Below are 72,089 nucleotides of genomic sequence, written 5' to 3' on the forward strand. Positions count from 1 at the left end.
AGCAAGCGTAGACGCCTGGGTCGACGCCTCGGGAAGGCTGACCGAGCCTACCGTCATTGGCGGGGGAATACTTACTCCAACTCCACCCTGGAATGCGTCAACATCCACACCTGCACAAGCAAAAGTGTTAGAAAATTTATTTGAAACAACAAATCTAGACAAGAATTATGGGGGTACTTACGGGGTTTCTTGAGCTTGAACGCACGGACGAGCGGGGGCGAACCCGATGGAGCCGGCCTCTTGACACCGGTAACCGTCGTTGCCGCTGCCTCCTCGGAGGTGACACCTGCAGCCTCCGGAGCGGTGGTCTCTTCACCACCGGGCTTCCCCGCCACCTCTGCATTATCTGACTCCGAGTCAGATAGGACTACCGGGTCGGCCGTAGAGGCCACCTTCTCCTTGCCCTTCGCGACGGCAGCCTTTCTCTTCCGCACCAGTGGAGGACCTTCTGCGGATTCCTCAGAAGAAGAAATGTCATGAACTCCAGCAGCAGGCACAGCTTTGAGAGGTTCAGGGTAGAAGATAGGCTTACCTGGCCGTCGGTGGCTCAGGATCTCTTGGCCTGGCGGGTAAACCTCCACGAACCGACCCGCAGTCTGTTCTAGGATGGGCAACTCGTTCTCGTCTAGAGCACGAGTACCCATCCGCGCAGGACCATCTTCCTCCCGCGGATTCAGGAGCGACTGAAGATCGTTACCCTCTGAAATCAACAAGAAAGTTAGAAAAAATCGTAATCAGCAAAAAAGAAACAAGACATACCATAAGGGGTAGAGTTCGAACCATATTCAAGGACGATCGGAACCTTATCCGCATTCGCCGCCTTCCACACCCGGCTCATCCCCAGCATCACCATCGCAGACTCCGGAAAACGGAAAACCGGGGACTGGACCCGGGATATCTTCGAAAACCATTCCGCCTCCTCGTAGTTGAGGGCGGGAAGGTTCGGAAGCGCCTGGCCATTCTTAAACTTCATGGCGATGGGGACGGCGCGAGCGGATATGAAGAAGAACTCTCTTCTCCATGAGCGAAGACTCCGCTCGGTGGTACAAATCTTTAAACCCTTGATACGGGTTGTAAGAGTGTACCACCCCTGGATGCACCTCCAAGTGTAGAAGGTCATCAGACGGTCAACAAAGGGCTCAAGGCCCAATATCCGGCACACCCACTCAAAGTGCCGGACCTTGGCAATGGCCATGGGGTGCACCTCTGTCAGGTGCACACCGTGCCTCTCCAGGACACGGTACACAAACTTTGTCAACGGAAACCTAAGGTTTCCGTAGACAAAGAATGCAGCATAAACCCCGATCTTGCCACTAGGGGCATCGTACACAGTATGGTGGGGTTCAGGAAACTCAGGCTCGAGAGACTCGAGCATGAACTTCCTGACGATATACTGGTACAGATCGACAGGAAGAGAACACTGGCACTCGCCAGCAGTCTTCTGATCATCAGTATCATGAGAAGACATGGTGGAAAGAAGAAAGTGATTTCGGGAAAATGCTTGCCTGAAAAGGGGAGTATTTGCCGGAAATCACTAAGAAGAAGAAGAAAGGTGAAAGTGTGAATTACAAATAACTCTCTCCCCCTTTATATAGTAATCGCAATTAATGCGGTGAAGTTAATGCGGAGGAGAGAGAAATCAAAGGTGCAATGAAACTATGACACGTGGCAAAAAGCAGGCTGGCAATAGCTGTTGAAAGGACGTGTGCCAGTAATTTCGCGGCCACGCGCCCGAAAATTCACGCCCACGCGCCTGAAAAAACGACTGGAATGACCATGTTCTGTCACGTCACCATAACTTCCTGCACGTCCTGACACAGTCAGAAGAAACTGTCGCACGACGTTTCAGAGGTTTGGACTGTTCTTATCTTTTCACCAACTCTTCGAATTTCAAAATTCAAAATTCGAAAATATTAAAAAGTAAGCGGGAAAATATCCCTTACCCCTTGGCAAACAAGTAACCGTAAGACGGCTGCGGGTACAGTGTTAAGGCAAAACCCTTCACATACCTAGCACCCGCAGGGAATTGAAGCCAAGAAAACCTTGGTAAACAAGTATCCGTAAGACGGCTGCGGGTACAGTGTTAAGGCAGAACCCTTCACATACCTAGCACCCGCAGGGAATTGAAGCCAAGTACCTCGGCAACCAAGTAACTATAAGACGGGTGCGGGTACAGTGTAAAGGCAAAACCCTTCACATACCTAGCACCCGCAGGGAATTGACGCCAGGAATACCTTGGAAGTAAAGTAACCGTAAGACGAGCGCAGGTACAGTGTTAAGGCAAAACCCTTCACATACCTAGCGCTCCGCTGGGAATTGAAACCAAGAAGGATCTTCTGGGCAATGCTTGCGGAAACGGAAATAACATCCCCGCATAGCGGGAACGTCGAGAACTACGTTGTTTGAAGCTCCAAGATGGAATTGGTGGTCTTAACATAATTGATCACTATGTTCAAAACTACCAAAACCTCATGGAAAATACATACTAGGACTCAATGCTCCTGACTTGCGAGGAGGTTACAGACCTACCCGCATCATACCCAGAGACCAAGCAGGAAACTCGGGCATTTCTGCAAGTGACAAGGACTTCCCATGGAAAACCTTACAAAACCCTTTTCAAAACCCTTTGCTTAAGTCCAAAAGTTCACCTCACTTTATTAAACACGCATGAGAAGAACATTGGACTGGGGGGACTTGAAGAGGTAGGTCCCAGCAGAGACCAGTTGGTCCCGCAAGACTCACCTTGAACATGGACGTCTGCGCAAAGGCCATCTGCTCCCGCAGGACCCACCATGCTCATAGAATCTTACGCGCAGTACGCAAGCTGTACACGCAGGGAAAGCCTCCCAATGGTGAAGTACCCCGCCTGTTCCCGCAGTTGCGGATACAAGCCATCAGGGAAGGCTACCCGCAGACAGCAGGGCTACACGCACAAGACACTAGCTACTTCAGCAGTCACGTGAAGGCATGAGCAAGGCGGGAACAATCCCGCCCAAATGAGCCAGTCTGATTCTGAAAGATCTTCTGTACCATACCTACCAAGGTATGGATAGGACAGACGATCTGACCAGAACAGCCCATGAGCCAATCACAGGGTGACAGCTCACCGACAACAGTGCGAGGAGGGGCACCCTCTAGTACTGTTTGTCACTATTAGCCGCTGCCTACTCACCAACCCTCATTGTGGAGCGTGCGCAGCCTACAGTTGGTGGAATAGTATTACTGTTGGCCGTAACCTATTCACCAACCAGCATGGCCTGCGTACAATCCACAGTCAGTGGGACGTGCATAGTCTACAGTTGGTGGAATAGTGCAGCCGACTTTATTACTATTGGCTGTAACCTACCCACCAACCAGTATGGCCTGTGCGTAATCCACTGTTGGTTGAACAGGAATACTATTCAGCCGGCTGTACCTTCTAGAAAACCTACCTTCGGCTATAAATACTCCAATATCTTGGAATGGTAAGATCATCTACTATCTCGTATAACTTACTTGATAATTGCTCTAATAGTATTCATATACTTTTATATTCAAAGAGCAATATAGACTGATTCTCACGCCGGAGGGTGGTCACAAGGAGGAACCCCCCCCTTCTCAGTGACGAGCTTACGGTGTCTGTTTTGCAGGTTCCCTAAAGTACAACTTACTCTGCTGGACCTAACCTTCGTGGGAAACATTACCTAGCCCCCAGATTATCCATAATCTGCCTGGGGTCACTTAGTGTTTCTTCAGGATTATAGATATTAATAATTTTCTGTTTATCTTTGAGTTGTGTCATAGTCTCTCAACTCTCTTTAATGATTGTCAATAATTGTATTAAACATGTTGATTCAATAATCATGTTAAACATGTCATGTCGCTTGTTTTATTTATATGCTTATATTCAATCGTGATTACATGTGCCATGGTATTGAATTAATCATCAGCATGTCTGTATCAGTGTGTAAGAAAATGACAAGCTTTGTTCAATGTGTTGTGTTCGAGTCCAATAGTCGCGTTATGAACTTGTGTCAAACAACACCCGTACAGTACAATGCAACATGTTTTACAAGCCATAAATTTACTTAACGGATCACAAGAGGATCAACTAGAAAACAAACTTAAAATTATGCATAAGGAAAAGGTTACTCGGTAACAACAATAATTCGATAAGCCAAAAATAGATCGCATTCTATACACAATGCATACAAGATTATGATGTTCATCTTATTTATACTTTTTAGTAGTTTAATTTGAGTTTTTACAGTTCGCTTTAGTTTATGATTTAAAGTACATAATTAGCGTAACGTAAAAATTAGAAAGTATAGATTTCTTTGAACTTAAAAAGGCTTGTATGGGGGTGTGGTCCAAAGAAACGCAATTCCAAATACTCTACTAAAATATCAATCATATAATATTTTTCACAATACATTAGAAGAAAAACCTCGATAACGTTGAAGAAATTCTTTTAAAAAAGTAGAAATGTTAAACACAAAAATTAAAATTAAACTATCATAAAAACAATACTTTTATATGAACAACGATTTATCATAGGCACTAACGTGCTCTTTTAAAGTACCCAGATTACGTTAGAACTTTTTCAATGTTGTACTGGCATCTTGTTTTTAGTATCAACTTTCTAAACTGCCTTAGACTAAACGTAGTGGTGGAGGCAATGGACGGGGAAAACGCTCTCTCCTTCTCTATTGGTTTACAGTCTTCTGTTCCCACCTTCTTCTAACTTCAAGCATTTTGTACAAAACGTTTGGAGACAATTTCGTCCTCAATATCATTTATAGTGGTGTCATTTTTCCTAAATTATTTTAATATTTTACTCTCTCTTCTCTTTATACGCTTAACTCTCTTTCAACCCTACCCTAATTAGTAGTGGTAATGTTGCCAGTGCCACAGGGTAATCCTACTTGCGAGGGTACCTGAAAATGTCCCTTCCCACCTTATCCAATTAATATAAGCAAGAGACAAACAAGTTTTAAGAAAACGCTGATTTTTTTAGTGTTTATATAATAAAGCCCGGCTACTCAAATAACTTAATGGTGAAAGGTGACATTATATGCCCGTGATCACATACTGCTCTATATAGCCTAAGTCTATCATTACCTGTTTTAGGGAAAACCCACCGCTTAAAAGATCCACGAATGAAGACCCATGCCAATTTTGACAAATACCTTTTCAACAAGATCAAATTAGTAAAATGCTTTTCTTAATTGCAATTTAAGGAAAAAAAATCAATTATTTTTCCTTTTTCTTAAAATAAAACATAAAAAGTAGCCAAACCGGCGAGACAGGATCACATGCACGTGTACTTCCGGTTCAAACTATATACAACGTACTTTCATCAACGGCGTGTGTTCCTCCACGATGATCACACAAGCAGTTAATCACAACCGTCCATCATACCCCACTTTCCCATTACCAATTTGCCATCTGCCCATAATGCCCCGACCCACATTTTAAGGTGGGGAGAAAAACGTGTATTATGTTCATGTCACACCCTTATATTATTAACACTTTGCTAAGTTTTCTTTTTGTTACAAAATTTTATGCTTGGTTTTTATAACCTTATAACATGTTATGTTATATTTTTAGGTAATATTAGTATTCAAAGACATGAAATCAAGGTGGTCCATAAAAGGCCAAGTTGAGGATGCCATCATTTAATTTGTGTGTGTAATCTTATTAATAAATTTTCAAAAAGTTTCATTACGACTTAGAGGTTAACTTTAATGATTTGTTTTTATGTGATCTGTTTTAAACATTGATTATAACATGTACTACAATTGATGATGTGCCTTTTATGTATATAAAGTAGTGGGAAAAAATATGCAACATTTACACTAAGCATTTCGATGATTTTTTGCGAGTAGATGCAAGGTTGGTGTTATCTGACATACATTGTTAACGAGAACCGATTAGAATTCCAAACATTTGAAATTCGATCTTAAACTTATTAAAAACTTACTTTATATATTAAATACTAAAGTACACTTCTAATAATTCTATATATTCTTATTAAAAGTTTCTAACATACCTGTCCCAAACACACATTAAAATACTATTATTATTAAATAAACGCGTTACGAACTTATGCTATAATTCCCTAAGATTCTTATTACTTATTACCAAACTTGATTTTTAATTCGTAAAACAATGACTTCATATATAAAGTATTAAACAATGTTTCGAGTATTTCTATATTATTATGAAGAAGTTGAAGTATTTAACAACTTTAGCATTCGGTTTCAACGTAGACAATCCGGTATGAGGGACAATTTGAGTATTCTAACGGATATCACATAGCATCACAAATTCCTGATAATATCTGTCAGCGTTCTTATTATTGTAAAATTCTAAAAATCTCATAAACTAGGAGGACTTAAGTTGCACAAACAACATAACCATGGTCCAAACTTTTTCACATGATGCCGTTGGTAAAAGATTTCAATGTCGTTTCACATTTTTTCCACTTCCACTACCTTCAATCCGAAAACCGTTTTCATTCATCAAAAGCATACACCCAAATCGATCTTCTTTTTTAATCCTCATGAATGCTACTTTACTCATCCATCAAGCAAACCAATAACCCATCCATCCATTACAATTAATTTGTTCTTGCTTCCACCCCACATCACAAATCCATCAAATTCTTCAAAACCCATCATTCATATCACAAATGGTCTAAAACCCACCTCACAAGCACTCCACCTTCATCAAATTCAAAACCTTTATCCATTAATTTGTTCTTGCTTTCACCATTTTTACAAGTTCTTCCAAACCCATCATTTTTATCACAAATGGTTAAAAACCCATCTCACAATCACTCCATTTCATCTAATTGCATCACCACCTTCAACAAATTTCAACCCTTTATCAATTAATTTGTTCTTGCTTCATCACACACAGTCACACACACACCCTGTTACAAATCCATTAAATTCTTCAAAACCCATTAATATTATCACAAATGGTTAAAAACCCATCTCACAAACACTCCATTTCATCTAATTACATCACCATATTCAACAAATTTCAAGCCTTTGTCGATTAATTTGTTACTGCTTCACCACACACACACCGTTTTTACAAATTCTTCAAAACCCATCAATATTATCACAAATGGTTAAAAACCCATCTCACAATCACTCCAATACATCAAACTACATGACCAAATTCAACAAATTTCAAACCTTTAAACTCTTCGAACCGTCGTTACCGATTCTTGGGTTCTTGTTCATTACAGTGGGTATAATAATTGGGTTTTGTTACTTGGATTACAGAAATGTTACTACTGGGGGTGTTTTCAGATACCCAAATGAGTCAAACAAGTTCAGATGGTTGAAATTTGGTGGGTATTCGGGTCGGGTCAGAAAAAGATTTGATTTTTTGAGTGAAGATGGAGATGGGTGTGACGTGTTTGATGGTGATTGGTTGTGGGATGAAGGGTATCCGTTGTATGAGTCTAGAGATTGCAGGTTTTTGGATGAAGGGTTTCGGTGTTCCGAAAATGGACGGCGAGATCTTCTTTACACTAAATGGAGATGGCAGCCTAAAGATTGTAACTTGCCCAGGTTTTATGAATTTTATGCAGTTTATATATTGGTTATTATTTTTTTTTTTGCAGTATATTTGTTTAGTTTGCTTAGTTTGTAATCTGATTGTTTTGAAATTTGTTAACTTTCGATAGTGTTTAGTTTTATATGAATATATGCAAAAGGGTTATATAAGTAAATATGATTAGTTTTGTTGTCTTAGATAATTGTATAGTTCGGTATCGTTGATCGCGTTAATACCTACCGAATATGTATTTAAATTGTATATTTGTTGCCTTAGATAATCGTATATTTAGGTACCGATGCAATGATAAAGGTAGTTAACCGATTCTTTTAAGGAAAATTAGTTTTATGATTTTATGTTTAAATTGGTTCTCTATTGAAATTGAACGGGCTCTTGCGACAATTCGATAATCTTTTAAAAAAAATGCGTATATGAAAATTCTTGGAATCGAAGCAAAGGTTTGGTCTTTTGTACATGAAAGTTACCTATTCTTTTTTAGCCATACTAAAAATGACATTTATGGTAATGCATAACCAAGTTAGAGTTCCTTGATTATTTACTATTATTTTTTCCACAAAGAGGTGAGTGATGTGTTGCATCAATTTTAGATATTGTGGTTTGTTAGTTACTTGTCTATTTTACTATTTATAGTCAAGTGAATGTAAATAAAGAAACTTTTATTTGGAACCATCCTTATAAACTTGTCCTTTTTCCTTTTTTTTAGTTTTATTGTTTTATTCAATTATAAAAAACTGAAACACCTTGGACGAATCTCACCTCTTGTGTAACATCGTCGGTTAATATTATGAGTGTATATTTTTTTTCTTGTTTGATTTTATTGCTTTTTATGTGTCCAAACGCACTTCTTATATCGGTTACTTGTTTTGGGTTGAAAATAGATTTAACGCGAAACAAATGTTGGAAAACTTGAGGGACAAGCGAATAGTTTTTGTCGGGGATTCAATCGGAAGAAATCAATGGGAATCGCTTCTCTGCATGTTATCCTCTGCAGTTCCTTCTAATGCAAGTAATAATTCAATATACGAAGTGAATGGTAATCCAATCACCAAGCATAAAGGTTTCTTGGTGTTCAAGTTTCGGGACTACAATTGCACTCTTGAGTATTACAGGGCTCCTTTTCTCGTGTTACAAAGTCGACCGCCTCCTAATTCTTTACCACAAATAAAGACTACACTTAAGTTGGACCAAATGGATTGGACTTCATTGAAATGGAGAGATGCTGATGTTCTTGTTTTTAACACGGGGCATTGGTGGAACAATGAAAAGACTATAAAGGGGTATGTAATATGTTACACGTCTCTTTATTTTTATTATCATTTGTGTCGAAATATGATTCTGTTTGCAAAGCTAACAAAAATTCTTTAAAATTGTGTCTCTTTTTGTTTTGATAAAGGTGACAACTTTCTTTAAATGGTATTTCTTGATTAGAGTTTTGAATACTCGAGGGTTCTACTCAAATGACACTTTTTTTTAATAATTAATTCATTTTTTCAGCTTAAAACATTAAAATTAAAGAAAATGGTTATGGTTAAAATGCAATTTTATTTAACTCTTTTAACATTCCAAAAAGTATATATATAAACAAAATTTGTTAATTTATAGAACCTACACGTGTAGGCAAATGTTTAAAACTGAAAAAAAATATGAACAAGTTAGTGTAATTGTTATTTTATATATATAACATAGACATTTGTATGTAAGAAACAAAATTACCTAAAACATGTACCGTTGATAGAAAAATTAAATGTTTTTGGTTTATTCATTTTGTTCTCGTGATAATTTAGTCTTGTGAAATTAACCTCTCATTTGGATACTAAACAGTTATCATAGTTGACGTCAAAAGTCAAATGGTTCTTGTGGTGGCTGTTTTGACTAATCTACTTATAGATGAGTTGATCCGCATAATGTTACATATGTTTCTGATCATCCCATCCCATTTCGTCCCGCCATATGTTTTTCTTGTAGATTTAAACATGTGTTATTAATTTATTATATTTTTTCTAAATGCTATTTCTTGATTTTGAACTAATAACATTTGTCAAAGTTGACCTCAAAAGTCAAATGGGTCATATAGTGGCGGTTTTGACTTTTGACCAATCTACTTTTAGATGAGTCAATTCGGGTATTTGTTACATATGTTTCTTATCACCCCAACTCATTTTAACCCGTGTTAGATCTTCAGCATTTATTATTGGGTTTGATTATATCTTAAGAAATTTATGAGTTTATGATTCAATCTTGTTACCGATCAGGGGCTGTTACTTCCAAGAAGGAGCCAAAGTAATAAAGGAAATGGAAGTTGAAACCGCATACAAGAAGGCATTAGAAACTGTATTATCTTGGATCAATACAGAAGTAAATAAATCAAGAACACAAGTTTTCTTCCGTACATACGCCCCTGTTCATTTCAGGTTTGTTTTTTCATCCCTGATTTAGAATGTGCATGGATCAGCTTTCTGCTCAAGTCGAACCAAAAACAAAAATTCTGCTTTTAGGTTTTGAAAACCACTCATTTTCGGTTTCTACAATGTGTTCGGTTCGGTTTTTGTATATGGGCTCGATAAAGCTGAAAAAATCAAACTGAAACCGTTGTAAAAAACCCAAAATTAACGTTTTTCTAAAAGCAAAAACCGATTTTTTTGTTTATATTAACGTTTTTCTAAACGCAAAAACCGATTTTTTTGTTTATTAACGATTATATAATTATTAAACATTTGTACCTAATAGTTTTTGGCTACACCGTTTATTGATTTCTTATAATTATATTAAAATCAGTTTAATAGGTTGGATTCAGTTCTGATTGGTTCGGTCGTTTTTTGGATTTTTGTTTTAAGACTGAGACCGAACCAAAAAAATCAATCTTTGTAAAAAGATAAGCCAAACCCTTGCTGTTTTTTTTTTTGGATTTCGTTACGTCGGTTATTCCGGTTACAATTCACTTATTTTGCTTAACGATAATCAATGTCACAGAGGCGGGAATTGGAGAGCCGGTGGAAGTTGCCACCTGGAAACACTCCCAATTCTAGGTTCTAATCCACAACAATCATCTTTAAACTGGCCACAATATCAAATATTCAAAGACGTAATCTCAAACCGATCAAACAACCAGTCAACCAACTCCACCAAATCGATGAACATACTCAACACAACATTTATGTCATCAATGCGAAAAGACGGGCATCCTTCTCTTTATTATCTCGGCCCGAAACTCAGCCCTGCGGCTGTGCGCCGGCAGGACTGCAGCCATTGGTGTCTTCCTGGTGTTCCCGATGCGTGGAATGAGATACTTTATGCTTTAATCATGAAACAGGCGGCTGTTTCTGCGTCGAATTCATCTACCGTTCATTGACATGTGCTATGTTGAAGGCAGAGTGTATATATGATGTTTTTTGACGATTATACCGACGCATTCTGCAGATTTTTGCGTTGCTATAAACATCGGAGGAGATGATTCAACAGGCAACTGTATATTAAGGTTGCATTTGATTTGATTCGCCAATGTTTTTGGCATAGAATAGAAGGCAAGAAACTCGTTTATACTTGAATGACAAAGCCATATAATTTACAAGCAAGTATTTATGAAAATCGAACCCGAACCTGATAGGTCGATCTGAAATCTGAAATATAATGGACTGGGAATCGGTATGTGATAAGTTTTAAAAATTTTTGCGGTCCGAAAACCTGAAACATGCATACTTGTTTGTCGAATCATATATATGAACCTTTTATAGTTTTATGTTTGCTTTTACTTTTTTGTCTTTGGGTAATGGTAAAATGTATTTAATAATTTTGATGGGTAATTTTAAAAACGGTGGGTGCATTCGATACACGTGGGTAAATCTTATACGCAAGTAACTACTAATTACTCGGATGGGTATTAGGCTGGCTGTGGGACGTATTTTACAATTGGGTATGTGACTAAAATTTTTAGTACCGAACTACCGATTAATCTATTGTCATTCTAGAAGTAATGAACATAAACTAATTTTAGAAATACATTTGAGTTGACTTGCTAGCTACTCGATCTAGAGTTGTAGAAAAATATTTAATATGAATCGGTTCTAGACAACGGGGTCGAGCTTGAGCAACTCGAGTAGAAAGTTGAATTTGATTATCAAGATTCGAGTACTAATTGGCACAAGGTGTCCGAAAACCTTAAATATGATGTGCTGGTAAGGTGACTCTCATGTACCGCATATGAAAATTAAGAGGTTTAGACTTTAGTGGACTAACTAGATCAAGCAACAACAATTTGTTCAGCCCAAATGTGAGGAATCCACTTCAAAATTTGTTTAGACAATAAGATTGGTTTCAACCCAAATTTACCACAACTTTATTTTCAATTTATTTTGAGTATACTTACTTTCATTTTGGACATTTTTTTAGCTTAATCCCACAAGTAATGATGATACACACATTAATCATGTATAATTACCTGTATACCAAGTTATTAAAAGTGAAACTCGTTAAATAATTAGGTTGCTTTCCTAACGTGATTATTTTCTTTTTATAATAGCGATTGTCTTGTGTTTAAATCGCCGCCCTATTCAAATTTAGAAAGCCTTGTTACATATAGAAAATTATTAACAGAATTAAAAGTGATATTTTCAGAAGTAAAAAGTAGGTATAATTTAATAATTATACAAGTTCTTATTAGAGAAGGTCAGGGAGATGAATACATGATGATTTTCATTTTTTTACTGACGGGTTTTTTTTACCACATATTAACAACTACACTGAAATCCTTATTTTCATATAATTTAACTAAGAACATCTTTATTTACAAAATTTGTTCATCTTTTAAAAATAAAATATATATAATTCCTCATATCTACCCTTATTCAATTAAATAATACTTATTTGTTTATTTTTATTACACTTTCACTTTCTTGCACTCACAATAAAAATATATGTAATAAAAATATAGAGTGAATAGTTGCACAGGGTGAATAGAAATCTATATACATGTGTCATGTGTGATTACTATTCAATCCGTATGTCTATATTTGTATTTTAGAAAAATGGTTGGAGTGCAAAATGTGATAAAAACCATAAAATTTTCCTTAAAATATATATAATATAAGGATTCCAGGGTGAATGTTTTTTAATTATAAAAAATTATGTAGGAAGCCTTCTTTCGTGCATAGTTACTTCGAATAATGTATGTTTAATATTATTTTATTCACTTTTAAATTTCTTTAGGCCTATTTTGAGTACATGAGTAGATACCTTTTACATATTTAGATAAATTTTATATCCAGAGTCTTTTTATCTATACTATATATAATGTATGAAAGATGGGTAAATTAAGACAACTTGATTTTAAAGGATTTACAAATCAATCAACACATGGTACAACATTTAATGCATCTAGGATAAGGGCAAACTTGTCCACTAAAAGAATTATATATGGTTATTAAAAAATAGTTACAAGATTAACCCCCTCACTTTGCATAACTTTTGAAAATTTTAAAAATAGTTACAAATATGATCCTTGTTTTTTCACTCATATGCGATTTTTATTTTCATTTTTAACTCAACTTCCCTCATGATTTTTAAGCGTTAATAATTTTTTCATACGTTAATATTTTTTTTAAAGAAAGTACACAATAAAAACGAGCATGTTTTTCTCTTTAATTTGAGTATCATATTGTTATAGTTTTTTTTTTCATTTAAAAAAAAACATTTTACGTATATAAGCGTTTGCGGTCTGGTTTTGATGGCTTTTAATTAAAAAAATGGGTCAAACCGTCAGTAAGCGGTTTTTTCATCGAAAACCAAAACGAACCTTTGAAAATTGAACACAACCGACCAAAAGTTAACTAAAAATCAACAATGAAATTAAACCAATGACCCGTTTGAACATTTTTCGGTTTCAATTCGAACAACGAACACCATAAACTTGTTACATGGTGACAAAGGTATGTGTTTCCCGCTGCATCGTGCGGGTACCCGTCTAGTATATAGTAATGGAATGAATGAGACTTGAAGGAAATGGACTACGGAGTGAAATGGATCATTATGTATTATTTCATTGCCCTATTTTGATTAACATATGAGAATGAAATAAATCATTATTTTATGTTATTTGATAGGTATGAAAAGACACATGAATATATACAAGCAAAAAAACAATGCCATCACCTTAGAATATATTTTTAACCAAAGCATAAATTGTAATGGCGGCGGCGGTAGTCAGGTGGTGGGGGGTGGTGATGGCGACGATGGTGGTGTATAGAAAAGTAGGGTGAAAAATATAATGATACAAAAAAAAACATGGACGTGAAGAAATGATTTGGATGTGTTTAGAGGGAATGAACTCATTCATTGTGTAATCGATGATTCAATTTCATCGACCAACAAAATAGCATCTTTTTTCATTCATTAACAATGGTCCATGCCATTCTTCAGGTCATTCATGCGTACCAAACGCTACCCTATTCATTAACTTAGTGATACAAAGTGGAAGCGATAAAATAATAACAAAGAAATATTTCACAATTAAGAAAAAAATGTATTGAAGTCGGGTCTATTTGGTATGACGTAATGGAATGGATGAGAGAATGAAATAGACGTAAGAATGAAATGGACAAATAAATGAAATAGATCATTACCATTTTATTGTCGTGTTGATTACCATGTAAGAATAAAATGATGATTCCTTTATTATTATTATTATTACCACCCCCACCACCACGACTACTATTAGTAATAATAATAAATATTATTAATAATGTGAATATTCATTAACTCATTTTTAGGACACCATGTTTAACGAGATTATTAAACCGAACAAAAACAATTATAAAAATGTTGAATCATGATTGCATGTGAAACGTTAACTCGTCAAATAATAACATAAGTAAAGTAATATTTATAATACAATAATAAATCTAATATAATAACAGTAGTATTATAATATACAAAATAATAATGATAATATAAAAAAAGTTAATAATAATAACATAATAAACTTGATAATGTAATATTAATTATAATATAATAATATTATATATACTATTATTATGATAATTTTTTTTCCAATCTTTGAATATTTTTTTTAAAAGAATGAAAAAGTTATATTTAAAAAAAATTCATTCATCATGAAATGACTACTTCCATTACCACATAACGACTCATTCCATTCTATCTTTTATTTCTTTATATCAAACTTTATCTTGCTTTAAACCATTATAGTGGGACCCTTCATAAAAGGGATTTATATATTTGACAGGTTTGTCAAACATATGAAATTATGGAGTTATTATGGAATATTGAAGTTATGACATTAAACACAATGAAATCAAAACATTAATTCCGAATTTACATACTAAAATTTGTGTATTATATATTAGGTTATGAACCCGTGTATTACACAGGTTGAACAATAAAAACGGTATAATTGATAAATCTTTTTAAATACGTTATATGATTAAGCTTACGTATTACATATAATAATGAAAAGTTCATAAATCACTAAAATTACAAATAAGTTGCAAGGTTTATATATATAAATAAATTGCTATGGTTTTACTACTCCTTCCGTCCCATTATAAGTGTCGTAGTTTGACTTTTCAAGTCTTTCTTTTGCAACTTTGACCGTAAATATCTTTGTTCGTGTCATATAATACTTGATGAAAATTATATCAATGTAAAATACATTTAAAACCCAGTCCATTCATATATTTTACATCAAGTATTATATAACACAAACAAAAATATTATCGGTCAAAGTTAAACAAGAAAGACTTGAAAAATCAAATTACGACACTTATAATGGGACGGAGGGAGTAAAACACTAACAGACCATACGTTGTATAGCAACAAAGCATATACAATTTTTTTATTTGAACTAATTGCTAGCTTCCCTAATCATTGATGAGGTCATCTAATGTCCAATTATTGCTTCTACTATTACGTGCAATTCACAACAAAAAATAACCAAACAAACCATGATTTAATACTCAACACTTGTCTCATTCATTCAGTTCGATTTTTACATTCATAATCAGTCAAATAGATCGAAAGAGAGAGAAAAAAAGGAAAGAAAGATTGGCTAAATTCATTTCAGCTTGATTTCAAAATAATAAGGCTTTTGTATTCATATGTGACATCCGTATTGCTAATCAAAATACTGGACAAGGAGTGTTCCGTTTCCAACCGGTCCATACGAAATTAGTTACTTTGACATTCTATCCAACCTGCTTATGTTTTTGATCTTGTAAATAAGGTTTTTTTTTTGTCAAAACAACCTAGAATAATCTGATCAATTGGTTTCTACCCAACTCGCTAATGTTTATGATCATGTTTTTATCATGGTACATCCAAATTTGTCATTGACAAAGGGGATCTATTGCACGCAACTTAGAACAAAATAAAACCAAGATTCAATATAATTCTGGTTTGTGAGAAGAGTAAATAAGTCATTTGGGCAATCATAATCAATAAAAGGGGTGTTGCAGTGAACATGACTTTATAATATGGATCAAACTCCCTTAATTGTAATTCACGATAAGGCTAGATAAGGAATGAATGTGATAATGATAAGGCTATATAAGGAATGTTTTAAATCTTAATTAAATTTTATTATTAAATTAATAAATTTAATTAGAAATTTTAGGTTAATATATGAGAGTGCAACTTGACAAACTATTAGGCCAATTAAAAGGTATATGGTTCAATTAACTTTTTTATTTATTATAATAGTAGATTTTTATAGTTACCTATGTGTTAGTGACGATGGATAGGAATATTATATGCTTTGGGATTTGGAAGCTTTATAGTTAGATCTATGTTCCAATGTTTATTTAAATTTTGTTTTGATTCAATAACATGGAGAGAGAATCAACCAAGGAACATTGATCTTGGCTATGTACTATGAATCCTAACTTGGAAAGAATCAACACCCAATAAACATGGATGTGTTGTAGTAGTAGTCGCTAGAACATTTTATATTTAATAAATGCATGCTACAAAATTTAAATTCTGGGTGTAATTAGACTCTTCGCTATGGGGCGTCGTTGGCCCCCTTTTTTGGGCGCGGTGCGCTCCGAACACCATTGTGGGGCTCTGTCCAACCAGGGGCGCCGATGGAAAGGTTGTTCCAATAGCCGGCACAGTTGATGGTGAATATGGGTCACCCTCTCACACACACATACATACATATGCATATATATATATATATATATATGGGCGCTTTTGGGGGCATTAAACCATAGCGGGGCGGGCTTCGATGCCCCCGTTGCTTACGTGGCGGTGACGTTTCACGGTGGAGGGGGCTTCGAAGCCCTCATCATAGTGACCAGTCTTAGGACTATGTGAGCCCTATTAAAGAGAAAAATTTAGAGAAATGAATTAAAAATTGATAGTTTTGAATTTGAGAATTCGAATTAGATTACCGTGCAACCACTTGAATTAATAAAAATGTATTATACTAAAAATAAAGAAAAAGAATCAATTACATTAATCATGAAATTTGAAAATTAATTGGATCCGGAAGTTGGCTAGGCGAACCACCTATGATCATTTGTCAAAATCTCTATCCCGTAAATTTTCCTTTTCATATTTATTATGCGTGTAACTACAAACAACTAAGTTATGTCCGTTTAAAGTTAGTACTTTTAATAGTCCACTTGCTAATTAATGCTATCCCCGCATCACTATCATGTACCATGTTACACGATTGAACTAAGTTTGCGTGTGATTTTTTGTTTTTACATTTTAGGGGATAAATTAACTTTATGATGAGTGTTTTCTGTAAGCTTATTGTGTGGCTACAGTTCAAGATCCTAGTATAACATAAGATATAAATGAAAAGAACAAAAGTGCAAGACATAGATGTAGAAAGAGCACCATATTTGACAGTAACCAACTCACAAAAGCTTAAATCCACCACAAAAAATCAGATAAATATACAATATATGTATATATTCTGATATTCTCCAACCCATGCATGCATGTGTATGACACCTATGGTTTTTTTGTAGCTTGTTGTTAATATGAATTGAACCATACTTAATTGTCATATCATATTATCATGTCCTAGTTGTCAGTGTTATATGTGCAAGTGATGAGAGAGTAGAGTGGAATTGAATGACAACCAAGTATATTCTAAGGATTAAAGATTGATGTTGTGGATGAGAGAAATCTTTGTGTGGGTTGTGCCTTGGCTTCTGTTGTTATAATCTATCTTCTTTTCCTACAACTGGATAGAATCATGAACACACTTCATGATCCTCTTTTAGGACATAAATAGACTGATTGGCTACATGGGTCCCACCACTTCACATGTTAGAGTATTGAATACCCCCACCCCTACCCACACCCCACCCCACCCCACTTAACCCTACACATATTCCTTCATTCTTTACTCAGTATCATGCCTTCTTCTTCTTCCCCTATTTATTCCACTCAAGCAACCATTAAGAAGTAAGAGAAAGAGATACTTGAATGAAGTAAGCAAGTAGTTAGTTAGTTAAGTTGTTTGGAGTTGTGACACTTGAAAAGTAAAGCTTATTGAAAGTAAGATGGAGATTGTTGAAGATGATGTCTTCTTTGCAGACTTGAATAAGAGGATCTCCCTTTTGATCATGGATGACGACGAAGACCCTACTCTTCACTACCCTCCCGTTTCTTTCCAGGTTTACATTTCTCTGTGTAAAGTATGGTAGAAGTAACATTTGCTGTTTAAAAAAAAATAACTTCCTATTTGTGGAAGGTGAAAATTTTCAAGAAACAAAGATATTTAATCAAATGCATAGGTTATTTACACACTATATAAGTTATTTGGACATCATATGCGTCTATACGGCTCGTGTAGGGCCTATACGAGCCGTATAGATTAGACTAGCTGGCATCCGTACATTAGTTAGTCATGTAAGAGCTATACGAACTATATAAAGTTGATAACACACGACATGGTGGTGTTTGAATATAATGGAAAAAAGAAACCTTTCTAATTTAGTTAAGTTTTACTACAAGGGGTAACCCTTGTTTCTTTTCTTTTGGTCACATGTTATTGTTTTGTCTTCTAGGTTATCTCTCAATCAATTCATCCAAATCATAACCAAATACCAAGTTTCCATGAACAAAATGGTAGAAGAGAAATAAAAGGAACCGGAGTATTTATCCCACGATCTTCGAATAATCCAAGAAGTAAGCAGTCGAAATCCAAGTCTTCGAACACGAGGGCTCAAACTCAAAGGCATGTTGATCATACTTCAAATGGACACTATCCTCATGAAACCTACCATAATCACCATACTACCAGCACTTCTTACAATTCTTTGAATCACAAAAGATGCAACTAATATCAATTAATTAGCTAGTACAATAAGTTTCTATACAGTTAGATGCATAAGCTCAAGTCATCTAATGTGTAAGTGTGTATTTAATTTGTTGCATCTATTTTTTTTTTTTTTTTTTGGAAAAGATGAATGATTTTTTTTTGTGAGTGATGAATAACGAGCTCATCCCTAATAGCGACCACATAGATCGTGATGGACCACGACAACTTTCTCGAGGACAATGAGACTCTAAAGAGGGCTTTTTTAAATTCTAAGCAATCATGTCAACACCATAATTTATATATATAATGTCACTTTATTATTTGATGAACTTTTGACTTATTTAAGTTTCAAGTGTACGTTTCTTACCCAATCTTAATTATTTGTTATCTAGTGTATACATTCTTCTTGTCATAGAGATAATGAGTGGCACTTTATGTATTCACTCCAAAATTTAACTTACGAGTGGAAAAGCGTCACACCGTTTTAAGCTATTCGATCAATATTGGTTCGTTAAACATTCAAATCAACTAATCAAGTAAATTAAGCTCAATTCTAGTTTAGCCGAATCTCATTTAATACACGAATTCAAGCATAAGATAATTATAATCTGACCTTGATTCTTATGTTTAAATGAACTCACAACGTTATGAACATAATATAATATTAACCGATTACATAATAACACATATTATTATAAATATAATTACATTAAAAGTAAATAATATGTTTTTTTGTTATATATATATGCAGAAAAATAAATATAACTAATAAAAAAACTCAGATTTTAAAATAAAATTTATAACAAGCCGACCTTAATTTTTTTCAATTTAAATAATTCACACTAATACTTTTTATTTAAAATTAAAAAATAAAAGTTATTAAATAAAATAAAAATAAAAAAAGAATAAAAGAAAGGTTGGATATATATTATGGGAATGGAACAATCCAAACAAGTGCATGTGCAATGTGGGTCACAGTCCGCGTCACGTGATCAAGGTCGATCGGATAGATTCATATAAACATAACAAATTAATGGGGATTCATAAGTTATAACTAATTAATAATCTAGTGAGTCACAGTGACTACTCTACTCTTGTTTTTTTATTTATGTTCACTTCATCAAAGGTTTCCAAAATGTCATGGATTTTCATTATTGACATGTCAATAATATAACTTGTAAGATATTTTTCTAGATCAGGATATGAAAATTAGATTAGATTTTTAGTGACTACATTCTTTCAAGAAAACTTTTGGTTTTGGGTGAAAAATAATTTTATTTTAATTATGCTCAATATTTAAAGTAGCAAAAGCGTGCTATGGTAATTTAGATTTGGCAAATTGTATTTTAATAATTCCAACTAAATGTTAATGGTCGATAATAATCTCAACTTTATTTATTTTCATTGGCGATCCCAAATTTAAAAATATCTCTAAATGGTCTATCGTAAAAAAAATGTTAACAGTGTTAAGTTTTTTTTTTTTTTTTTTTTTTTTTTTTGTGACTTTCAAACTGATTTTTTATGGATTTTGATCATAAAGAAGATACGAGTCGATTGATGTAAAACTTAACTCGAAACAATGCTCCAAACAACTTAATTTTTGTTAATTTGAAGTTCAAGCACCCGATTTGAAGCACTAATCAAGTCGTTTGGAGCATCATTTCGAGCTAAGTTTTGCATGAATCGACTCGTATCATTCTTCTGATCAAAATCCTTAAAAAATCAGTTTGAAATTCAGAAAAAAACTTAATAATGTTAAGATTTTTTTAACGATAGACCATTTAGAGCCAATATTTTTAAATTTGGGACCACCAATAAAAATAAATAAAGTTGAGATTATTATCGACCAATAACATTTAGTTGGAATTCTTTAGATCTTTACAGTTATATAATCATAGTAATCAAATATGCATGGGAAGTTTTTATTTTTTTATTTTTATCTACTATAGTACTTAGAACCTGTGTATGGATGAATATATCAATACTAGACGAGTGCCCGCACGATGCATCGGAGAATACGGACATTGGTAATTACATTATAGATTTATGGGTGTTCGTCGTTTCGTTTGTAACTGTGAAACCATTTATTGGTATATGTAGATTCATAGTTCTTATTTTAAACTTATTTTAATATCGAAGTACAAATGTAACGGAACCTAACCATTGTTAATGGATTTTGTTGGGTAATTTGCAACGGTTTAGTCTCAGATTTGGCGACCAAAAGCTGTTAATAATGGCTTGGCTCATGGTTTAATTTAAAACCATTTAAACCGGAAGACAAACGGCTATATGTAAAAAAAATTTAACTGAAAAGAAACTATGACAATATCATACTCAAATTAAAGAGAATTAAATGTTCGTTTTTATTGTGCATTTTTTTAAAAATAATATTAACGTGTGAAAAAGTTATAACCGTTTAAAAATCGTTGGCGTATTTGGGTTAAAAATGAAATTATGAAGAATAAATAGTTAAAAGACAAAGGAGCCAAGTTATAACTATTTCTTAAATTTGCAAAATATGATTAAAGTTAAATGGGCATTCTTGTAACTATTTTGGTAAATAATTAAACACACGTGAGATTTAATGTTAGAATGACAAATTTGTCCTCATTTTAGGTTGTACCATGTGCTTGAATGTTTGTAAATTCCTTAAAAAACCACCATCTTAATTTACCCCTCTTTGCTATATTATATATAGTATAGATATGAAAATTTTAAAATTTTATGTATACCTTATGGAAATATGTATTAATATGCCAACAATTTAAAAAAATAAAATATATAAATATTGGAGTAATATATAATTGGGTACGAAAATACATTAATTATTACGTAGTGTAATTTGATTTCCACTCACTATTTAAAAATTACATAGTTACTTTACATATAAGTGTATATCAAAATTCATTACAACAATGAATCAAACATGTAAAATTGTATGTACCCTGTTTAGAATCATCAGGTATAAGTGGTATATATGATGCATAATTTAATAGTGTGTTTTTAATTTTTTTCTTCCCTTTTATATAGCGAACATGCTCATACAGTCATACTATAAAATAATTAGATCCACCTGGTTTATGATTCAAAATTATATAAAACAATTATATGATTGCTTATACAATATTATTGGCTTTTGATATTTTTTAAAGAAAAAATGTGTTACTTGATAATACAATATTGGACATGTATTAAAGCCTTAAAGGGAAATGATGAACACTGAACACATGGAATCAATCGTACTGAATAACAGCTTTGAAGCCATTAAGGAGTGATTAGAATGACACGTACCTTCTTTCCCTTTTCTCTTGAGTTGGCTGGCACTAGAACATGCATAATCTAGCCTTTTTGGTATGCTTGCTTTGTTAATAATGGTAGAACTTGATGTTGGTACAAGTATAACTAGTCTAAAAGACTTCATAGAAGACATCAATCACATATAATCTTTTTAAGATTTTTACCCTTGTTTTTATGTTGGAGGTCAAGAGTTTCAAACAAATAAAACACACCTGGTATAAATTATCATCAATTGGTAGAGGTCGGGAGGGTGGATGTGGGCACATCTTTCATCCATCCCTGGTAATAGATAAGTTACTTACGGGTGCTCATTGATACGGGTTGAGATTTTTTCGGTTCAGAATGTTCAAAACCGAATTGAAAAGATAATTCAAATTTGTTTCGGTTTCTTATTTTTTACTGAGGATATTTAAAAAAAAAATCTTTAGACAATTATTTGTTGTTGGATTGGGTTGAGCTATATAATAATGAGATAACGTTATAATTAGATTGGGATAAATGTTAAAGCTTAAATAACCACTATATGACATTTGATTAATTTGGTTCGACATACTTCAAATTTGTGAATCCGAAAACGATGTGAAAACCCAATTCGTTTACAAAAAAAAAATTGAATAGAAAAATGGATATGCAATTAAGATTGGTTACCAACAGTTTCGGTTTGAATTTCAGTTTAAACCAAATAATTAACGCTCCTAACAATCATTGAAACCAATGTTTTTAAAGCTGGGCCGTACTGGGAAAGCAAACATGGGTTGAATAAAGGTGTAAAAGTTTGAGCAGATCGTGACCTATTAACTCAAAATTAACCGTACTTGTCCTATTACTATCCCTAAAGCTAAACAAGTAAAGGTGTAAAAGTTTGAGCAGATCGTGAGCTAGTTGAGACCAACTCGATAAAACCTTAAAAGAACCTACTTTTATAAAAATATAAAATATAAAATATGAAATTATTTTATGTTAATGTTATTGTATGTTAATTGTTAAATTAGGTTAAAACTTCCCTCCACTGGACTGAAGCTGAAGAACAAGAAAATTCAAATTCAAGAAATTGCAAACGCAATCGTAAGCTTCCTTATAAACCCCACATCTTCTTATTACTCTCACTTGTTTTTATTGTTTATGATTAACTAGAATTGTATTGTTATGATTTATGCACATCAACTGTTTGATAAAAGTCCCCAATGAAATCTTTCTTTAGTATACTTAAAACGGATCTTATTTGAATTAAGTAAGTTAACCATCTATTAAAGATTGATGCTTTATCAGTTTATGACAAAAGTAATGGTCAATTATAATCAGTTCAAGAATGCTTAGAAGTGGTTGGTTAGATGCTTAAAAATGGATGCTTGTTACAACTGCTTTATGCACCGGTAGTGCTTGTTAGTTGCCCCTATTGCTTAGGGATGAGGTAGGTAACTAACCGAAAAATACTGATACCGAAAATGAGTAAAACCATATACTGAATACCGTACTGATTCTTTTGGTTCGCTACCGATCAGTACTGGTACCCTTGTAAATATCGAAACCGAATGGTACCGATATTGAAAACATGAAAAAAGGATTAAAAGTACCAGTGCCGATTGTATTCAGTAAAAAATGCTCATCCCTACTATTGCTTGACTATGAAGTTCTTTACCCGGGAAGTAACAAAGGATGTCAAATTAATGAATTATGTCTTCCATCACACCGTTGATCAAATTTAAAGTTTTTCCATTTTTTTTCTTATTTAGTTTATAGGTGCAGTTGAATATAGGCTGACATGGCGAATAGCAAATATGAGTATGTAAAGTCGTTTGAAAGCGAAGACGAAGTGATGTATCCAAACTTAATTGTAGTTCGAATTGATGGTCGCAATTTTGCAAGGTAAACCTACATTCGCAATCTTAATTCACTTTTATTTTACTGTTAAGTACTTTTGCTTTTGCATTGTATTAGAAATACACAATGCCACATTTATACACTTTTAGATAACATATATAGAACTTTCAGTATTCTAAATTTGACAGATTTTCTGAAGTTAATGAGTTTGTAAAACCAAATGATGAAAGAGCTTTAAATTTGATGAACTCTTGTGCAAAATCGGTGCTGGAGAAGTACCCAGATATAATCTTGGCTTATGGTTTCAGTGACGAGTACAGGTGAGACCGTGTTTTATTAAAAAATATTTAAAAGATCAAATTTTGAACACTGTATAAGAGATTAATTTATAATTTACTGATTTCCGATGCAGTTTCATTTTCAAGAAGGAAACAAAATTCTATCAAAGGCGTGCAGGGTATTGTTTTTTTTATTAGAAACTTTTTTATAATATTGAAGAAATGTTATTTCTTGTGTTGGTTTATCAATGAAATTGAAATTGCAGCAAGATTCTTTCGCTTATAGTCTCGTACTTTACATCTTTGTATGTGACAAAATGGAAAGAGTTTTTTCCAAATGAGGAAATGAGATTTACTCCTTCGTTTAAATCAAGAATCATATGTTGTCCATCAATTGAGGTTCTTCAGGCGTATCTTGCATGGAGACAAAGAGAATGTGAGTAGTTAAATATTTAACTTTTTCGTTCAAGTTTTAATTTATTAATTTTTATTTTCTTGCATACTTCTTTCAGGTCATAGTAATAATCAATATAATACATGCTTCTGGATGTTGATTAAAAGTGGCAAATCTGAAACAGAAGCTCATGACATCTTGAAAGTGTGTATGCTTATCATATATGATTTATCATTTATGTAATATGCTGCATAGCCAATGTGGCTCCTTATTCTTATATTGCATATGACTTATATACAGGGCACTCAAAAGCAAGAAAAAAACAAGATTTTATTCCAACAATTCGGTATCAACTACAAGAATCTTCCAAGCATGTACCGCCAGGGTTCTTGCATTCTCAAAACAGAGGTTGATGAAACCGTAAAGATCCCTGACAATGATACCCCTGTGAAAAGATTGAAGAAGATGGTTAATATTGTCCATTCAGAAAATATAGCTTCTAGAAGCTTCTGGAATGATTATTCCTATCTTTGCAAAGAGCTAGGATGTTTCGATCAGAATGTGAATAATATAAAACACGAGTTTCTGAAATTGTTTCAGTCTGAGAATAAGTTGCTTCCATTTACTTGGATTGTGATAAGAATAGATGGCTCTCATTTTCACAGGTATAAATATAAACTTATTATGTCAGAAAGGTTATATTTTTATTTAACAATTGTGTATTAATATAGTGGACTTTATACTAGATTTTCTGAGGTTCAAGAATTTGAGAAGCCTAACGACGTGCAGGCGTTGAAACTTATGAACGCGTGTGCAGTTGCTGTATTAGAGGAGTTTAACGACATTGTATTTGCGTACGGAGTTAGTGATGAATACAGGTAAAGTTATTACATCAAATTGTTTATTAATTAATTTTGTGATATTAATGCTATGTGTACTTACGGTCGATTTTTCTGATTTTCAGCTTTGTTTTGAAACGAAATACTCAGCTCTATCAAAGACGCTCCAGGTCCGGTTTGTAACTTTAACTTGGGAATTGTTGGAATTAAGTTTTTGCTGATTTAAATAGTTATGATTCATTATTTGACCTATTATTTTGATCTTTGCAGTGAAATAGTATCTGCAGTCGTCTCATTTTTCTCGTCTACATATGTTATAAAGTGGAAAGAGTTTTTCCCGAAGAAAGAATTAAAGTACTCGCCGAATTTTGATGGAAGGGCGGTCTGTTATCCATCATATGAGATTATTAGAGACTATTTAACTTGGAGACAAGTTGACTGTGAGTGAATTATGTCTTCTTTTATCCTTAAATTATATATTATTATTATTTGATCATTATAATTAAAGAATGTTAGAATGCTCACTTGTTAATTGATTTGTTTAGGTCATATAAACAATCAGTACAACACTTGCTTTTGGATGCTAGTCAAGTCTGGTAAAACCACAAGGGAAGCTCAAAGTCTATTAAAGGTCATTAAATTATTAAAATCAAGTAATATTCATTTTAATATTTAAATCAATGCTTTCAAAATCTTGTCAATCATATTAGGATGCTTGTAATACAGGGTACTCAAACACAGGAAAAGAATCAGATGCTCTCTCAGTTATTCGATATAGATTACAACACGTTGCCCTTAATATTCCGTAATGGCTCTTCTGTATTCTGGGACAAGGTTATCTCTCTCTCTCTCTCTCACACACACACACACACACACATCAGGGTAAACATGTTTTTTAAGATAGTTATCATTAATAAGCGGTGGCTTTAAGAGTTTTGTATGCGCAGGAGATGATGGTGACGGATAACGGGGTTGTAGCAAAGTCTCACAAGAAGGTGGCTGTGGAACACCCGAATATTATTGAAGATGGCTTTTGGGGAGCACACCCGCTTATACTTGAAGCGACATCCCCGAGGTCCTAATCCCTTTATTTCAACTGCCCTATTCGGTCATTTGAAAATTTTGACATGTTTTGTTAGTTAATCCTTTTTAAACTTTGACATTCAATTTGTTACAAATAGTACATACTTTATCAATCTGTTCAAAAGTAACAATGATCATAAACACAGTAGTTATAACAATCTTCTAACTGGACATTGATGACCGTATTTTATTAGGTGAAAGCAATGTAGACCGAAGAATGGAACCTAAGATTCTTGTTGTAGCTCCAAGATAAGCAGCTGGGAAAAGAATACATCATGAACATTCTCCCTCAATTCAGCGCTCAAATGTATGCTTACCGTCTCATTGGCCCTTGGACATGTAGTTGGAAGCTGCAGCTCTAGATCACATGTATTTAACAGATTTTTATTGCCTGTTAGTGATAAATACCAATTTTTTAAAGACTTGACACAGTTTCTTATAAGTCAACTGTATACCTTAAAATGCCATGTTCATACCAATGTGATTTTGTTAAATGAGAGTACGAAAATCTAAAATCCAAAACACCAGTTATAAGTTCGGCTTTCACCTTGCCCAATAATAATCACACACATCTCTATTATCCAATGGTTTCAATGAATTCTCTTGATTAATGCCTTAACTCGGTTATATCTTCGACTCTTCGTAACAGATACAAAAACATTTTCCCCATCTTTAATCAAAGAAAGGAAAAATGATAAAGAAAAACGTCGATTTTACGGTCTCTTCTCCAACTCAGTATAAAATGGAAACACCGTTTGCACAAAATTTCCCGAGATGAAGAAATTCAACCTCTAATGGAGTAAGTGAATTAATATGTTGACGACATGTTAACTTTTGGGAAACAACTCTCGACTTGTTAAAACTCACAGATGCGCTTAGTTTGCCGCCTCGATGGCCCACCAGGAAATAGCTTCATTATCCACCCTAGAACTCTTTCCACAACCTACCCAAAATTAATTAAAAAAATATACAAATAATTAAAAAAAAACAAAAGTGGTTTAATGTAAGATGTAACAAAATAATTAGCGTATTTGTACCTCGTCACCTTTCATCGGCATAAGGGGTATTATCAACCACGCTAACACCTTCATCGGCATAAGGGGTATTATCAACCACGCTAACACCCTCATCGGCATAAGGGGTATTATCAACCACGCTAACGGGACCCTGTTTTCTTGACGGCATGCTATCACTCACCATATTTTGAGAAGTCAACAACTCTAATCTTGGTGTTTGGACTTCTAGTTTCTGTGTTAATTCCTTGTTCAAATCCTTCGTTATGAAAAAAATATACATAAATTAATATTTTATGGATGATAATTATGATATCACTCTAATGATGTATGGATCATAGTTTATTCGGTTGACAAAGCTTGTACCAACTCTTCTTTTTCCAGTGTTAAAAAGAACCAAACAAATCATAACATCGTTTTTGTAATCATATTTAACGCATTAACAATTTAAAAAAAAACTGTAAAATAAAAAATAATTTTTTTTAATCATATTTAACGCATTAACAATTTAAAAAAAAGTTATAAAATAAAAAATAAAAAAATTTGGGCCGTATCAGTATGAAACAAAGAAAGTACCTATGCATGACTGAAGAAACACTAAGTGACCCAGTACAGATTATAGATAATCTGGGGGTTAAGTAATGTTTCCCACGAATGAGGTCTAGCTGAGAAGGCTGTTCTTCAGGAGACCTGCAAAACAAACACCGTAAGCTCGTCACTGAGAAGGGGGGGGTTCCTCCTTGTGACCACCCTCCGGCTTGAGAATCAGACTAGGTTGCTCTGAATATAAGTGTATATTAAGAGATTGCTAGATAACTGGATAGCAGATGATCTTACCATTCCAAGATGTTGGAGTATTTATAGCCGAAGGTAGGTTTTCTAGAAGGTACAGCCGGCTGAATAGTATTCATGTTCAACCAACAGTGGATTACGCACAGGCCATACTGGTTGGTGGGTAGGTTACGGCCAACAGTAACAAAGTCGGCTGCACTATTCCACCAACTGTAGACTATGCACGTCCCACTGACTGTGGATTGTACGCAGGCCATGCTGGTTGGTGAATAGGTTACGGCCAACAGTAACACTATTCCACCAACTGTAGGCTGCGCATGCTCCACAGTAAGGGTTGGTGAGTAGGCAGCGGCTAATAGTGACAAACAGTACTAGAGGGTGCTCCTCCTCGCACTGTTGTCGGTGAGCTGTCACCCTGTGATTGGCTCATGGGCTGTTCTGGTCAGATCGTCTGTCCTATCCATACCTTGGTAGGTATGGTACAAAAGATCTTTCAGAATCAGACTGGCTCATTTGGGCGGGATTGTTCCCGCCTTGCTCATTCCTTCACGTGACTGCTGAAGTAGCTAGTGTCTTGTGCGTGTAGCCCTGCTGTCTGCGGGTAGCCTTCCCTGATGGCTTGTATCCACAACTGCGGGAACAGGCGGGGTACTTCACCATTGGGAGGCTTTCCCTGCGTGTACAGCTTGCGTACTGCGCGTAAGATTCTATGAGCATGGTGGGTCCTGCGGGAGCAGATGGCCTTTGCGCAGACGTCCCTGTTCAAGGTGAGTCTTGCGGGACCAACTGGTCTCTGCTGGGACCTACCTCTTCAAGTCCCCCCAGTCCAATGTTCTTCTCACGAATGTTTAATAAAGTGAGGTGAACTTTTGGACTTTAAGCAAGGGGTTTTGAAAAGGGTTTAGTTTTAAGGTTCTCCGTGGGGATTCTTCCCGCGGGTTTCCTAATGTCACTTGCAAAAATTCCCGATTTTTTTGCTTGATCTTTGGGTATGATGCGGGTAGGTATGTAACCTTCTCGCAAGTCAGGAGCGTTGAGTCTCACTTGTGTGGATTCTCGTTGAGGTTTTAGTGGTTTTGAACATAGTGATCAATTATGTTTAAACCACCAATTCCATCCTGGAGCCTCAAACAATGTAGTTCTCGACGTTCCCGCTATGCGGGGATGTTATTTCCGTTTCCGCAAGCATTGCCCAGAAGATCCTTCTTGGTTTCAATTCCCTGCGGAGCGCTAGGTACGTGAAGGGTTTTGCCTGAACACTGTACCCGCGCTCGTCTTACGGTTACTTTACTTTCAAGGTGCCCCTGGCATCAATTCCCTGCGGGTGCTAGGTATGTGAAGGGTTTTGCCTTAACACTGCACCCGCACCCGTCTTATAGTTACTTTGTTGCCGGGGTATTCTTGGCTTCAATTCCCTGCGGGTGCAAGGTATGTGAAGGGTTTTGCCTTAACACTGTACCCGCGTCCGTCTTATGGTTACTTGGTTGCCAAGGTAAGGGGTGTTTTCCCGCTTACTTTTGAATCTTTTTGAATTTTGAAATTCAAAAGGTTGGTAAGGATAAGAACAATCCAAACATCTGAAACGTCGTGCGACAGTTTCTTCTGACTGTGTCAGGACGTGCAGGAAGTTATGGTGACGTGACAGAACATGGTCATTCCAGTCGCTTTTTCAGGCGCGTGGGCGTGTTTTTTCGGGCGCGTGGCCGCGAAGTTACTGGCACGTCCTTTCAACAGCTGTTGCCAGCTTGCTTTTTGCCACGTGTCATAGTTTCATTGCACTGTCGATTTCTCTCTCCTCCGCATTAAATTCACCGCATTAATTGCGATTACTATATAAAGGGGGAGAGGGTTATTTGCAATTCACACTTTCACCTCTCTTCTTCTTCTTAGTGATTTCCGGCAAATACTCCCCTTTTTCAGGCAAGCATTTTCCCGAAATCACTCTTCTTTCTGCAAAAATGTCTTCTCATGATGCTGAAGCTGTAGCCGACGATAGGAGTACTGCTGGCGAGTGCCAGTGTGCTCTACCTGTCGATCAGTACCAGTACATCGTCAGGAAGTTCATGCTCGAGTCCCTCGAGCCTGAGTTTCCTGAATCTCACCAGACTGTGTACGATGCCCCCAGTGGCAAGATCGGGGTATATGCTGCATTCTTTGTGTATGGAAACCTTAGGTTCCCATTGACAAAGTTTATGTACCGTGTCCTGGAGAGGCACGGGGTGCACCTGACCGAGGTGCATCCGATGGCGATTGCCAAGGTCCGGCACTTCGAGTGGGTGTGCCGGATTCTGGGTATTGAGCCCTACGTGGACCGCCTGATGACCTTCTATACTTGGAGGTGCGTCCAAGGGTGGTACACCCTGACAACCCGTATTAAGGGTTTAAAGATCTGCGTGACCGAGCGCAGTCTCCGATCGTGGAAGCGGGAGTTCTTCTACATCTCTGCCCGCGCCATCCCCATTGCTATGAAGTTCAAGAAGGGTCAAGCGCTTCCGAGCCTTCACGCTTCCAGCTACCAGGAGGCGGAATGGTTCGCGAAGATATCCCGGGTCCAATCTCCGGTTTACCGGTTTGCGGAGTCCGGGATGGTGCTGCTGGGGATGAGCCGGGTATGGAAGGATGCGTCTCGGTTTCCTATCCTTCTCGAATACGGTTTGAACTCTATTCCTTATGGTATGTCTTGTCTTTCTTGCTGATATTAGTTTATTTTCTAACTTTCTTTTCTTTCAGAGGGGAATAATTTGGAGTCGCTCCTGTTCCCGCGGGAAGCTGACAGTCCCGTGCGGGTGGGCACTCGTGCTCTGGACGACAATGAGTTGCCCATCCTGGAGCAAACGGCGGATAGGTTTGTGGAGGTCTATCCGCCGGGCCAAGAGATCCTGAGCCACCGGCGGCCAGGTAAGGAGATATTTTATCCCGAACCCCTCAATGCTGTACCCGCTGTTGGAAATCCTTACATCCTATCTTCTTCTGAGGAATCCGCAGATGGTCCTCCCCTTGTGCGGAAGAAGAAGACTGCTGCCGGCGTGAAGGGGAAGGAGAAGGCCTCCACAGCTGATCCAGTGGTTCTATCTGACACGGAGTCAGATAGTGAAGAGGTGGCGGGGAAGCCCGTTGGTGAGAAGACCACTGCTCCGGAGGCTACGACCGTTACCTCCGGAGAACCAACGAAGACGACGGTGACCGGTACCAAGAGGCCGGCTCCATCGGGTTCCTCCCCGCCCGTCCGTACGTTCAGGGTCAAGAAAACCCGTAAGTATAATCATAATGCCTTTGTAGATTTGTCACTTCATAATTTTCTTTTAACACTTTCTTTGTGCAGGCGTGGATGTTGACGCAATCCGGGGTGAAATGCAGGGGAGTACCTCCTCGCCAATGACGGTAGGCTCGGTCAGCCTTCCTGAGGCGTCGACCCAGTCGCCTGCGCCTGCATCCGCTGGTCCAGTTGCTCGTTCCGTCGAGCCAACTGTTCCGGCCGAGATGACGTCACCGCCGGCCGTGAGTGCGATTTTTACAGCATCCTTCACGGAACCGGCGGTTACTGCTGCTTTTGAGGAGGCGGCGACCGCGGCGGAGACCACGACGGCGACCACGGCGGCTGCCACCATGCCCGCGCCACCGGCACCGACAGCCGGACCATCAGGTACGCGCAGGGCTTCCCGCCGATCTTTGCCACCTTCCCATCTGCCTGACCTGTTGGATGGATTTCCTTTAGGTTCAGGTGATGGGTTTGGCGGATATCGGCCTGTCATTGACCCTACAGGTGCGTAGGGTTCCTTTGTTTTTCCCCTTTTTTTTTTTATCATCTTTTCCTTACTGTCTTTGTTTCTTTTGCAGTGTCGGATTCCAATGAAGTGTATGTTCCACGATGGAACATACGCCGAGGAACAACCCTTCGTACCCCTGTGGAGTGCGTGGACTGGGCTCGCCACGCTGCTCCTCATGGTGCGTTGGGGGAAGCCATGGCTAGCTACCAGGAGGGTAGGCTAACCAATGAGCTTCGGGTTCTCCAGGCCCGGATGCAGCCGCGCATCGAGCTGCTTTGTCGTGAAAACGACAAGTTGAAAGCAGCTCGCGCCAAAGACGTATCTGAAGCGCGTGCTCTCCGGGAGGAGAACCAACAGCTGGCGGCAGCTGCCGCCGCCAAGGAGAAGGCCTTCAAGGCCCTCGAGGTTGAAGTTCAGGCGCGACTCGAGGCCCGTTCCAAGGCTGCCCAAGCTGTGAATGAACAGCTTCGGCTGGCCAGGGAAACTGCGCGAAACGCAACCGAGAGGGCTGCCCAGGCTGAAGCCGTTGCTGAGCCTCTGCGTTTGGAGAATGAGGAGCTGAAAGGCAAATTAGAGGCTCTCCAACGCGCTCATGATGCCTTGGCAATGGAAGATGCCAAGAAACTCCAGGAAATCCTGGACCAGAGGGGGGTGCTTGACCAAACCGAGCGGAAGCTTAAGGGCGTCGAAGAGGCTGCCGCTAAGGAAGTTTTACTTGCCAACCTTAACAAGAGCGAAGCCGAACGCGCCCATACCGAAGCTCAAGCTGCCCTCCAATGGCTTCTTCGAGAAGCGTTGCCTCAGGTATGTTTAGATTTATCTTCACGCATTTCTTTTGTAAGAAAAGGTTCTAATACTTGTATTTTCTTTGTAGGTTGTGCGTCGGGTCTTTTCAGAGACCTCCTACGATGATGCTATGACCGCAGCCCTCAACGCTTCTCATGATGATGGGGAAAAAGCCGGCTTCATGCTTGGTCTAGGGTTTGTTGAGAAAGGCGTCCCGCCTTCCAACTTCCCTTTGTTCGATGTGGATACCGAAGCCATTTACGACCAAGCATTGAACCAATATGCCGCCTTCCCGCATCCAGTGGTGGAAAAGGTGGATGAAGTAGCTGTTGCTGATGATGGGTTAGCTGTCCTAAAAGCTTTCCTCGAACCACCCCGTTCTTCTGACGGAGCGGGTCCTAGTGGAGGCGGCCCTGAAGCTTGACCCCGAAGATCCCTTTCCATTGCTTAGACTTGGATTCTCTTCTAGGCGGGTAGTAACCCGGCCATTCTTGTAATATATTACTGAAATATAAATCTTTTTGCGTATAAGATTGTTATTTCCTTCTTTGGATTCTTTGCTTTATAAACTCATGACTTGCATACTTAGTTTAAGTTAGCAATTTTCCAAGTGTTCTAGAATAAGTTAACCTCTTGAACGTGGTTGATGATGGGTTAAAGTTTCGCTTCCTCTTTCGTGATTGTGCGGGTAGAACCGTCACTTGCACTTGGTTGGATGGCTAAACTTTAACCTTTATCTGACCTGCGTGCAGGTTTTCCTCATTTCTAAGTATTTAGGATAAGTTAACCTTTGAACGTGGTTGATAGTGGGTTAAAGTTTCGCTTCCTCCTTCGTGATTGTGCGGATAGAACCGTCACTTGCACTTGGTAGGATGGCTAAACTTTACCCATACCTGACCTGCATGTAGGGTTTCCTTTTTTCCTTGTATTATTATTATTATTTTTTTTTTTTTTTTTTTTTTTAGGATAACCTTTGAACGTGGTAAATGATAGTTTAAAGTTTTGCTTCCTTATTTGTGATTGTGCGGATAAGACCGTCACTTGCACTTACAAGGGTGGCTAAACTTTACTTACATCATACCTGCGTGTAGGTTTCCCTTATTTTTAACGTTGTGTTTATACGGGTTTTGCCGCCTTCCACACGTAACGACTTACTTCTCCCCCTTTATGTGGTAAACACCGGCACCAGTGGGGAGTTCATAAGAATAAAGGTAAACACATTATGAAAGGAGAATCATTTCCATTAGAAGTGGCTCTTGGCCTTTTCTTTACAAGTTTTGGAATTGATCTACATATAACATTTGCGTAATTGAGCTCCATTCCATGTTCTTGGGATGGGAGTGCCATCGAGCCTTTCGAGCCGGTATGCGCCCTTTCCCAGAACTTGTTTGATAACATATGGCCCTTCCCAGACTGGGGCCAACTTTCCTGGGCGTTCTTGGTTCGAAGCCTCGTTGTTACGCAGTATGTAGTCTCCTTCCTTGAAGTTGCAGAGTTTTACCCGCGTGTTGTAGTACTTTTGCATTTGTCGTTTGTAATTCTCTTCACGCACTGCGGCTAAGTCTCTGCGTTCCTCGGTTAGCATAAGATCCAACCGTCTTTCCGCATCATTGTCTTCTGGCTGACTCAAGACCCTTGGTGAGGGTAGACCAATTTCGACCGGAACCATGGCTTCCGTGCCATAAGTGAGGCTGAACGGGGTTTCCCCCGTACTGGCCTTCTTCAGCGTTCTGTTTGCCCAAAGGACGTGCGGAAGCTCGTCCACCCAGCCGGATCTGTGTTTCAAAAGTCTTTTCTTGATGCCTTCGACGATGCTCTTGTTTGCTCTTTCCACCTCACCATTACCTTGCGGGTGTGCCACTGAGGTAAAGGTGTGGGTGATTTGAAGTTCTTTCAGCCACTGTTGTAGCTTCTTGTCAGCAAAGTTGGTGCCGTTATCGCTCACCAAATTCTGTGGAAGTCCAAAACGACAAATTATAAATTCCCAAATAAATTTTTTGATATGCTTTGCGGTTGTTTGGGCTAAAGGTTTTGCTTCTATCCACTTGGTGAAGTAGTCGATGGCTACCACTAGGAACTGAACATTTCCTGCTGCTGTAGGAAATGGGCCTGTCACATCGATGGCCCACTTCTGAAATGGCCACGAAGAAGTGACTGGAACCAGTTCGTTTTTTGGGCGATGCGTGTTAGGTGCGTAAAGCTGGCAAGACCTGCATTTTCTGATGTATGCCAGTGCATCCGTATTCATCCCCGGCCAAAAGTATCCCGCGTTGTTTAGCTTGGCTACAACAGCGCGGGGGCCTGCGTGTACCCCACAGATGCCTTCGTGTACTTCCCTTAGGAGGTAGCCGGCATCTTGGTTGTCCACGCATCTCAAGAGTGGGCCAAGAAAGTTACGTCTGTAAAGGATGTCATTGACGAGTTGATAATTCAGTGCTTTACAGCGTAGTTTTCTTGCCTGTGTTTTTGACTCTGGTAGTATTCCTGCTGCAAGGTAATTTATTATTGGTGTCATCCATGTTTCTGTATTGTTCTGGATGACACAAATTTCCTTGTGCGGGACTGATGGTGCTTCGAGGAGTTCAATGCGGATGTCCTTTCCCAAGTGGGTGAAGGCTAGTGATGCAAGCTTGCTTAACGCATCCGCAGATTTGTTTTCGCTGCGCTTGACGTGTATGACTTTACAATCACTAAAATCACGCATAAGGGTTTTTGCCTGGCGAGGTACAGGGCCATGGTGTCATTCACAGCCGTGTATGTTCCATTTATTTGGTTGGCCACCAGCATGGAATCCACGTGGGCTTCTAAGTTTTTCACTCCCATCTTACGCGCAATTCTCAAACCGGCCAAGAATGCTTCATATTCGGCTTCGTTATTCGTACTTGGAAAGTCCATCCGAATAGCGTAAGTATATTCTTGGCCTGCTGGGTTGGTTAATTTTAACCCTGCGCCTGAACCCTCGTTACTGGCTGCTCCATCAGTGTAGAGTCGCCAGACATCATTGACGTCCTGTGCTGGGGAGGGTTGAGCCTCCTCCTGGCACTCTTTTTCCCGCGAAACGGGGACTTCTGCAATAAAATCGGCCAAGACCTGGCCTTTTATGGCTGGTCTTGGCTTGTACTTAATTGCATATTCTCCCAATTCAATTGCCCATTTGGCTAGACGTCCCGATAATTCGGGTTTGCCTAGAACATTTGAGAGTTTGAAGTTGGTGAGAATGGTGATTGGGTGGCCCTGGAAATATCGTCTTAACCTGCGTGAAGCGTGTATAAGTGCTAAGACCAATTTTTCGAGGGTAGAGTACCGGGTTTCTACGTCTGTTAGTACACGGCTAACATAATAGATTGGCATCTGGATGCCCTTTCGTTCTACTAGCAAGACTGCCCCGGTTGCTCTATCTGTTGCGGAAAGGTATAGGATTAACTCCTCTCCCGCTTGTGGTGCTGTAAGCGTTGGGAGTTCGATCAGGCGTGACCGAATCTCCTGAAAAGCTGCTTCCGCTTCTGGTGTCCAGCGGAAGTGCGTTTTCTTCAGGCAGTTTCTCAGTGTTGACACGAAAGGAAACGACTTATCCGCATGGTTTGCCAAGAAGCGATTAAGTGCGACTAGTAGCCCATTCAGTGTCTGAGCCTGTTTGATGGTGGTAGGTGATTCCATTTTAACAATGGCTTCGACCTTTTCAGGGTTCGCTCTAAAGCCATCTTTAGTAACAATGACTCCCAAGAACTTCCCTTCTTCCATCCCAAATGAACACTTGCTCGGGTTGAGCTTCATGTTTATCTTTCGGAGCGTGTTGAAAGTTTCTTCAATGTCTTTCAACATCGCCTCAGGCTCGAGGCTTTTGATGACCAAATCATCCATATAGACTTCCAAGTTTCTCCCGATTTGGGCATGAAACTCTTTGTCCATTAGTCGTTGGTACGTGGACCCTGCATTCTTAAGTCCGAATGGCATCATTTTATAACAAAATGTACCATCGGGCGTCCGAAATGCGGTTTTGTCCTGGTCATCAATGGCCATGTGGATTTGGTGGTACCCCTTATACGCATCCAAGAAGCATTTAAGGCGAAATGGCGCCAACGAATCCACTTTGAGATCAATTTCTGGTAACGGATAACAATCTTTGGGGCATGCTTTGTTCAAATCTTTGAAATCTATGCACATGCGCCATTGTTTGTCATTCTTCGGTACCATTACGGGATTTGCAACCCATGTTTGATATCTACTAACGCGTACGATGCCTGCGTCAAGGAGTTCCTTGACTTGGGTTCTACACGCGTTAGTTTGTTCAGGCCCCATTACCCTGCGCTTTTGTACGATTGGCGTAACAGCCGGATCGCATTTGAGCTTATGCTCCGCCTTACTTCGGGGTACACCAGTCATGTCAGCTGGTGTCCACGCAAAGATGTCAGCGTTTTTCTGCAGTAAGCGCTTGAGTAAGGTGCGGGTGGGATCAACAATTGTTGGTCCAATGGTAACGGCCTGGTCGGGGTATTTGCCATTGAAGGCCCATTTTTCTGGTTCAGTGACGGTTGGTTTAGCCTTCTTCGGTTTGGGTTTAGATGAGACAGATGCAATGCATACCTGGGGAATGCCAGAGATCATTGCTACACCCTCAGCTGTTGGCCATCCCATCATGCCGTGGACTGAAGATACCACGGCGTTGAATCTTGCCATCCCATCTCTTCCGAATAGGATGTCGTATGTGTGGTGTGGCTTTTTCATCACGACAAAATCCACGTCTTCTGTGCGTGAATGATTCCCATCAGTAAGAGTAACGGGGAAAGATAGGATACCCAGGGGTGTTTCTGTACTGCCATCAAACCCTTCCATTGAAGCGTAGACCGTTTCCAAGCGTTCCTTGTCTTCATCATCCAGCTTATCAAAGAACTGCCTGTACATCACTGTCGACGAAGCGCCGTTGTCAGCAAGAGTGCGGGAGGTGATGTAGTGCCCCAGCTGGCTTCTGATGACGATGGGGCCTTCTTTGCTGGGGCCTCCTGGCACTCGCGGGAAGCGCACCTCAGCTTCCTTCCACGCGCATGGTTCTATCACCCGTCTTTTTCTTCCTCTGACCTTGCCATGAACCATGTTGATGCTGATGTCGACGGGCTTTCGTCCGTTACCTCTGTACCGGTTGTCATTCCTTCCTCCCTTCCTGATCGATGCCACGAGATGTGCAAGCCTTCCATCCTTAACAAATGTTTCAATAATATCCTTCAAGGATGTGCACTCTTCAGTACCATGACCCTTTGTCCCGTGGAAATCACAGGATTTGCTTTGATCCGCATTAGGTTTCTGCCGGATCGATGGGGCTTTGGGCCATGGCAATTTTTCCGTGGCAAATATCTCCGTGACGCTCTTTGTGAGTGGCGTCCACCGGTGTTTTCGATTTGAAGGGTGTGTGTTGTCCCTTCCGCCAACAAGAGGGCGAGAGCTGGATGAGGTGTCAAAGTTTACCCTTGACTGCCAAATACCTAGCCTCCTCTTTTTGTTCTGCCGGGCGATCCGGACATTGTTCTCTCTTGTCCTCTGCGTGTAGAGGTGCGTACTCTGGGGAAGGTCCCTTCCCAGTTGCTTTTCCGTCTCGGCAAAGCGCTTTGCCGCCGTCATGATGGCATCCCATGTGGATGGCATGCCATCCTTACCCGTCAACGTGCGGATAAGTTCTGGGTATTCGGCGCCTTGGATGAAGGCGGCGCGAACCAGATCCTCACTTATGTTGCCGAGACTAAGCTTTTTGGAGTTGAAGCGAGTGATGAAGTCTAGTAAAGATTCATCCTCCTCTCTCACGCAGTTGAGGATCGTCCACTGCTCTTCAGTGTACTTCCTCTGTTGGCTGAAGTGCTGGCTGAACTTGTTCTGAAAGTCCGCCCAGTCATATATGTGGTGGATCGGTAAACGATCGAACCATGCCCTGGCTGCTCCGACCAGAGTCATCTGGAACATGAAACAAAGAAAGTACCTATGCATGACTATGAAACAAAGAAATAAGTGTTTATATTTTGAATCAATCTCAATTGATCTGGAGGTATGCATGACGATGAGGAACCATTTACAAACAAACAAACAAACATCCTTTATTTGAAAGAAAAAAGGAAGCAACATTTTACATTACAAAAACAGAATATCAAAACATCACAACATTAACAATACAACATAGTATACTAACAACTTATTTAACCAACTAACTAGGTCCATATTATATTATTTATTCTTAGCTTAGCTTAATATCTTATCTTTGCTGTTTGTTTCCCTTGCATCCTTCCTTAGCTTCATACTCGATAATAACCGGTTTGTTCTTTGTATGCTTTCTTGGTTTCCTTGGCACCTTGATTCTTGAAATCGACTGTAACCGTCTCTCGTTCTACCACAATGTCCGGCCCGACACTAGCTCCAACAACATTGGTCCGAACACCATATCCTGCTCCTGCTCCATCACTAGCAAAATGGGCCGCGCCACGTCCTCCTTCACTAGCAAACTTAGCCGCACCATGTCCTGCATCAGCTGCCATGGCAGTTGCTTTTGCTGTGCCGGCAGCAAGTTCGGCCGCACCGCGCCCAGTAGCCAAAGCAGCGTCTGTAGCTGCACCCGCCACCATGCCAGCAGCCCCAGCTGTAGCTTTTGTCGTATCCACAGCAAACTCAGCCGCCCCACGCCCAGCAGCCAAAGCCGCGTTTGTAGCTGCACCCGCCACCATGCCAGCAGCCCCAGCTGTAGCTTCTGTTGCATCCACAGCAAGCTCAGCCGCCCCACGCCCAGCTGCAAAAGCAGCTTCTGCTGCCATGCCAACAGCCCCTGCAGTTGCTTTTGTTGTGCCTACAGCAAGGTCAGCCGCACCACGTCCAGCAGCCAAAGCCGCGTCTGTAGCTGCACCCGCCACCATGCCGGCAGCCCCAGCTGTAGCTTTTGTCGTGTCGACAGCAAGCTCAGCCGCCCCACGCCCAGCTGCAAAAGCAGCTTCTGCTGCCATGCCAACAGCCCCTGCAGTTGCTTTTGTTGTGCCTACAGCAAGGTAGGCCGCACCACGTCCAGCGGCCAATGCTGCACCCGTGGCCGCTTTTCCTGTTTCCAATGCTATATCTTTACCTGTAACGGCCACATCCACCGCTGTACCATATGTTTTCTGCACAACAGCTTCAGTTGCATGAGCCGTACCCTCGATCACTACCCCAACACCTTCGTTCAAGGTCTCCATTGACTCGGTGAAGCCCTCTGTTGTCCCCCTAGCTAATCCGGCCGCACCCCGCCCAGCTGCTAAAGCGGCATCTTTCACCACTCCCACCCCCTTGGTGGTAGCTTTTCCACTAGCAACTACCCCTTTCTTGCCAACGTCCACCACGGTATCAAATGTCTTTTTTGCAACATTTTCGGATGCTAAAGCCGTACCCTCTACTAACAGTCCAATTCCCTCATTAAGAGTTTCCATTGACTCCGTCACACCCGCAGCTGTATCACTAGCTAACTCAGCCGCACCCCACCCAGCAGCTAAAGTTGCATCTTTTGCCACACCCGCCGTCTTACCGACAAACTCACCAGTAGCGTCCTTACCTGCCACTGCCTTCTCCCCAATATAAGCTACCCCTTTGTTTCCAAGACCCACCACTGCCTCAGCTGCTCCGAGTACCTTTCCTCCAACTATTTCTGCCCCAACAGCCGCAGTTTCTATAAGTCCACCAACGCCCGCGTTAATACCTTCGACGGACACCTTTACACCTTCTTGTGTCTCACTAGCCAACTCGGCTGCCCCTCGCCCAGCTGCCATCGTAGCGTCTCTCACAATACCCGCTGTGGTTTTTCCTGTTCCGCCAATGTAACTTGCCCCCTTCTTGCCCACATCCACCACTGTACCTGTTGCTCCAAGTGCCTTTTCTGCCACAATTTCTGCCCCTATGGCAGCACTCTCAATCACTCCGCCAACTCCGGTGTTAACACCTTCCATCGTCTCTTTCAAACCTTCTTGCGTCTCGCTGGCCAACTCGGCCGCACCCCACCCCGCGGCCAAAGCGGCATCTTTTGCCACCCCTGCCGCTTTGCCACCCAACTCGACAGCCGTCTTAGCCGTAGTCTTTCCGGTTCCCACAGCAATATCTTTACCCGTTCCGACCCCTCTTTTACCCGCACCCACCACCGCTTCCACTGCGTTGGCGGTGCCCTCAATAATCCCCGAAACCCCGTAGTTCAAATTCTCCATCGACTCCGCCACGCCCGTTGTCGCCTCACCAGCTAACTCGGCTGCGCCATATCCCGCTACCAAGGCGGCATCCTTGGCGACACCTGCCGCCTTGCCAGCGAACTCACCCGCGGTCTTTCCGGTTTCCACCGCAACATTTTTTCCAGCAACCGCGGCTTCGCCTAAGTAAGTCGCTCCTTTTTTCCCCACATCCACTGCCGCATCGGTGAATCTGGGACCCGTTGGTTGACCAGCAGCTGCAGGACGGTACTCTTGAGCATACTGTCTTCTATCTTGAACTACGTTATCTTTTTGAGTGACTCCGTAATTCATATTTTTTGATGAGGCTAAGGTTGCAGCAGACTGGTTTTTTTTACCATGTATTATTCTACTTTGATCATCCTGTATTCCACCAGCTGCTGTGCCATGAATGGTTTCAACAACACGGTGCACTACAGCCGCAGTACCCGGAGCGGGTTGGGCACCGGAATCCATGACGGTTAGTGATTCGTAATGAGCCACTTGTGGGAGCTCACCTTGAGCCACATGAATATTAATATTCCTCTCTTCTTGATTACTCTTGTTCTCTCTTCTGATTAGCTGCTCTGAAGACATGTTTGGTTTGATGACAGTAATGATAATATGGAATATTTTGATAGTGTGCTTGTAGATTCAAATACTATTTCTTCGCTTTTGTTTGGATGACTGATTATGTGTACATGTGAGTGATGATTTAAATAAGGTAGATGTCGGTTTTAATGAGGTGACGTGGAGGGACGTGGGAGAGGACACCGGTACTGAGTCAGCTAGCTATTGGTCGGTAGGAACTAGTTTTAAGCTGCTGCTTGTTAAATTAAAAAAATAAAATCAGTGAGAGTGACACCGAATATCTTACAAGATCATGACGTGGAGTGATACGATGTAAAGGGAGGCATGAATCAGCATTTATTTAGATTAGACGGTGGTTTCTGGACACAACTTATCTCCTAGATTCATCATAAAACATTTTTGATCCACGCCATATATATTTTGTTTTGTTCCTTTCTTGTCGACCATTGGATAATATTTCACCGCCTTCAACGCAGTCAAAAGTTATCTAAACATGCATGGAACGAGATTTTATTTTCGTGTTCGCTCATTAAAGAAGTGATCGTGTTTACGAACACAAAAAACATTAATAAAATCTATGGAGCCTATAGATTGAGATTGATGTATTCATAAATATGAATAATGAAAAAACAAATGGGAACAACAGAAAAACAATGTGAGAATGTGGTTTCCTATTTTATGTTAGCAGTAATATAATATAATAATGATTAGACAATATATAAAAAGGCACGAAAAACTTTTATGAACAAAATATACAAACGAACATGAACAAATGTTCATGAACACAATCCCGAACACTCAAGAACACAAACTAATGAACAAACGGGGGCTTTGTTCATGTTCGTTTGTTTAACTTTTTTCTTTTGAAAGACCAATTTTATTTAAACCAAAAAAGGACCACCTATAAGATAAAAGTAACCCCAAAACAAACAAAAGTAAAAGCAAAATCAAGAAACAAAATCAAAACATACATCTTATTAAATTGGAATATTCACGAAGTTGAACCGGCTCCATTTTTCCCACTCTAAGCACGTTTATTAGCTTCTTTGCTTCACCCACATTAAGGATGCCGATTTGATGTCGTTCATCAACTTTGATAATACAAATGGAATATTATTAAAAAAACAATCGTTTCTAGATAGCCATATCATCCAACAAGTTATCGCTGATACAGATTGCGCCGCAAGACACAACTCTTTGTTCTTTATTTTCTGACTTCGATATTCAAGAATTTCTTCCACCGAATCAAAATGAATCCATATAGGTAATTTTACCCAATCATGTAATATTGACCAGATCACCTTGATAACCTTGCAATTCACAAACAAATGGTTGGACGTTTCAATACTGTTACCACAAAATACACAATTCAAATCACCAAAAACCAGGTGTCTCAAAGATAACGCATCTCTAGTCGCAATACGTCTAATAACAATCTCCATACAAAACAATTTATTTTAATGGGAATCCTCTTGAGCCAAAAAGTAAAGTTTTGAACCTGATAATCCACACTATCAAGTTCCCAACGAAGCGAACTCACCAAAAAGTTCGAATACTAGCCCTCCGACCCTTGCCATAACCAACAATCTGGATTCAAAGACACAACAACTGACAAGATAAGATTAACAAAAATATGATATTCCAACTATAGTTACGCCAAATTGGGCCTTCTTCTCCAACTCCATTTCCAAGTAAAACTGTTATCACTTCGATCATAACAATCAATAACTAGCACATCCTTTTGTTTTTCTCAAGCAAAAGGTGAAGAAAAAGATTTTTTAAAGGAAGTTCTCATGCACAATCAATCCAAAAAAGTGTTTTGTCTCCTTTTTTGATATGAGGTTTTAATCTCGCCAAAATATTGCTTCTTTCATTGTCTTCATCTCTATTAACTCCACCAGTTTGTTTCCAAACACCACTTAAACAATTCTTAACTTGAATCGATTCCCATTTAAGTTCCCCCCCTATGCATTGCAGAAATAACCTTGACATGTAATATAAACACGTTTAATTGATGGATCGAGGCGTCGATATTTGTTGTATTCAGTACTATACCCGATGAAAACGTAAGAGGCACTTCTTGGAATGAGTTCGTGTCGGGTGGTAGTCTCTATGATAAGAAAAACTCGACATCCAAATACCTGAAGATTTTCATATGATGGAACTTGGACATAAAGAAGCTCGAAAGGAGATTTCTTAAGGACGGGTGCCGGTAAACGGTTGATAATGTATGTGGCAGAACTAAATGCATCGACCGATAATGACATCAGAGCACGCAAATTAAACAACATTTCAAGACATGTTTCGTTGATATGTCTATGTTTACGTTAAGCATGTCCGTTTTATGGAGACATGTAAGGGCACAAAATATGGTTATGAATACTGTGTTGTTAAAATAATTATTGGACCCGATTGTTTGTAAATTTGATACCCCATTGCTTTGAAATATTTTAACTTTGCATGAAAGTTGTGTGTGAACGAAGGTTAAAATGTGGCTAAAACATCATAAAAATCTGATTTAGCTTACGTGAAGCAAGAGAAGTCGTCAATAAGTATGACATAATATAAGTAGCCATTAGTGGAAGAGACGTTCCAAATCATACAGAATTAAATCCAAGACATATAAAGCATGTTTAAAATTTTTAACATAAGGTAATCGACGTTCTATTGTATAAGAAAACAAATATCTAGTTCCGCCACTGGTTAGAATTTTGAATAACTGTTGTATCTTTAAGTATATATTGTAATTTTAAGTTTTAATATTTTCGGCCACACAATTTAACTGTTCAAATCACATCAAAAAGTATGTGGAAGTTGAAAGGAGGTCACTTATTTGTTGATATTAAAAGCCATATGCTTTGGAAGTGATGAGCTAGATTTAAGACGTATGAATACATATACTTTTTAAAATGTATAGAAGCACAAGTGTACCATCATAGAAGCGAATCGTGCTTACATAAAATTGAAGCGAATCCTGCTGGCCGGCTATGAACACAATCATATTTGGTTACAGTTTCCAAAACCAGCATGCCAAAACCATAGACGTCTGTCTTGGTGGACACATATCCGTGCATTGTATATTCAGGTGCCATGCATCCGCTGTCACATGCGCAGGTATTAACCATGGTACGCATTATACAAATTGATATAATTTCAAACATAAGACATGGGAACAGAAACATGCATGTATATGGAAAACTCTAATCTGGGATGCAATTTTCCTTTTCTAAGTGTAGAGTGTAGACACAGCTGCACTTGCAAACTTCTAATAATAGACTCCTTTGTCGGATGAAATGGATTTGTTAAAAAAAAAAATCTTAAGACTTCCACAGATGAGCATGAGATTTAAAAATTAAAGGCAGTTCTAAGTGAATTATCACGTACGTACTTAGTCATGCGAATATTATCAACACTAATGTAGTCTGTCTCTCTAACGGGACCCTGTTTTCTTGACGGAATACTATCACGAGCTCACCATATTTTGAGAAGTCAACAACTCTAATCTTTGTGTTTGAACTTCTAGTTTCTGTGTTAATTCCTTGTTCAAATCCTTCATTATGAATAAAATATACATAAATTAATATTTTTTGGATGGTAATTATGTTATCATTTTGATGATGATGTTAACCGAAACCAGACAAATCATAGCATCGTTTTTGTAATCATATTTAACGCATTAACAATTTAAAAAATAAAAAAAATTGGGGCCGTAATAGTATGAAACAAAGAAACTACCTCAGAAATAAGTGTGTTTTTTTTAATCAATCTCAATCGATCTGGAGGTATGCATGACGATGAAACTTCATGACCAAAATTCCTACTTAGCGACTGCATAGAAGCACTGCTTTCACCAAAAGTTGCTTGTACTGCAAGATTTGTTGTAGCAGGTAAATAATCTTCACTCTCATCGACTGAATCGTTAACATATAAAATATGTACGATTTTTACACTTTGATTATACTATTGAATATATTGCATAATCACATACCGAGATCATTTGTAGATGTTGATGCTTCCTTTTTAGTGGATGGAATCTTTTTAAAACCAACAATTACGGGAGCTTTCCGCAACTTGGATTGCATGAGCTTTTTCTCTAAACAAAAGCATAAAATTTAAGAAAATGATTTTTCTTCTTAATAACTTGACTTCTAAAAGTCAAACCAGCAGACCAATCAGTCAACAATCAGGAAGTCATCATCATCATCATCATCATCATCATCATCATCATCATCGTACTCAGTATATCCCACCAATAGCAGAGCTATGGTAGGGTCTGAGGAGGATAAGATGTAGACAGCCTTACCTCTACCCCATAGGAATAGAGAGGCTGCTTCCAGTGAGACCCCCGGCTCGAAAGTAGTTTTACATCAACCCTTGGACATAAGGCACATAACACTTAACCATCGGCACACCAGTAAATTGGTGCATGTACCTTGTCTTTCGGCTATCAACGCCACCACATGATGCCTGATTAACCTTCCGTCACTTTTAACGTTATTTTCACGAGATTAGTAAAATAACGTCAAAATTAGTGCAATTTCACTTTTGCCCACCCGAGGGTTCACACATATGTACACTATATGCGCGCACCGCAAACAGGGCGTTCAAAGCAAAGTCAAATACATACAAATACCTTCTTGTAGAGCATCAATAGTGGACTGCAAATCTTGGCGATCCTTTTCGAGGCTAGATATTTTTCTCCTGAATATATCATAAATATAATTTTCAATCATCGAATGCCATAGTTCTCGGTTCAACTAATGTTCGGACCCTACATGGAATATATAGAATACTAAAAAAACTGAAAAATTAATTTCTTACTTGTTGGTTATAACTATCTGTTAATGCTGAGTTCTCAGTGGCTAAGACTCTGCGAGAACCCGAGAAGCCTCAAGAGCTCGTTGCAAAGAGAACTTTTCTTGTTTTAGATCTTCAATATGCTAATCAAGAAAATTAAAAAATAAACATTAATAAGGAATTGCAAGCGAAATGTACATACAATTATTATTCGTTACAAATTGTTTACACAAAGTCCTAAAAGATAACATGTTCCAAAGCAGCAAAATCTTCATTCTGTTTTGTAGAATTATAATTATTTCTTTTCTCCATACTAAATTCATTGACACCCTGCCTAAACGGGTCGCCAACATTAGCACCAGAAGAATTAATAATATTTCAAGAATCAAATGAACCAGGAGCATCCAAACTGAACGGGTTAGGTTTATCTACAAACTTCAGAACTGAAGGTATACCCTCAAAGACGGACGAGATCTTCTGCCAACCAAGCCTGCTGACATGGACACCTGATTATTTGAGGGTATACCTTCAGTTATGAAGTTTGTAGATATAGATTCTATAGACATAATATGGGACTTGTCCCACATCGGTTGTATGGGCAACTAATGTGGGGTTTATAAGCCAAATGGGTTCACTCACCTATCAGACTAGTCTTTTGGGTTGAGTTCTTCTGTTTGGCTTGTAACACATAAAATATGATCCATTATCACTGGCTGGATGTTCAAAACCGTTATTACGGTTCATATCACCAGCTGAAGAAAGCGGAGGATATTGATGATCTGATATACTGTGTATAGAAACTTGAGCTTGAACATGATTTCCTGAGGTTTTAAATCTTTTAAATTTTCAACCCTACTATTTTTAAGGGCGTCTTTGAGCAGTGTATTACTTAACTGATTAGAATTGCTATGAACATTTTCTTTTGCAGATGGTTTATTGAAAGTGGTTATATGGTTTGCATTGACTTCTTCAGCTTCAAGAAAATGTATTGTTCTCTTTTCATTTTCATGTTCTTCAACATCAAATTTTATACCTAAACCAGGACAGGAGTAGCATCTGTTATTGCCTGAAAAGTATCAGAAACCGGAGTCACGTGTAGGTTGCCATTAGCAGATTGAGCAGAATTATTAGATGCGTTTCTTTTGCCTGCTGCTTTCGCCTTATGGAACTCCTCGAACTGTAAATGAACGTTTGATAAAAACATTGATACGTACCCACGATGCCATCATGCCATGCAATGCAACAATATATATATCAATGATCTTCAACGTGGGCTTTAGTTATCTAACCTTTAATTCATATTTATGCATATTAGTTACTAGAGTAGTGGGTAGAAAAGTGGGCATGTAGTTTTTATTTGGTTATAGCCTATAAATAGGCAAAGTTTGTTTAATGTTTGAGAGGAATGAAAATATAGAAAATTGTCAGCAATGTCGTGTTCTCTCTCGTCTATGTTCTTTGGAGTCTAACCCGCTCAAAGGGTCACTATCTTGGAAGATTAGCCATCTCGAATCGGCTTCTATCAAACATAAATTAACTTATGTTTGATAAATTAACTTATTATTATATTACCATTAGCAAATTGACCGAGCAGAATAATTTTTGCGGGTCATGAAGCTCCTATAATCTATGTTAACTTACGGAACTCCTATAATCTATATTAACTTAAGGGACATAAAAAAAACCTAAAACATATACTCTATAAAAGCATTCTCATCCCATCCTCTATAATTATGTGAGAGAAGTTTGCAAATTATATGGTGATCTTATGAGTGGTTGTGAGTATAAATTATAGGGTGAAGAGAAAAATGTAGTTGTTTTTTGTAAATTTGGGGAAACATTGTTTGCCCCTATTTATTTTTTTAATATTTGTTGGATTGATTGTGAGTAAAAGATAAAGAAAACTGTAATGATAAATGTATAAAAAATATTAATTAATTGAACTGGAGAGAGAAATATAATGTTTTTTAGTATAATTATAGAGATATGGATGGAGAACGGGTTAAGAATGCTCAAATTTAGTAAATTTTGTTTTTTTTCCAAAAAAAAGGTGTCTACTAAAGCAAGTAAGAACATGATTTTAGTAAAGCAAGACAGGGTCCGATCTAATCGGAGAGGAAGAATTATGGAGGCCCCCGTTTGTGGTTAGTTATAAATTTGGGTATGAATACGAGGGGTGCTCTAGTGACAGAAGTCACAGGTTCGGGTTTGGGTCTAGTTTGTGACAAAATCTTGTGCACGGTTTTATAACACTAGGCCTTCGAACTGAGTGTGTCCCATTGAATAGGTGGCAGGCTAGGTCGCCAGCGCTTTATGTAATCACGGGTGTGTGTGACCTTTTACCAATATGTGTATCCGGGTGACTAGACTTTGTTGGTACTCGACCTCCGTTTGTATCCGGCTCAAGTCACATCGTGACTCAAGGAGTTAACTTCCCCCTTCCATTTTATTGATATACTAGTTGTTTGCAACCCGCACGTTGCGGCGGGAGATAGGTTCGTATATGTGGCGGAGACACAGTCGGTATCGGTTAAACCCGCGTGTTACGACGATGATGAGGCGAGAACTAAATCGGTATCGATTAAACTCGTGCATCGCGACACGGATATAAAACTGTAGGGTTAATTGTATGGGGAAAGTGAATACGGTGCTGTTAGCCGTCTAAGCTTACACGCTAAACCTATCAAAACTACGTAGTTTTGATTAAAGATTCCTAACTTAACTAAATATCATATAATAATGTAAGATTTTATCAATTAGTTACTAACCAAAAATAACCCATGTCCATCAATCTTTATGTATTCCACTGTTCTTGATGCTATTTCATTTTTCATGGTTATTTAATCCTAACTTCAAGTCTAATTCGTCATTCACATGAATCGTACAAATAGAGTCAAAGATCGACTAGTAAAAAAAAGCTTTTCCCCAATTTGATAACCTTTGAAATAACTAGTAGTTAACCCGTCCGGTGGACGGGAATATCAACTTAGAAATGTGATTACATTAATTAATTTAGTAACAAATGTGACGGTTTGGTTACTTTACAACACATTGGGGAGTTATGGTTTCACGGGAATAGCAAATAAAATATAATTATATTGCTTCAACATGATGCACAATGCTTACCTTCTTTTAGAGTTTAAAATTAAATTATTTCAATGAAGGCAATAGGCGCAAGCATTATGCATGAAAACGTAATAAAGGTTATAAGTAACGTTCGTGTTGCATGTAAGTTTTGTTTTAGGTATTAATGGTATTTTGTAAAACAAATAATGCATCCCTCATATCATGTTTAAACCTTAATATATAATATAGATATGAAACAATTATCATAGAAATTTATAAAATCTTGAATTGAAAAGCAAACCCAAATTATAGCATGCTAACAAACGGTATATGTTCCCTTATTCTGTAGGAGATCATGGGTTATATGTAAAATGGGGTTAGTGGGTGTTAGGAATAACAAAAAGATTGGGTTAGTGGGTATTAGGAATAACAAAAAGATTTATTATTTGAATGTTGCACACTTGCACATATAAATCTATAACCGCATAACATGTGATTAATTATGATATAATAAACAATTGACATGGTCAATAGCACACGTTTTAATATGCCAATGTTTGTGCCCCCAATTTTCTCAAAGTAGTTAACACTTTAAAAGTTAATGATAGAAATTACAACGGTTAAAATGCAAATCTATTAATTGGTTCTGCAGCAGCAATTAAATCAGTTCTCGTTGATCTTCTTCAAGAATAACAACAAAATTTATTCATGAACATTAATGAATGATTCTTTGTGGTATCTTAAATAAACAAATAAAAATTAAACAATATAATTATATTGTTTATGAGTTTGAAAATGCAGCACTGACATAATTCAACATTAAATGTAACGGTTACAAAGCTGAAGAGTCAACAAAAAAGTAAAACATGATAATAATGGAAAACAGTGATATAAAAACATAAGTCTAGCTACATAATGATAGTACTTAAAAACACAATATTAAAGCATTAAGCGATACGGTCCTCAGTCAAGATCAACTCGATTTACAACATGACCATTGTTAGTCCTCCTTTTAATAGGCACCCAAGCCTCTTCTGACTCATCTTCGGAACTTGCAATCTCTATCACATCCTCCCATTTCAACTTATCGAGTGCGCGAGACTGTTTCTTGAGTCGCTCAGCATTGCGATTCTAAGACATAAAAATAATAATTCTACACAGTATTGGGGTACCGGTCATGTAATAGTATGGGCCGATATACTGGTTACATGATGGGCTGTAAGGCCCCGAACCCGGTAGCCCTACTTTAGCGTCGGATTTACTCATAAACACAGTCCTTTAAATCAGAGTTTATTAAAACTTTTCGCGGAATATAAAACATCAATCATTTGTTACAAAACATTAAATCTTTTCTTTGATACCATAACACAAAACTTTATATTCAAAACATCTTTACTTCTTTCTTCAGATGCCAGCCGTTCAATCCATGCCATGCGTTATCCTCTTGCTAGCTCTGTAATCGGCTCACCTGCGTGCATACTAAAAGTCAGCTACGCTGAGTGAGTTCTAGTTAATCAGGTATCATACAATTTATTCCCATATATTACTTTCCGTATCCGAAGACACATATTACTACCTTAACCTTGTATAAATATCCATAGGAGGATCGTCACGTAATATTTATTAAAAGAACCATTACCATTACCCTACCATATATAATTTCCATAGGAGGAACACTATACTATCCATAGAAGGAACACTTTACTATCCATAAAAGGAACACTATACCTTCCATAAAAGGAACACTATACCTTCCATAAAAGGAACACTATACTTTATTATTTAATATCCATGTAAGGAGCTAGTCACTTCCCTTGACGATACGTGCAATATCCGAAGATCGTTCACGTCCCGTCAAGCATTCATTCATATATTTCACATTATCCATATAAGGCATACACTTATCTCTTAGGATAAGTGTATTAACAAACATATTGAGTATGCACACAGCCCCGAAAACGTAACACATAAATGGGGCTAGAAACTCACCTGAATTCTGCTTCTTTTCCTGATAGCTGTAAATCCCTTCTTTAACTGAGCTCGGCTGACTGTACAAGTTACACGTATCAATACTCGCCTGATCTAATCTGGTGGCCTAGTATTAGCTTACTTTAACTTATCGCTTATAATTTATTTTCTAATCAAACTTGGCTTCAGGCGAAGTTGCCGGTTAGGCGAACTTAGCTCTAGGCGAAGTTAACCTTAGGCGAACTTAGCTTTACAACGAAGTTGTCATCAGGCGAACTTGGCTTCAGGCGAAGTTGTCATCAGGCGAACTTGGCTTCAGGCGAAGTTGCCGGTTAGGCGAACTTAGCTCTAGGCGAAGTTAACCTTAGGCGAACTTAGCTTGCAGGCAAAGTTCATCAGGCGAACTTAGCTTGCAGGCGAAGTTCATCGCGTTGAAGGCGAAGTTGCCCAGATGCAGGCGAAGTTGCCCAGACGGCCGCTGTTCGGTTTCTTTCAGCATTTTGAGCGATTTTAACACCCTTGCTATGGTTCAATATCACCCACTACGCTTCCCGACCATTTTTGGTCGCTTATACACTAAAAAGCTTGGATCTTTAAACCTCAAAGATCAAGAATCATACCTTTTTGAGCTTGTTTGGATCTCGTTTAACTTGCTAGCACACTAATCGCTCTCTCTCGGTCCTGCCCGATTCTTCCCTTGGCTCGGTCGGCCGGCGGTATGTGTGCGGTGTGTGTGTGTTTTTGGAGTGTTAGGGAGTTTGGTGAAAATGAAAGATATTTTGGGTTTAGGGGATATTTATACCCCTGAAATCCCATGGACCTAAGGCCCATTCTCATTTAACCCATCTCTATTAATCCAAATCCATAACCAACGTCCATTACCCGACACTAGCTCGACCCATACCAACTTCTATTCTTTTATTTATTTCCTGATAACCCGAGTAAACTTTCCCTCTATTATTAAGTAATATAATTAATATTATCTTGAAATTTCGGGATGTTACAAGTCTTCCCTCCTTAAAGAGGTTTCGTCCCCGAAACCTAACTTATTCCCTATAAAAGGAAAACTTCTTATATTTACACGCTTTATTGAATCGCCTTCGTTTTCTGAGTTATCCTTCTTACTTCCGACTTTGCAGTTATCGAATGGTGGTCACGTGTATTAGCTATTTAAGGTAGCTTGTCCATGAGGCCCTCAATGTACCAAGTCTCGTTTCGATCTTTAAGAGGCTTTGTCTTATATCATATTAATGCTAAAGCCTAAGTCGACACTCTATCACAACACGTCAATTTATCATGACTAACATGCATTCAGACAATTTGTACCATAATTAATAAACACCAGTCTAAATTTCAACATAAAACAACACGCATCGAGTCATCAATAAGTTACACATAGATTTAATACTTATGGCTAGCATCTAGCCTTCTTGAATGGCTTCTCTAAGCATACGGAGGAATCTGTTAAATCTCAAGCACTCTTTTCTCCTTCATGTCCTCCCTTTGGCTTCTTGCAATCCTTTGCTAGGTGCCCACGTCCTCCACAGTTGTGACACCTATGGTAATCATCACATTCCCAAGAGGAATGTCCTGCTCTTCCACACCTGTAGCAAACACCTAATCCCATACTGCACTCTCCGGGGTGTCTCTTCCCACATTTTTCACAAGCAGTGAACCCCTCTTGCCTTGCCTTCTTTTTGCGTGGATCCACCTCATTGGCTTCCTCTGGTTCTGGGGTTGGGTTCTTTTTCTTCGGTTCCATCTTCTCCCCTTCACAGTTGGCAAGGTCCTCATAAATCATCTCGGCCAATTCCACGGCCGAGTCAAATGTTGCGGGCTTACTAGACTTAACCAAAGTGCGAACATTCCGCGGAAGTCCCCTTACGTAACACTTGATCCTTTTAGCTTCGGTGTTCACCATGTCAGGTACCAACCTAGACATGCGGTTGAATTCAGTAGTATACTCCCGTTGTGTCATCTCTCCCGCTTTCAAATTCAGAAACTTCATCTCCACTCTTTCAACTTCTGTATCAGCGCAGAACCTCTTCATCACCATGTCCTTTAGGTCATTCCAACTCATCGCCTTGATCTCTTCACGGGTCTTCCTCTGCTCCACACTCTCCCACCAATACATAGCCTCATCTTCAAAAGATTGAGTGGCATAACCGACAGCTTGGTCAGGACGACACTCGCTAATGCGGATAACCTTATCCATGGCGGTTATCCACTGAAGAGTAGCGATTGCGTCTCCTAAACCAGTCAGCTTAGGCGGGTCACAACCTTTGAAGGACTTATAGTTGCAACCGCCTCGGCCCCTCTTCCTATCATCATCTTTCACAGTCTTTACCTCACTCGAGTCACCCCTTTCCCTCTCGTCATCCTTTCAATTATTACCACCTGCCCCTTCAACGGTTCGTTCACGGCTTCCAGCAGATCCTTCGGGATTCAGGTTCTTCACAGTAGCAACTACAGCTTGAACAATGGCTGCTTGAACCGCAGGGCTAAGTTGAACTTCTTCGTTGTTGTTCTGGTCTCCTCCAGCGGCGCTCCCTTCATCTTCGGTGTGGGAAACTTCTTCTACCGAGGGTTTCCGGACAAGACGAGGCCTGCCACGACGTCCAGTGCGACGCCCAGTTCCCACAACTTCTCCAGCTCCAGCCATCAGTATTCTTAAAGGGACAACACAAACATCATCACTCAAGGAACTATTTAGTACAAGGATAGCAAGGCTAACAGGTAATAACAGTGGCCAGCTGTGACTAGCTGATCACATTGCTTTCCGTGTCCTATTCGCTTCCCTTTATGAGTCTATTTGTGCTGGTTCTACTTAAGCAGTTAGTCAAATCAAACAATCAATTACTTCTATCCTTATCGTTCACGTATCTTTTCTTTCTCATTAACATATATCATTTAATCATACACCTTACCTTTACTGATTTTTGCTTGAGCGACACATGGCATTCTTGAACTGGCATCTTCTTTCTTTTCTTACTTAAATCCCATTCTCTGTTCGAGTCTAAGCATGTAGGATGCTTAAATCTCTCGAACTTAGGCTCTGATACCAACTTGTAAGGCCCCGAACCCGGTAGCCCTACTTTAGCGTCGGATTTACTCATAAACACAGTCCTTCAAATCAGAGTTTATTAAAACTTTTCGCGGAATATAAAACATCAATCATTTGTTACAAAACATTAAATCTTTTCTTTGATACCATAACACAAAACTTTATATTCAAAACATCTTTACTTCTTTCTTCAGATGCCAGCCGTTCAATCCATGCCATGCGTCATCCTCTTGCTAGCTCTGTAATCGGCTCACCTGCGTGCATACTAAAAGTCAGCTACGCTGAGTGAGTTCTAGTTAATCAGGTATCATACAATTTATTCCCATATATTACTTTCCGTATCCGAAGACACATATTACTACCTTAACCTTGTATAAATATCCATAGGAGGATCGTCACGTAATATTTATTAAAAGAACCATTACCATTACCCTACCATCTATAATTTCCATAGAAGGAACACTATACCTTCCATAAAAGGAACACTATACCTTCCATAAAAGGAACACTATACTTTATTATTTAATATCCATGTAAGGAGCTAGTCACTTCCCTTGACGATACGTGCAATATCCGAAGATCGTTCACGTACCGTCAAGCAATCATTCATATATTTCACATTATCCATATAAGGCATACACTTATCTCTTAGGATAAGTGTATTAACAAACATATTGAGTATGCACACAGCCCCGAAAACGTAACACATAAATGGGGCTAGAAACTCACCTGAATTCTGCTTCTTTTCCTGATAGCTGTAAATCCCTTCTTTAACTGAGCTCGGCTGACTGTACAAGTTACACGTATCAATACTCGCCTGATCTAATCTGGTGGCCTAGTATTAGCTTACTTTAACTTATCGCTTATAATTTATTTTCTAATCAAACTTGACTTCAGGCGAAGTTGCCGGTTAGGCGAACTTAGCTCTAGGCGAAGTTAACCTTAGGCGAACTTAGCTTTACAGCGAAGTTGTCATCAGGCGAACTTGGCTTCAGGCGAAGTTGTCATCAGGCGAACTTGGCTTCAGGCGAAGTTGCCGGTTAGGTGAACTTAGCTCTAGGCGAAGTTAACCTTAGGCGAACTGTAAGGCCCCGAACCCGGAAGCCCTACTTTCGCGTCGGATTTACTCATAAACACAGTTCTTCAAATCAGAGTTTATTAAAACTTTTCGCGGAATATAAAACATCAATCATTTGTTACAAATCATTCAATCTTTTCTTTGATACCATAACACAAAACTTTATATTTAAAACATCTTTACTTCTTTCTTCAGATGCCAGCCGTTCAATCCATGCCGTGTGTCATCCTCATGCTAACTCTATAATCAGCTCACCTGCGTGCATACTAAAAGTCAGCTACGCTGAGTGAGTTCTAGTTAATCAAGCAACTTATCATACAACCACTTCATACAATATATATATACGTATCCGAAGACACATAGTCCACTGTCTAACATGCCACTGTTTAACCACTTAATTACCCCTACAGCTTAGCCACTTAATTACAAAGACACGTATAGGCTTTCCCTATCACGCACTCACGCTATGCCACTTAATAACGAAGGCACGTATAGGCTTTCCCTATCACGCGCTCACGCTATGCCACTTAATAACGAAGGCACGTATAGGCTTTCCCTATCACGCACTCACGCTATGCCACTTAATAACGAAGGCACGTATAGGCTTTCCCTATCACGCACTCACGCTATGCCACTTAATAACGAAGGCACGTATAGGCTTTCCCTATCACGCACTCACGCTATGCCACTAACACCCTTACTAGACTCCTGCTACCTCTAACACACTCTACCTCAACCTGCCTTGGTCACACTCATATTAGTTTAGTATTTACGTAGTGAACAAGTCACATCACATCATTCATACACACTATCAACCACTTGGCAATCGCTATCCTTGGCGATACGTGCAATATCCGAAGATCGTTCACGTACCGACAAGCATTATAAATATATACCTCATATAACATCTATAGCATACACTTACCACTTAAAGTAAGTGGATTCACACTTCACATCGAGTATGCACACAGCCCCGAAAACATAACAAGGAAATGGGGCTAGAAACTCACCTGAATACGGTTACGTTCTCCGTTGATTGTAATTCCTTTCTTTAACTGGGCTCGGCTAACTGTATAATATTTACACATATCAATTAACTACTACTACTCGTTTTCGATAACTGCCTTAACACATTTTCCATTAGGTTTTTAATTCATTTTATAAACGAACTTCGCTTCAGGCGAAGTTAAACCTTAGGCGAACTCGGAAACAGCTTGGTTCTGGCTTGATTCGATCGAATAGGAACACGTTCGATCGAATAGGAACACGTTCGATCGAATAGGAACACGTTCGATCAAACAGGAACACGTTCGATCAAACAGGAACACGTTCGATCGAATAGGAACACGTTCGATCGAATACAACACTCATTCGATCGAATACAAAACTCATTCGATCGAATGAGTTGGAGACTATTCGGTTGCTTCCCTATTCGGTCGACTGGACTTGTTCGATCTACGCATTCGATCGAATGGACTGATTCGATCGACTGGTTCGATCGAATGAGTCTGATTCGACTCCTTCAAGCTGGCGACGGAGAAACCCACGGGTTTTCCAGATTTTTCCAGATTTTTGACCCAAAATCGACGTTTTTGACATGGAAATGCTCGGGATTGAAAGGGCTATCGATTCCTTGTACTTTTAAACACAAAAGCTTGCATTTTGACATCAAAACAAGGCGGTTTTTGACCCGAAAACTCAAGTTACGAAAATGGGAGTTTTTGCTCGATTTGATCTCGAAAATGGTTATGAAAACGGATGATTTTCGAGAGGGACTTACCAAAAACGATTAGGAACAAGATTGTGGACTCGGATTTGTGATTTGAGAACTTTCTCTCTCTAGCTTCTCTCTCTAGAAATGAGAGTGTTTGGGTGGGTGTAAGTGAAGGAAGATGGTGAAAATGGTGGAAGTGTCAAGAACTTTCGTTTATATACTACGGGTTTGGTTAGGCTCGGGTTGGCTTCCTACGGGTCGAGACAGGCCGAGTTCATAAAATAACTAAGCCCAAGACCCGTTCCTTACTCGACATTAAATATCTAAAACGTGAAATCACTAAACATAACTTTCTTTTATTTATCAATATAAAAATTTCGGGATGTTACAAGTCTTCCCTCCTTAAAGAGGTTTCGTCCCCGAAACCTAACTTATTCCCTATAAACGGAAAACTTCTTATATTTACACGCTTTACCATCACACAACTATTTATTATAACCAACATGCATTCAAGTTAAATTCATAGATCGTTCATACTAAAGCACCAGAAGTCACAAGTACTTCATAACATAAAAGGAAATCATTCAAGCTTGCTAAACAACATAGGTTCAACTGTAACATAAAACACTCTTTAACTACTAAACATAAAACAACTGTGACATGCCACTTATTCTCCTGCAACCTCCTCAGCAGCTAATAGACCATCCCTTCACGCGTTTCCTCTTCCTTCCCTCACTGCCACGGCTTCTCTACACTCCCTAGCTATGTGACCTGACTTACCACACCTATAACACTTCTGGTCCTCGGTGCATTCACGGGAGAGGTGCCCCTCCCTCCCACATCGGTAGCACTGGTTTGGACCAGCCTTGCATTCCCCCAAGTGCATCTTTCCACACACCTTACATGCTCCACTCCCTGCCATCTTCTGTGTCCTTCTCCCTGCATGTTCCACGATATCCCCAGCTCTTTTAGTTCCTTTCCCTTTTCCCTCATCTTCCACTCCCACATCATCCGCCGCCAGATCATCATAGACTATCTCCGCCAACTCGACCGCAGACTCAAAGGTAACAGGTTTGTTGGCCCTGACCAACATGCGGACCTTCTGGGGAAGTCCTCTAACGTAGCACTTGATCCGTTTCGCCTCGGTGTTCACCATGTCAGGTACCAACCTAGACATGCGGTTGAATTCAGTGGTGTACTCACGATGTGTCATCTTGTCCGCCTTTAGATTCAGAAACTTCATCTCGGCCCTCTCAACCTCAGCATCAGCACAGAACCTTTTCATCACTAACTCCTTAAGGTCATCCCACCTCATGGCCTTAATCTCCTCTCGGGTCTTCCTTTGTTCGACCGTTTCCCACCAGTACATGGCCTCATCTTCAAATGACTGAGTGGCATAACCCACTGCTTGGTCAGGACGACACTCGCTAATGCGGATAACCTTATCCATGGCGGTTATCCACTGAAGAGTAGCGATTGCGTCTCCCAAACCAGTCAACTTAGGCGGGTCACAACCTTTGAAGGACTTATAGTTGCAACCGCCTCGGCCCCTCTTCCTTTCATCATCTTTCACAGACTTTACCTCACTCGAGTTATCCCTTTCCCTCTCGTCATTCTTTCTATTATTACCACCTGCCCCTTCAACGGTTCGTTCACGGCTTCCAGCAGACCCTTCGGGATTCAGGTTCTTCACAGCAGCAACTACAGCTTGAACAATGGCTGCTTGAACTGCAGGGCTAAGTTGCACTTCTTCGTTGTTGTTCTGGTCTCCTCCAGCTGCGCTTCCTTCATCTTCGGTGTGGGAAGCTTCTTCCACCGAGGGTTGCCGGACAAGACGAGGCCTGCCACGACGCCCAGTGCGACCCCCAGTTTCAACAAATTCTCCAGCTCCAGCCATCGTAATCTAAAAGGGAAAACACAAACATCATCACTCAAGGATCTATCTAGTACAAGGATAGTAAGGCTAACAGGTAATAACAGTGGCCAGTTGTGATTAGCTGATCACGTTACTTTCCGTGTCCTATACACTTCCCTTTATGAGTCCATTTGTGCTGGTTCTACATAAGCAGTTTGTCAAATCAAACAATCAATTATTCCTATCCCTAACGTTCACATATCTTTCTTTTCTCATTAACATATATCATTTAATCATACACCTTACCTTTACTGATCTTGCTTGAGCGACACATGGCATTCTTGAACTGGCATCTTCTTTCCTTTCTTACTTAAATCCCATTTTCTGTTCGAGTCTAAGCATATAGGATGCTTAAATCTCTCGAACTTATGCTCTGATACCAACTTGTAAGGCCCCGAACCCGGAAGCCCTACTTTCGCGTCGGATTTACTCATAAACACAGTTCTTCAAATCAGAGTTTATTAAAACTTTTCGCGGAATATAAAACATCAATCATTTGTTACAAATCATTCAATCTTTTCTTTGATACCATAACACAAAACTTTATATTTAAAACATCTTTACTTCTTTCTTCAGATGCCAGCCGTTCAATCCATGCCGTGTGTCATCCTCATGCTAACTCTATAATCAGCTCACCTGCGTGCATACTAAAAGTCAGCTACGCTGAGTGAGTTCTAGTTAATCAAGCAACTTATCATACAACCACTTCATACAATATATATATACGTATCCGAAGACACATAGTCCACTGTCTAACATGCCACTGTTTAACCACTTAATTACCCCTACAGCTTAGCCACTTAATTACAAAGACACGTATAGGCTTTCCCTATCACGCACTCACGCTATGCCACTTAATAACGAAGGCACGTATAGGCTTTCCCTATCACGCGCTCACGCTATGCCACTTAATAACGAAGGCACGTATAGGCTTTCCCTATCACGCACTCACGCTATGCCACTTAATAACGAAGGCACGTATAGGCTTTCCCTATCACGCACTCACGCTATGCCACTTAATAACGAAGGCACGTATAGGCTTTCCCTATCACGCACTCACGCTATGCCACTAACACCCTTACTAGACTCCTGCTACCTCTAACACACTCTACCTCAACCTGCCTTGGTCACACTCATATTAGTTTAGTATTTACGTAGTGAACAAGTCACATCACATCATTCATACACACTATCAACCACTTGGCAATCGCTATCCTTGGCGATACGTGCAATATCCGAAGATCGTTCACGTACCGACAAGCATTATAAATATATACCTCATATAACATCTATAGCATACACTTACCACTTAAAGTAAGTGGATTCACACTTCACATCGAGTATGCACACAGCCCCGAAAACATAACAAGGAAATGGGGCTAGAAACTCACCTGAATACGGTTACGTTCTCCGTTGATTGTAATTCCTTTCTTTAACTGGGCTCGGCTAACTGTATAATATTTACACATATCAATTAACTACTACTACTCGTTTTCGATAACTGCCTTAACACATTTTCCATTAGGTTTTTAATTCATTTTATAAACGAACTTCGCTTCAGGCGAAGTTAAACCTTAGGCGAACTCGGAAACAGCTTGGTTCTGGCTTGATTCGATCGAATAGGAACACGTTCGATCGAATAGGAACACGTTCGATCGAATAGGAACACGTTCGATCAAACAGGAACACGTTCGATCAAACAGGAACACGTTCGATCGAATAGGAACACGTTCGATCGAATACAACACTCATTCGATCGAATACAAAACTCATTCGATCGAATGAGTTGGAGACTATTCGGTTGCTTCCCTATTCGGTCGACTGGACTTGTTCGATCTACGCATTCGATCGAATGGACTGATTCGATCGACTGGTTCGATCGAATGAGTCTGATTCGACTCCTTCAAGCTGGCGACGGAGAAACCCACGGGTTTTCCAGATTTTTCCAGATTTTTGACCCAAAATCGACGTTTTTGACATGGAAATGCTCGGGATTGAAAGGGCTATCGATTCCTTGTACTTTTAAACACAAAAGCTTGCATTTTGACATCAAAACAAGGCGGTTTTTGACCCGAAAACTCAAGTTACGAAAATGGGAGTTTTTGCTCGATTTGATCTCGAAAATGGTTATGAAAACGGATGATTTTCGAGAGGGACTTACCAAAAACGATTAGGAACAAGATTGTGGACTCGGATTTGTGATTTGAGAACTTTCTCTCTCTAGCTTCTCTCTCTAGAAATGAGAGTGTTTGGGTGGGTGTAAGTGAAGGAAGATGGTGAAAATGGTGGAAGTGTCAAGAACTTTCGTTTATATACTACGGGTTTGGTTAGGCTCGGGTTGGCTTCCTACGGGTCGAGACAGGCCGAGTTCATAAAATAACTAAGCCCAAGACCCGTTCCTTACTCGACATTAAATATCTAAAACGTGAAATCACTAAACATAACTTTCTTTTATTTATCAATATAAAAATTTCGGGATGTTACACGAACTTAGCTTGCAGGCAAAGTTCATCAGGCGAACTTAGCTTGCAGGCGAAGTTCATCGCGTTGAAGGCGAAGTTGCCCAGATGCAGGCGAAGTTGCCCAGACGGCCGCTGTTCGGTTTCTTTTAGCATTTTGAGCGATTTTAACACCCTTGCTATGGTTCAATATCACCCACTACGCTTCCCGACCATTTTTGGTCGCTTATACACTAAAAAGCTTGGATCTTTAAACCTCAAAGATCAAGAATCATACCTTTTTGAGCTTGTTTGGATCTCGTTTAACTTGCTAGCACACTAATCGCTCTCTCTCGGTCCTGCCCGATTCTTCCCTTGGCTCGGTCGGCCGGCGGTATGTGTGCGGTGTGTGTGTGTGTGTTTTTGGAGTGTTAGGGAGTTTGGTGAAAATGAAAGATATTTTGGGTTTAGGGGATATTTATACCCCTGAAATCCCATGGACCTAAGGCCCATTCTCATTTAACCCATCTCTATTAATCCAAATCCATAACCAACGTCTATTACCCGACACTAGCCCGACCCATACCAACTCCTATTCTTTTATTTATTTCCTGATAACCCGAGTAAACTTTCCCTCTATTATTAAGTAATATAATTAATATTATCTTGAAATTTCGGGATGTTACATGGGCCAATCATGTGAGACAAATGGTGGCTTTACGGTTGATAAAACATTTTTGTGGCAAAAAGTTGTATGTCAGTCTATTAACAAATGGCTCAATTGGGGTTAACATTTATCAATCTACATAAAAATAAATAAATAAATAAATAACACACACCAAAAAGTGCAACAATACAACTCATATATTAACAATAAAATTAAAATGCAAGAGTCACATATTTCACTATGTTAATGAAAATGTTACATAGTTTAAACGACACTAAAAAAACAAAAAAAAAAAAGAAAAAAAAGAAAAGAAAAACAAAGCATGCAAAACAACTGACACGAGAACATAAGTGCAGATACATCATGATATTACTAAAAAAACAGTAGGCACACGACCCTCTTCAGACTCATCTTCAGAGCTAACAATCTATATAACATCCTCCCATTTCCATTTATCAGGTGCCTTGTTGTAGCGTTTGTTGATTCTGTTAGCCTTGACAACCTAAGACAAAATATATTAATCAACTATTAAATAATTTCAGCAAATACAACTATCAAATAGGTACCTTATTGTTAAACTCGAGGTCAACGTCCTTTTTGCAAACACAACAATACAAAGGGATCTTATTCAAGGAGTCCAACTCGTTGGAAAAAGAATATGTTTCCTGTAATTTGTATAATAGAAAATATGTTACCAGTTGATTTTGGTAGCCTAACTAACAAATAAGCTACTTATATTATAACCTTTTGAAGAAGGGACGGTTCAATTTCAACATTGACAGCTTGCTGCAGCTAAAACCACAAAACAAAACAGTTAGAAAATCCTTGTAAAACCAACATTAACAATTACATTTTACATCCTAACAATTAACGAAACCAAAAAAACATCAACGTACATGTGGTTACTGTTTGGGAGCTTCAACTAAAATTTCCTATATTCAAACACATTGCTAGGTTAGCAAACTTCATATGTCACAAATTTATATTATTGTAATAGCAAAATAACAAAAACAAACCGAAATAAGTTAAACATGCCTACCTTCACGGGAATGTCATCAACAATATTATCGGTTTCAAGAATAGACGAAAAACAAGTAAAAAGGGATAAATGGTTAGACGATTAGATCCTACAAACTCAGAAAAAAAGAAATTAATTGGCGTACCTCCTCATCATAGAGAGTTGTGTAATGATTATATTCTTTATCCATGATAAGATTAACTTAACAACAAAATAAACAATGCATTTGTGGTATCTAGAATTCAATATATAGAGTCATAGCCATTACCATAGTAGTTAAAACTCCACTTCCCAACTTTGTAGGAGATAGTGGACATATTGTGTGAGAAGAAGCGTTAATCAAAACTAAAACTGTAATATGGTTGCATGCATAACGAATTGAAAGCTTAAAATTTTATATAACTATGTTAAGTAGTGGGTGGTTACCCATGTAAATGGGTTAGTGGGGTAGTTAGTATGTGATGAAAGATAACCGTTTTTAATTCATCCTTATCGAACGGCCTATATTAAATCTTGGATATTATCGGACAGCCAACATTAGTTTCCACTCTTCAGTAACCTATTATTATAATTGTGAAAATATTCGAATGGATCGTGCAGACTATCAAACAAATTTTTTCCCCAATTGGATAATGATTACTTTTAATGTAATTGTGAAATAAGAGCACTAACACATCAAAACAAATTCATTTGAAACACCCATTGAAGCATCAACGATGCCTTCAAATTCAATATTTTTGACTCCATCTTTAATTATATTAGTCACTAGTTCATCTTTGAAATCTTTATTTCAAACAACCTTTGTTTTTATTTTAACTATTTTCTTACTTAGCCATAATATTCTGCAAGTGTCCGTTGGAATTTGGATGAACAATGACTAAAGCACGTCCAAATACTCTAGTTCCCAAATAGATGTAACTTAATTAAATGGATTTTAGGAAATTTTTAGTCAAAACTACGTAGTTTTGATAGGTTTGGCGTGTAACCTTAAACGGCTAACAGCACCGTATTCACTTTCCCGTAATTGTATAACTAATTGGACTTTTGAATACACAACAACCCGATCTCGATGAATTTTGTCATCAAAACTGTATCGACATCAAGTATGGGATCGAATACATCTGACAATGTTCCTTCCAACCACTTTCTCTTGACCTACAACAATTATACATGTCAATATTCAACATGTAATGACTATTAATTAGACCTACAAAGCAAAATTGATAATACAATAACAAAATGCATTTTCATTACCTTAACATTTTATTTCAGAAGCCGACAAGTCACATTAGTAAGTATGTTGCAAGTTGAAAAGATGTCAGGTTATACGCTGATTTTTAAAATACATGTGCATATATAGGAAGTGACGTGTTTGACAAAATAAGTAGGAATGTGTCTACTTTCTAGAATATTATACAGATTATACAAGCATAAATGTGCAATCAAAAACCTGAGCATACTTACATAATCATTAAGCCATCTGTCCATGATGTTAATTGATTGGTCATAATATGTTTGTTGTCCAATTACAGTTTCCAATACTAACACACCAAAACTAAAGACGTCTGCCTTGGTAGACAAAAGTCCGCGCATTGCATATTCAGGTGCCATGTATTCGCTGTCACATGCGAAGGTATTAGCCACGGGTCAACAATAAATATAGGAACAGAAAATGCATGTAGATTGGAAAACTCTAATCTATGATACAATTTTTCCTTCACTAATTAAATGGGGTCCACAGATACACTTGTACATTTCAGTAAGAGACTCCATCGTTGGATACAATGCTTACATTACAAAAATATTAGACTTCAACCGATGAGAATGAGATGATAAATAACAGTACTTAATTAAAGTGAATTACTAAGTACTTACAAAGTCCCACAAATACTTTGAACCTCAATGCCTTCAGTCCTGTCTTCAACTGCCATTGCAAGCCCCAAGTGTGACAGCTTGGGGTGAAAATTTTCATCTAAAAGAATGGTTAAAGGTTTCACATCACCATGAATGATCTGAATGGGAGCATGATGGTGAAGGTATGCAAGTGCCCTAGCTACACCAAGGATTATTTTGCACCGTTTACTCCAGTCCAAATGATTACACACAGGATCTATAAATGCAGATTACATATCAGAGTTTGTAGGTACAATATTCAGATAAAATAGGTTAACAACACTAATTGGCTTGCTCTAAAACTCTATTAGGAGTTCCCAAGAGTTGCAATGTGCTTTCTGTTGAACCAAGCAATTAATAACCTTAATTAAAAAGGAATGTATGTCAAATGGAAAAAGTACCAAAAATCAAGCCACCGAGAGTTGCATAAGCTGCAAAGTCATAGAGGAGGTACACCTTTGTTCCTTCAATGCAATATCCATGCAACTGAATGACATTTTCATTGTCAAGCTTTGAAAGTATTGATGCTTCATTTAGGCATTCTTTGTAAGTGCTTTCATTAGAATATTTAATGATTGTTATATCCTGTCCATTTTGTAGCCTTCCCTGACAAGAGAAACCAAGTATTTGAGCTTTTGGCAAACTCGTAAAAACTATATAACATATGGAATAATAAGGATCATCAAATGGCAAATCTACTCGTATATTTTGTAGCCTAGTTAAAACATAAACGAAGTAGGTTTTTCTAGCAAATAACAGTTAAAACTTTTAAACCATGAAAATCGATACCTTATACACAGGCCTATATCTTCTATACGAAATCTTATTAGCTTCAGAGAAGTTTTCAGTTGCATAGAGAATAGTATTAAAATCAAATCGCTGTACTATTCGGTCTTCACCTCCAACAATGTAGAGGTATAGATCCAAGGACTTTGAACTCGTACCTCCAGCTGCAAGTTGCAAAAATAAATAATTGTTAAGCTAGAAATGAATATGATGGATGAAAGGATAGAGATCATTTAAAAGATGCAGGCAATGACAATCCCTAACGTTTTAATCTACCAATGTATAACTGTTGGTAGCAAAACTATATGTTAAATACGAACAAAAGTTTGGGTCAACCCAACCCAACTCGATATTGAACCATTACCCAACCAAACCCACTTGACCCAAGTCACCCAACCGTCTATATCCTAGTTTTGTCATAACAATTAAATGCATGACACGAAAATCCCAATGTACTGTTCATGTATGTAAAAGTACAATCTTCCTTCCATCTACGTATATGTATTTCTTTTGTATTAAAATAACAAATGATAAGATCGATAACCACATAAATCTAAAGAGAACATGATACCGAAGTTTTCTGGACGGGGTGGAGAGATAGATGTTGGTACTCTTCTACCATAAAGTTTGATTAGCAATGCACTGTCGGTTTTTTCCTGTAAGGCTAGGATAGACTCTTGACCCGCCACAACCTCGGCCATTGTAGGACGTTGCTTGGGACGGCTGTGCAAACACCTATCAGCAAGTAGTGCAAACTCCTTTAAGCATTTAGTGAATATTCTCCCCCTAATATTAGAATCAACAATTTGCTCTAGCCTTCCTTCTTTAATGGAGTCTTGAGCCCATGCTGCCAAACCCCATTGCTCTTCATCAATACTTCTATCGACTGCTTGTTTAACACATAAGACTTCAAACAGTACCACGCCAAAGGCATACACGTCAGACTTTCGAGTCAGCCTACCTGTTTGAAAGTAATCTGGATCCAGATACCCAAAAGTACCTTTCACCAACGTGCTAACATAAGTAGATGGCTGATTCGTCGGACCAATTTTGGACAACCCGAAGTCTGAAATTTTAGCAGCCCAATTGTCATCTAACAATATATTTGAGCTCTTAACATCCCGATGTATAACTCCGTGCTTAATACCCGTAGCAGTGTGCAGGTAATCTAAACCGCGTGCGGCCCCAATGCATATCTTGAGTCTTCGCACCCAAGTCAGAGGAGCCCGATGCTTGTGGAGATGATCTGCGAGAGTTCCACGAGGCATATACTCATATAGAAGAATCTTCTCTTGCCCATCACCGCAGTAACCAATTAAAGACACCAAATGGCAGTGCCTTAGATTTGAGAGCATCTCATTTTCAGCCCAAAACTCTGCTGCTCCTTGATTAGAACCTGATTCCAGCCGCTTAATTGCGGCATCCAAATGTATTCCGCCATGAGTGACGGTTCCTCTGTAAACTTTGCCAAAACCCCCACGACCGATCACCAGTGACTCAGCAAAGTTTTGGGTTGCAAGTTCAATCTCAGAAAAGGCAAACTGTCGGCACAACAGTAGGGAATGTGAGGAGGAGGATGACCCAACGGCGTGACGGGTAGAAAAAGACATAGTTAATGGTATGAACTATGATATTATCATCACCAAATATAACATCATACTTATAGACATACAGATTATGGTGTGAAATCAATCTAATGCCCATGATACACTCTAATTGATAGATATTTCTTCGTTCTTCCTGGAAAGAGACAGTAGACCCCAGGGTGACTTTTGACATTTAAAAAGAAAATGTTGTAGCCACAGAACTAGTCAAACTGGAACACGGTTTCTACGAAATTATGATGACCAATTTTCTGTATTTTCCCCTAAAAGTACATCAGAGACCTCAAAACGTATGCAGTCAATATGGGTTTAAACCAGACTCCTAGTTCATCTTCTTTTAACGGTGATCGAGACTGTTTCAGGAATTTCGATTGGATGCGCAAAAACCCCGAACCTGTGTACGAGTGATTTCTGACGGACTTTGTATGTGACCATTGTGAAATGGCGATTGGGAGCTGGGGCCATGGTTTATTGGGCGTGTAAAAAATATATTAAAAGGGAAGTTGTAAAATCTTCACATAATTTCTAATTTGCTTCTTAGTTTCTAATTCCAGATTCACAATTGTTACTCCATATTTACATGTTAAATTGAAAAACACCAACTTATAAATATTTGTAGTTGTTTAGAACATATAATAAGATAATAAAGCCCGTAGGCAATCATCCACAAGAAAAAGCCCAAATTGATGTCAACCTAACCTCACAAGCTTAATTATATATAATTAAATTCAAATGGAACCACAAAATAAAACTGCTAAATCTTCCAAACACCCTTTGGTTGAGAATAAAGAACTCAAGGACAATAAAACTGCAATTTAGTCATCTGTTTACTGTTCTCTTCACCCGAACATAAAGATCTCTTGCTCTAATCTTCCATAATATTCAGCAAAGCACCGGTTTTCTTATCTGATGAAACACACAAAGCAGAAGCATTCCAATTATTATGCATTCAAGGTATTTGAGTTTTGATCAATGTATTATATATGTTTGGTTCTTATCTAGTCAGCATTAGACCTATTTGGCATTCTTGTCCCAGGTACACATTAGTCATAACTATTGTAGCAGTAGTTATAATAATGCGTGTTGGCGAAAATTTCACCAGGGTCCCCAAATAAACAGCTTATAAGTTGCTAACAATACAATCAAAGATACCTTTTTCATTAATGATAAAGATAAAGCGAGAACTAACCTGCAGAGTCAGTATCGATCAAGCAATCATGCGGGAAGTACCACATGTTTGTAGTTAAATTCTTTCTCGTTATCTTACTTTGATCGTATCCGACAGATAAATTAAGCCTTTCATACCGTGTCCAAGGGTGGACCCACGTATCAGGTCTAACAGCTGCAGCACACTTGAAATTACTTAAAAAAACTTACATATTCACCTATCGTCCTGCTTGAATTCACCCATTTCATTTCACCAAAATCAACTTCAATAGCCAGAAACACGCCTCCATATGCATCTACCAAATAAAGGTTTTCACGTGAACTTACAAAGTCCAGCACACGATTGTGTTTCCATGGGAAATTCTTCACTTCCAGTACGGTTAATGTGGGCACTGGATGAAGTTGCAGTTCACATAAATTATTGAGCAGGTCGATCGCATGTATCTTTCCTTGAAAAAATGAAGATCATAGAGGAAGGTGCAAGGGGATGTGACATGATACCGCCCGCTTCGTTCACCAGGTAAGGAGAAAGCTATTATTCTGGAGGAGCAAGTGATTACAACAAACACCCACCCGGACATCGATGGCGAATAAACAAGAATGCCCCTGAAACGCTTTGGAAAAGGAGTTACATCGAAGGGGAAACCAAGGAAATGAAGTTCTTGCCTTGTGAAGGGATTCACAAGCCAGAAATCACAGGCTTCCCTCCCGAAAAAAATCAAAAAACCGCAAGTTACCCCAACACAAATCCTGCCATTAGAATGGGGAATGGTGGTTTTCAACTTTCTCCACTGGTAGTCCTCCAAGTAACACTCTTTCTCATTCAAACAAGAAGAGATGGATAAACGCACGGGCTGTTTAGACACCATAAACCTATTCCAGTTACGCACCGCAACTGATCTCCATGACTTACATACACTACCGAAAGCAATAAAATCAACTAGTCCCAAGTGCATCATAATTAAAAACAGTAGATCATGGCCAAGGTATGACCATGGTGCTGAACCTTCATTGTTTAGCTTTCTAATCATGCTTCTCGTATTGGCCATTCCTACACTTGCAAAAGAACAATTATAATTCAACCGCTTGGTTAGAAAATGTAACCATGGAGCAAGCAGATAAGAATGTTACACTTCTCAAATCTAATCAAATTTTACCAAAAGCATCAAGGCTATATTTGTAACTTTCTTTTTGGAGACAAGTATTTATTCTAACCAACCAAAAAGGAAAGCCCAAGGTTAATTTGTAATATATTTTCAGTTGTAATAAGTAAAATACTAAATCTTTCATGAGAGATCCAAGTGTTGAATGCGTTGATTCATCACGCAGATCACAACAATTAGTTTTAAAAACTAAATTTACAACTTCAATTATAACCAAATTTACAGATGATTACATGTAGAATCAATGAAGTGTAAAAACGCAAATCGGGATAGGTTAGGTAAAAAAAATTTAGGGCAATAGCAAAGAGATCAGATTTCTACACTGAAGTCTAACCGGAAAAAAACCGATTTGGTAATAATCAAAGTAGACAAGTTATACCTGCAAATCTGAATAGCAAAGGCGCGGTGCCGAGACAATTGTGACTAGCAAGGAGGCACAGCAGACGTATAAGAGTGAAATGGGAATGAATGCTAAATCAGGGTTACATTTGAGTGAGAAATTACAAGAATACCCCCCAAGAAACAAGCCGTGACTTCACGTGTTATCATTGTGCCTCCGCTACGCAATCCATATGGTATGTGCATGTTTAACTTCTTGTATGCGCTTGCATAATAAGAAACTTTATCCACTAAATCAAGTAAACATACCTTGCGAAACCTCACAATAAGTGAACTGTTATGTACCTACAAAGTCCCACGAAGCTGATCCACATGAATGTTGTCTGTCTGGTTGACTGCCACTGTTAACCAAAGCATGACAGTTTGGGGTTAAAATCAGACATTTATAAGTATAAAGTTCAAAATAAAATAAGGTTTTGAACAATAATTGCAGTGTTTTCTGTTGAACGGAGACCCTTATTTAGAGGAGTAAAATTCGGATTGAAAAATTACCAAAATTTAAGTCAAACAAAGTTGAATGCAAAGTCATATAGGAGGTACACACTTGTTCCATCAATGCAATATCCAAGCAATTGCATCAAATTTTCATGTTCAAACTTTACAAGCATTGATGCTTCATTCATACACTCTCTGTATTTTCTGGCGTCAGAATATTGAGTGATTGTTATATCTTGTCCACTTTGTAGCCGTCCCTGGAAAGAGAAATCAAGTAGGAGTTTCTAGCAAATAACAGTTTAAACCTTAAAAACATGAAAAAATATATATGGGAAGAAAGAAACGTGTTAAAAAGTTTGAGCATAAATTAACGTAATTTCTATTGCTTAGTAAAAAAAGTGAAATTTTTGATATACCAAAAGGACGCAAAGTGTAATAAATACCTTATAGATGTATTTATATTCGTTAAGCGAAATCGTATTAGCTTTAGAGAAGTTTTCAGTTGCATAAACGATAGTCCTAAAATTAAATCGGTATACTATTCGGTCTTCACCTCCAACAGTGTAGAGGTATCGATCCAGGGATTTTAAACTTGTCCCTCCAACTGCAAGTTTAAAAGATAACTAGAAAATAATATGACGGTATTAAGAAAGGTAATAGATCATTTAGAAGATGAAAATGATGTAACTGGTGAAATTTGGAGAGAACATAATACCTGAGTTTTCCTGATTGGATGAAAATAAAAATGTCGGCGCCCTTCTACCAAAACGTTTGTGGAGCAATGTGCTGTCAGTTTTCTCCTGTAAGGCTAGAATAGACTCAAGACCCACCAGAACCTCAGCCATTGTAGAACGTTTCTTGGGACGGCTATGTTAAATTAAACGAAGTGAATCGAGCAATAAACCGTACAAGAACACACCGATTTGGGGAGACAACCCTCGACTCTTTTTATTATATCAAAGACAAACTTGATTACAAGACGCATAATATATAAACGACATTGACCTCTATTTATACTAGACTATCTTGTTCCCTAAGGAATACGTTATTAACCGACTCAAATACGGAAGACTAAATTGACTTCAAATACAAAACACACTTAAAGATAAATAAACAGATAAACATTCTAGAACACCAAGACCATCTCCTATACTTTCGGAGCACACTTTGACTTCTTGTCCTTCTTTTTCGGTGTTGCCGTG

At 38.6% G+C, this 72,089-nt stretch overlaps 4 protein-coding genes and 1 pseudogene across 8 annotated transcripts; 2 read left to right on the forward strand and 3 right to left on the reverse strand.

The window, feature by feature from the left end:
* Positions 1-6,754: 6,754 nt before the first annotated feature.
* Positions 6,755-11,298, forward strand: LOC143532954 (protein trichome birefringence-like 10). Of its 2 annotated transcripts, XR_013135272.1 has the most exons (5): positions 6,755-7,568; positions 8,454-8,852; positions 9,828-9,986; positions 10,546-11,147; positions 11,180-11,298. XR_013135272.1 is itself a non-coding variant. In XM_077027848.1 (4 exons), exons 1-4 carry the CDS (start codon positions 7,117-7,119, stop codon positions 10,922-10,924), a joined length of 1,389 nt encoding a protein of 462 aa, XP_076883963.1. In that variant the 5' UTR covers positions 6,755-7,116; the 3' UTR covers positions 10,925-11,151. The 2 variants fall into 2 exon arrangements, 1 of the variants encoding a protein (XP_076883963.1); XM_077027848.1 differs by lacking the exon at positions 11,180-11,298 and having other exon boundaries at positions 10,546-11,151.
* An 11,824-nt stretch (positions 11,299-23,122) lies between these two features.
* LOC143532955 (tRNA(His) guanylyltransferase 1-like) lies at positions 23,123-27,164 on the forward strand. Of its 4 annotated transcripts, none has more exons than XM_077027852.1 (13): positions 23,123-23,224; positions 23,900-24,025; positions 24,169-24,300; positions 24,393-24,437; positions 24,525-24,694; positions 24,771-24,856; positions 24,953-25,317; positions 25,399-25,530; positions 25,617-25,661; positions 25,762-25,931; positions 26,037-26,122; positions 26,218-26,325; positions 26,439-26,573. In XM_077027852.1, the coding sequence occupies exons 2-13, from the start codon at positions 23,922-23,924 to the stop codon at positions 26,571-26,573; spliced, it is 1,578 nt and encodes a 525-aa protein (XP_076883967.1). In that variant the 5' UTR covers positions 23,123-23,224; positions 23,900-23,921. The 4 variants fall into 4 exon arrangements, with proteins under 4 accessions (XP_076883967.1, XP_076883966.1, XP_076883968.1 ...); XM_077027851.1 differs by having other exon boundaries at positions 23,170-23,224; positions 23,893-24,025; XM_077027853.1 differs by lacking the exon at positions 23,123-23,224 and adding an exon at positions 26,769-27,164 and having other exon boundaries at positions 23,661-24,025; positions 26,439-26,566.
* LOC143532934 (protein BLISTER-like) lies at positions 26,799-47,716 on the reverse strand (annotated as a pseudogene).
* Positions 39,050-41,721, reverse strand: LOC143532899 (uncharacterized). The gene has a single exon (XM_077027810.1). The coding sequence runs from the start codon at positions 41,719-41,721 to the stop codon at positions 39,208-39,210; it is 2,514 nt and encodes an 837-aa protein (XP_076883925.1). The 3' UTR covers positions 39,050-39,207.
* A 15,133-nt stretch (positions 47,717-62,849) lies between the features above and the next one.
* LOC143532936 (receptor like protein kinase S.2-like) lies at positions 62,850-67,744 on the reverse strand. The gene is made up of 9 exons (XM_077027835.1): positions 66,691-67,744; positions 66,123-66,283; positions 65,735-65,939; positions 65,316-65,550; positions 64,905-65,058; positions 64,530-64,595; positions 63,167-63,214; positions 62,989-63,087; positions 62,850-62,924 (listed from the first exon to the last, which is right to left on the reverse strand). Exons 1-9 carry the CDS (start codon positions 67,727-67,729, stop codon positions 62,850-62,852), a joined length of 2,082 nt encoding a protein of 693 aa, XP_076883950.1. The 5' UTR covers positions 67,730-67,744.
* Positions 67,745-72,089: the final 4,345 nt, after the last annotated feature.

This window comes from Bidens hawaiensis, unplaced genomic scaffold (assembly GCF_021521415.1).
Source record: "Bidens hawaiensis isolate Kalapana, Puna unplaced genomic scaffold, B.hawaiensis_p1.1 tig00009570_1, whole genome shotgun sequence".
NCBI lineage: Eukaryota > Viridiplantae > Streptophyta > Magnoliopsida > Asterales > Asteraceae > Bidens > Bidens hawaiensis.

What these genes read in the sequence shown, in the direction of transcription:
- LOC143532954 (XM_077027848.1), top strand. Translation starts at nt 7,117, where the DNA reads ATGGTTAAAAACCCATCTCACAATCACTCCAATACATCAAACTACATG. An exon ending in AAAGATTGTAACTTGCCCAG is followed by an intron (nt 7,569 to 8,453) that starts GTTTTATGAATT and finishes GGTTGAAAATAG; the next exon opens with ATTTAACGCGAAACAAATGT. An exon ending in TACGCCCCTGTTCATTTCAG is followed by an intron (nt 9,987 to 10,545) that starts GTTTGTTTTTTC and finishes TCAATGTCACAG; the next exon opens with AGGCGGGAATTGGAGAGCCG.
- LOC143532955 (XM_077027852.1), top strand. Translation starts at nt 23,922, where the DNA reads ATGGCGAATAGCAAATATGAGTATGTAAAGTCGTTTGAAAGCGAAGAC. An exon ending in TGCATGGAGACAAAGAGAAT is followed by an intron (nt 24,695 to 24,770) that starts GTGAGTAGTTAA and finishes TACTTCTTTCAG; the next exon opens with GTCATAGTAATAATCAATAT. An exon ending in CTCTATCAAAGACGCTCCAG is followed by an intron (nt 25,662 to 25,761) that starts GTCCGGTTTGTA and finishes TGATCTTTGCAG; the next exon opens with TGAAATAGTATCTGCAGTCG.
- LOC143532899 (XM_077027810.1), bottom strand. Translation starts at nt 41,721, where the DNA reads ATGTCTTCAGAGCAGCTAATCAGAAGAGAGAACAAGAGTAATCAAGAA.
- LOC143532936 (XM_077027835.1), bottom strand. Translation starts at nt 67,729, where the DNA reads ATGTCTTTTTCTACCCGTCACGCCGTTGGGTCATCCTCCTCCTCACAT. An exon ending in GATATAGGCCTGTGTATAAG is followed by an intron (nt 65,940 to 66,122) that starts GTATCGATTTTC and finishes TTCTCTTGTCAG; the next exon opens with GGAAGGCTACAAAATGGACA. An exon ending in CAAAGTATTTGTGGGACTTT is followed by an intron (nt 65,059 to 65,315) that starts GTAAGTACTTAG and finishes CGCATGTGACAG; the next exon opens with CGAATACATGGCACCTGAAT.